Source organism: Marmota flaviventris, chromosome Y, assembly GCF_047511675.1.
Source record: "Marmota flaviventris isolate mMarFla1 chromosome Y, mMarFla1.hap1, whole genome shotgun sequence".
Taxonomy (NCBI): domain Eukaryota; kingdom Metazoa; phylum Chordata; class Mammalia; order Rodentia; family Sciuridae; genus Marmota; species Marmota flaviventris.
Window position 1 is genome coordinate 4,507,356 of NC_092519.1, and position 72,089 is coordinate 4,579,444.

The following is a 72,089-nucleotide window of genomic DNA, read 5'->3' on the forward strand; positions in this document are numbered from 1 at the left end:
TGCCCAGACCCTTTCTGTATACTTTGAGAAAATGTGTTTCAGTTCCTTTTGTGCTGCACTAACAAAGTACCTGAGACGGGGTAATTTTTAAGGAAGATTAATTTCTCATTTTTCAGAAGACTGTAAATTCCAAGCTCAAGGCAACTTTGGCTTTTGTTGTATGGTGATGTTTCCTCTTACAGAGGGGTGGACCTCTATGTGAACACATGGCAGAAAAGCTGAAGAAAAAGCTAGCCACATGCTGTATGATTCTACTGTACAAGGTCATTAATTCTTTTAGTGCGGAAGGAGCCCTCATGGACTAATCACCTCTTAAAGACTCCATCTTTTATTCTGTCACATTGGTAAACCTGAGATTTAATGAGACACATTCAAGCACAAGAACATGTATACCTAAAAAGACTTGACATAATTTCAAGGTTGATTTATTTTTTTTCATATGTTCATATATGATACTCTGATTTTATTTGCAAGCACATTTAATTTTTTTAAGAGAGAGAGAGAATTTTTTTAATATTTATTTTTTAGTTTTCGGCGGACACAACATCTTTGTTTGTATGTGGTGCTGAGGATCCAACCCGGGCCGCACGCATGCCAGGCGAGCACACTACCGCTTGAGCCATATCCCCAGACCATACAAAGCACATTTAATCTTTAAAGTCATTTGGAAACAATTCAAATGTTCTTTAATTTTTAAACTGACATCTTTCCAACTTAACAAATTCTCATCTGGTCATAAAAAAGGTTTTATATTTTTGTCTTCAACCATTTATATTTCTCTGTAAAACATCATTTTCTATCCTAAAGCTTTTTCATTTTTTCCTAACTTTATTACTTGGTTGTTTGTATATTCTATTGATATATGAGTGACTTATTTGTTTGATAATTGCTTACTATTTTACTGGATAGCCAATGATTTTTATATTCTTGTTTTAAAACATCACATTTTTGAAATCTTTTTAGTTATAACAGTTTGTCTGTTATATAGAATTATAACCAAATGTGTCATTTATCCATACTAATAATTTATTTTCTACCTTTATAGTAATTCTGTCTTCTAATTTCATTGCATTTCTCACTGCAACATCTAATGCATTCTGAATGATATTAAAGTAAATATGAGCCTTACAATTTTTCATTCTTTTTCTTTTTTAATAAGAATATCACTAGTATTTTACTGGTGAGACACTGCTTGTTGGTTTAAGATATATTTAGTTACATCTTTGTATCTATATTTTTTCTTTATTAAAAATGCAATGATTATAAGAAATATGATAGGAAAACTGAAAATCCCCGATAATAGTATCCAAAAAGATATGTAGTCTAATGAATATTATATACATTGTATGAAAACTGCTTTTTAAAAAATATGTTTTAGTTGCCAATGAATTTTTACTTTGTTTATGTGGTGCTGAGGATCGAATCCAGTGCCTCACACATTGCTAACACTGACCCACAGCTCCAGTTCCTGAAACTGCTTTTTGTATTAACACTATTTTGGACATTTTTATCTGTGACTAGATATATAATTAAATATTTCTAATGACTAATGATCAAAGCCCGTGCCTCACATGTACTAGGTGAGTGTTCAACCACTGAATTACAGCCCCAGCTCTTACCATGATTTTTTTTTTTGAGAAGAAAAAGGCTTTGTAAAATTGAAAACTTTCCTGTACATATGAAGAACACATCTTCCATTTGAGCACAGATATTTACCATAATCTGCAATGTAGAGAGGACAGTGATTGTGACTTAAGGAAAGTTCCTGTTATAGAGAAATGGGAATAAAACTTCTCCATGCTGGGAGAAATATGACAGGAGCCAAAGAGGATAAAAACAGTGCCTACATCATCTAAATAATGATCAGTGTTCCCATCCCAGAAATCCTTGTCCTGGGATTAAGCAGAGGGGGTGGGATGAAAAGAGGGAGACAAAACAGCATTACTGATAAGTTTCTAAAAGAAAGAGAAGCTTAAAGCATAGGGCTTTTTAAATATATATACTTTCCCCTATAGCAATCTGAAAAAAGTAGCTCCCCAAACAAACTTGGAGTGGTTGTAGTAGAGTAGGAATGGTGATATTATATATTTGATAATGGAGAGGGTTTGTCACAATTTTCATCAGATATGAAATGGGTCTAGAAGCTCCCATCAGGAACTGGGGAAAGAAAATAGCCTAATAAGGATTGTTTGTTTGTTTATTGTTATTGGGGATTGGACTCAAGGATGCTTTACCATTGAGCTACAATCCAGTTTTTTTTTTCCCCTTTTGAGACAGAGTCTTGCTATATTGCTGAGGCTGGCTTTGAACTTGTGATCCTCCTGCCTCATCCTCCTGAGTGGCTGGGATTGAAGGCATGCACTATCATGCCCTGGCAGCATATTAGAATTAAGTTAGCATTGTTCCTTGGGATCAAAATTGCAAAGACTTCAAGATTAATATCCCAAAGCTAAAGAGTAGATGAAATATATGGAATAATTCACAGTATAAGCAACACCAACGAATCATGAAGAGAAGCCTCGTCAGCAAAATAATTGGCTAGATATTCTTCTAGAAACCCCTGCACATTACTCTACTAAGAGAAAACACTGTAGGTTATATATTAACTATAGGCATTTCAACAGCTGCTAACAGAGTGTCATGCCCCCAAACCAGAAGTGAGCTATATCTTATAAAGGGGCTGGTAGGTGCCCATAGAACAAGATAACTTTTGATCCAGATTCCCTTCCTCTGCATCCATAATGCTACATAATTTTTTATGTTAAGATTTTATCCATGAGGCTGGGGTTGTGGCTCAGAGGTAGAGCACTTGCCTACCATGCATGAGGCACTGGGATCGATCCTCAGCACCACGTAAAAATAAAAATAAAAGATATTAAAAAAAATTTCATCCATGGAAAGGAGAAGTGGAAGTATAATAAACATAGAAAGTTTTACCATTTAGCCATAAACAATCTTAGCTTACCTGAAATAGTTTTTTAAGCCTTGGGCAATATTTGGTTTCTTTGAGTATGCATATTTAACAAATGCCCCCTTGCCATTTTTTTTCTATCCATTGTTCCTATAGTTTAGAGTAAGTTTCACAGATGAGTGGCCATGTGTAAATTTTTGCCACATGTAAGAGGTATTCCATATTACTATCCAAAATGTTGTGTCAATTTACATTCCTGTAAGTATCTGTGGGAGTGCTTATTTCCCCATTCATATGCAGCAGGGCATGAATATGTGGCAGGAGCTGGAGGCTGTTAACTCCTCAACACATATAAAAAGAGAAAAATGCAGTTTATTATCTTATACATGGAGTGGTTTTATTCTACTTTTTCAGAGTGGTCCCACAAAGTGATTTTTTAAAAGTGATGTATTTCAAGTTCATGGCCCACTTAAAAATGTACAAGTTCACTAAAATGTTTGAAATTCATCACAATCTGTTTCTTCCCTCACATGATATACAGCTTTAGCAAATGATATCAGAGATATTTTGAAAATGTTTAACTTTGCTTTAAAAAAAGGATACCTGTGTCTTTGTTGCTCTCTGTATTAAAGTATTCTAATTAATCATATTGTCTCACACTCACTCAAAAGAAGTGTGCCTATTAAAAATTCACTCAATATGTTTAATATATTTTCTCTTTAAATGTAGGATTATGAATTAAAAGTTTCTATTCATCTCCATATTATTTTCCTCAGAAATATTTCTATAACATGCTGCATATATTTTATATTATGAAGGATGACAACTCAACATTAATTTTATAAGATATTCACATCCCTAAAATTCAAGTAATAGAAACAAATGACATTTTTTAAAAAGTCTTTGCTTCCCAGGGGCTTGGAAGGCTGAGGCAGGAGGATCACAAGTTCAAAGCCAGCCTCAGCAATTTAGTGAGGCACTAAGCAACTCAGTGAGACCCTGTCTGTCTCTCAAAGTAAAATACAAAATAAGGCTGGGGGTGTGGCTCAGTGGTCAAGCACCTCTTAGTTCAATTGCCCATACCCTCCATGAGTTATCTTTGATGGAAATAAAAAGTTTAGGATCTTTCACTTTAGAATTTCAAATACTGGGCTAAAATAGGTCTAAGATGAAGGGTTTCAATTAAAATTACATAGGAGGGATGGGGGCCTTGATAAGAAGTTACTTCTATAAATGTTTGAAAATTCAGAGTAATTTCTTATTCTTTAATCTTTTTAGCCTTGATTTTCTCCCCAAGAAAGTATTTGCCTTTCCTTAAATCTTACTGAATTGTGACAGTTTATTGTATAAAAGTTGACAATTTTAATATTTTTGGCACGATTTTGATTGCAATTTCCAGTTAAAGTTGTCAGATCTGTTGACATTGTTACATAAATTATTTCAATCAATGACAAAATAAGGAAAAAAAAATATAAACCCTGTTACCATCTTGAAAAAGTCTGGTAATTTGCAACTCAAGTAAGCCATCCTTTTAAAAGACCCCAGAGAATTGGAGAGCTTGACACAGTGGTGCTTGCCTAAAATACCAATTTCTCTGTAGGCTGAGGCAGGAGGATCACAAGTTCAAAACCAGCCTCAGCAATATAGTGAAGCCGTAAGCAACTTAGTGAGATCCTGTCTCCAAATAAAAAATAAAAAGGGCTGAGGGTGTTGCTCACTGTTTAAGCACCCGTGGGTTCAATTAGACAGTACAAAAAAAGCATGTAAAATTCATAAAAGCTGACTAAAATATTTCTGTACTTAAACTTGGAAGGTGCATATTTTAACTATCTTATAGTATTTGAACTATGTACATTTAATAATAAAAGTTTAAAAAGTCAAGATAAATGTGAACTTATTTGAGAAACTAGAATATCTCAAAGCTCAAGTCATGCAGGAAGTCACTGACGTCTAATTAAAGATCATATTCTTTACTAAGAATATGGGCAAAGTTCACTTGTTTATAAAAAAGTGAATTTTAGATAGAACAAAGAAGTAAATTCAGAAGGATCTGGTATGATAAGTGGAAAGATCAAGGGACTTGGGGTCAGAAGACTTGTAAATAAGTGTCAATCATACCCCTTACTCTATGACCCTTGGATGACTTAATTCCTCTGATCCTTCTTTTAGTCATATACAAAGCAAGAATACATCTTTCTCTTAGGTTTGACAGCATATAGCACAACTCCTTATTTATACATATGTGTTATATCGGAATATGATCCAAAAAGAAATTAAAACAACATTAAAAGTTGTTCTTATGAAAATTCCTCAGTTCAATCTCAATTTTAAATTAGTTGGCATTATTCACTCATGTCTCTTAATTTTCTTTTTTTTTTTTTTTTTAAATTACAGTGGCATAATTAGAGAACATAAAGTTTGTCTAGTCTTACTCTGGAGTTAGTGGTGCCAAGACATTGGCCATGCCTTAGATGGTTCTGAAATACTTAATATATCTCTCAGAAGAGTACAAAACACTTTTGTTTTGGTTTTTCCCAAAACTGAAAAATATTTGGATATAAATGAGTGAAAAACATTTCAGGTGTTGACTCTTAAAATTTTTGTAATGACTAGTTAAATGTGCACTATCGGAAATCTAATAAACACATCCTCATAGGTCTTATATACCTATACAATTTGAACATATTTACCAAGTAAATAAAAACATTCATGCACCAAAATGCAAATTTATAATATTAAATTTATGTAAAAGGTTATACATCCTAATGAATACATTAGTCCTTACCAATTGAACATAGTAATGACTACTGCTACACTACAATTTCTTCGTGAGTATTCAACATGGCTATCTCACCTTGTGTCTTGGGGCAACTCAATTTTTACAAGTTTTCTCCATTTAAATTAGTGTGAAATTTTCATGTGGACTGTGTGATATAATAGTATTGCTCTCATCAGTTTCAAATACATTGTTTGCATATTTAATCTATCTCACATTTTCATTAGCCTACAATTAAAACATCATGTAGTTAATAAAATTATATGACAATGCTTAGTTCATTTTATCCAGGTGGTCTGGAATATGATGACATTATTTTTACAGTTTATAAATAAAATGGAAAGACAACAAATAAAAACTTATTGTAGAAAACTGGTAGCCCATTAAGAATATATCTGTGGATTTCCAGGATTCCATAGACCCCAATTTGCAAAATCTTGACATATAGTAATACTATAATTGTGTAAATTTGAGAAACACAGGTTGCATATTTCTGAAGTCCCTTCAAAACATTAGAGCATTGTTTGACATCTCATGACTTTATGATTTGTATCATTTTAATATCATAAGGAATATCCATAGATAAGGCCCTTTTTCTTATTATTTTGAGTCATAATATCCCATAGTAGTTCAGCCTTGCACTGTAACATTATAGAGGGTTAAATTAGACAGATTTTCTGTTTTAATTGCAGACCGCCTGCCTCACTAGGAAGTAGATCATAAGAAAACATGTGAAGCTGAGTCCTGAGAATGAAAAATAGAGACTAAACTATACTCAGAAGTATCCTCTGTTGGATGACTAAAGAAAAAGGTACTAAAACCATGTAGATTTGACATCCTCTTCATTCAAAACAAACTTTCTTTTCCAAAAAGTGATTCCGTCTATCCTACATATAGACCCTGTGGGCTTGCCTCACCTGTCCTCCAGATGTGCCTAAGCATATTTGAATCCTAGGGAGAACGGAATGCTGATCAAGCTAGGCCCCCTCTTCCATATAATTAAAAGACACTTGTTTGAAATGTTGCTGCATTTTGGGAACACAACTGTTGTTTTACATGCTAAAACAGGAGACTGACTCCCTAGAATAATTCATGTCCCTAGGAACTTGTCTGAATGAAAAACTGCAATGGAGGCAGTTTGTATTGTCTACAATAATATTCCAGGAACATCCATAAGCTACTGTGTGTGTGTGTGTGTGTGTGTCTGTGTACACACAAAAATGTCTGTGACTTTGGGCCTCATATGCAGTGTGTTAGACACATCATATGTAATTAGTATTCCTTCTAATTCATCCTCATGTACTAATGGGTAAGTTCTTTAGACCAGCCCTGATTCCTCTTATGCCTGAAGCACAAACTAGATCAACTTACTTTCTGTTGTGCAATATACACTATGATATTCAGATTCCCTGGTTTCACTCACACTTTTCCATCTAGAATGTCCTTCATACCACCTTCCTTTTCATGACTTTCTTTGCTTTGTCATCATCTTCTTTAATTCCTAATAATATACATCCTTATATAATACTTATTTACTTTGGCTTACCCTTTCCCCCTACTCTTCCCCTTCATCTCTATTTAAATGTCAACTACTCAAGGAAATAAAACACAAATACTTGTGTATCAATCCTTAGTTTTTTCCAGAAGAGCCTCACCAATTCTTAGCAAGGTTCTGTTTCAAATTTTAAAAAAAGCTGGGGATGTGTCTCAGTGGTAAAGTACCTCTGGGTTCAATCCCCTGTACTCCTGTAAAATAAATAGATAGCTTTAACATTTTATTAAAATAAAATAAACTTTACTTTGAGAACTTAAGTTGAGATAAATATTATGGGGGCAATTTGTTCCATAATACAGTTGGAAATATTTAGTGGTATACCACAAAGGATGGAGGCTTGTGATCCTCCATCCAAATTCATCAAGGTTGATAAAGGGTCTCCCTGTATATGTACAATATAAAATCCATTCATTTCAGCAGAGGCCATAGCTAAAGGTGTTTTTTTAACCTTTCCTCTGTTGGTCATCACAAGAAAATAGTTTTGCTTGCTACCTAATAACACCGCAATTTTATAGATCTGTGGGCAATCGAATTCTACACAGTAGGATACAAAATTGTTAGAGTCCAGCTGGTAGATGGTAAAGATCAAAAGCCAGAAAAATCAAGTGTGATCTACAACAGCAATCTGATGTCTCAGACAATATAGCTATGAAATATAATCTGTTTCTTTTCAAAATTTCATAATGAATACATAGTTTGACATTTAATCTGTACTTTAAAGTATTGTTTTTGTTTTCCTTTTTCATTATTTTAACTCTATGTGTAAGAATGTGGAGGAGAAATGGTGTTGAGGGAGTGAACTTTGCTCAACATTGTAGTTTAGTCCAAATGTTTCTGTTATGTAGCCAAGTATTCAGATAAAATATTGCCAGTACCTTTCTTAATAATTTATGTAAGCAAAGAAATCATGGATGGCACTATTTTTTAGCCTTGCTATAATGCCATTATAACTGGAATTGAAAGCAAAGAAAATGCATTCAGAACATGGAGTTTCAGAAATGTGGATATTCTTACTAGAATTCCTGGTAAAACAATCAACACTATCCATGTCAGTCGAGAAAAGTAGTTCACTAATTGAAATGTGTAAAAATTAGATTTCAAGTGCTCATGGCTAAAAAGTTTATTATATTTTAGTTATTTTATTATTGCATTATAATTATACATAATAGTAAAATTTGTTGTGCCACATTTTAAAGTCCACATAACATAACATGATCAATCTCATTCTGCAGTACTACCCCTTCCTCTCCCCTGATCCTTCCCCTATCCACTTGTTTTACTCTACTGATCTCATGTATACTACTATTGTTGTTTTTAGTATTATTTCAATTAGTGAATTATAATTTTATATATATGTACAAGCATAATTCCCCCAGTATTTCCCTATGCCCTCCTCTATTATTTCCCTGTGGATCCCGTTCCTCTACTCTATTGATCTTTATATTTCCATGAAATTATTTTTTTCCCTTTTTCTCTGTCTAGAATATACATATGAGAAAAAAATATTCAACGCTTGACTTTATGAGTCTGGATTATTTCACTTCATGGTTAGTTTAAAAATATATCCTATGAATGTTCAAACCATAATATTTGACTTTGATATATATTAAACACATAATGTTTATAATTCAGGGAAACATGATCACTATACTAAAAATATTACTTCTATAAATGGTTACTGGTGTTAGTTTAAGTGATATCCTGCAGCTAGATTACAAGACTGTATAAAAAGTAGAGCTTATAATGATTGTGAAGTTAGAATTGGTAGCAAGAAGTTCTCATGTGTTATGGCACAGTAGAGTGACTATGTATAGTAGTAATGCAGTATATATTTCAAAACAATAGAAGAAGGGACTTTGAACATTTTCATTCAAAATAAGTGATAAATGTTTAAAGAGATAGATATGTTTAACCTGACTTAAATATTACCAAATGTATACATGTATCACCAAATATTATATGTTTTCCCTATTAATATGTATAATTCTATGCTATTATGGATCAGTTAAAACTAAAATTGAAAAAGTAGACATTTAATTAAGGTCCCTGATAAGAAGTATAAACAAATCGATACTATCAAGTATTTATGTAGTAAATAAGAGAAGCTTTTTTGCATTGATTTGAGCTAAATAGGGATATGAAATATAAGGTTATGGAATGAATTTGTGGATCTCAAGGTTCTTGAATACAGTTAAGTTTCAAGGACTGGAAACAAATTGAAATGCCCTCTAGGTTTTCAAAATTGCCTTTCTAGTCTTATCTCTATGTACAATCAGTGTGTGTGTGTGTGTGTGTGTGTGTGTGTGTGTGTGTGTTATATAAACTCTAGTGGCAAGCAGGTTATTTCTGTTTTGAAACAGTAAAGACACTGGACATAAAATATAGTGATAAGCTACTCACAAGTAATCAGGTGATTTTTTCATCTTCCTCAAGAGAAACTAAATTTTACACTATATTTCAAATTCACAAGAATATATTTAGCTAGCTACTTATACTTGATCTAATCATTTATGGCCAGAGGTCTGGTTCATGTTGGGTGGATTTACCTTTAACTCACCCTTGAAAAGATGACAAGGCTTCATATAAGGGAAAACTCTTTAATAGTTATAACAAAATATGATAGGTGCTGAGTATGACATGTAATTATTATACAAAGTTGGCCCACTGAGAAAGGTGGAGTAGTGTGTTAGGTCATAAAATCACTTTTCAATCACAGAAGAAGTAGCCAAGCAGGCTATAGTATAATATCAGTATTATGATTAATTGCATAAGAAAATAAGTTCTTTAATGCTGGTAGTAAGTAAAAGGAAAAAAAAATGTTAATAAATCTGTCTGATTTTGATGTCTGTTGTTAATGACAGATGATAATCAATAATATGCTGCTATACAATGTCCTAGAAAGTCCTAGAGGCAGAAGACTAGGAGTGATGCTTGAGGAAGCCAATATAACTGAATTTTTGCTGTTTCAAAATCTATATATTCTCATAGACCATTTATCTAATAGTCATGACTAGATAAAATAGAATCCAATTAAATGACTGAGTAGAATGTTAATCAAAATCATTATACTAATTAAAGGCAGTACCTTCCATTTGATGAACACTGTTTTTGTTTCTTTGTTTTGTTTTGTCCCCCCCCCCCTCCCTGGGATTGAACCCAGGGATACTTAACAACTGAGCCACATCCCCAGTCCTTTTTATTTTTTTATTTAGAGTCAAAGAGTTGCTTAGGGCCTTGCTAAATTGCTGAGGCTGACCTGGAACTTGCAATCCTCCTGCCTCAGCCTCATGAAAGACTGGGATTATAGGCATTGCCTCCACACCTGGCAGTATTGTTGAACATTACATATATCACCTGTTATAAGTCAGGGTCTTTTCCTAGAAGAAGGCTATAGAATAAGGTAGGATAATTAAGTGTCAGTTGAATATACAAGGGTATCCATAATCTAGCCTACAAAACCATATTTTAGTAGCATCTTTCCATACTTATTTATAAAAACATGCTTACATTTCAACCACACAACATATTTCACCATTTTCTAAACACACTGTGTTTTTAAATGGGTGAAACAAGCATATACTTCCCCCCCCCTTCATGTCTACTGTGTAAGTTTTTTTTTCTTTGTTTGTTTGTTTGTTTGTTTTTTAAGATCCACACCACTTCATTTTTCAAGATTTATCTGAAATCACTTTCCCACCAGTTAGAGGTGAGACATTCAATATTTGTAACAATGTGTGCAAGTTTTTAGCCCCATTAAACAATAATCACCTGAAGGACAGGAAGAAATATTCTTCTTGTTTGTTTGTTTGTTTCTTAATCCACTGGAAGACTCCAAATATTTCTGGATTACCTGGCCAAACAACACCTATAATTGACCCCTTACTTCACAAAGACATGTTTAGGAATTATGCTATTTCCATTTGGGCCTGCAACAATTAGTTACAATTTTAACTTTTTGATTCACACTCAAACACAGGTACTTTGCCTTTCTTTGAAAAACATATATCTAAAAATATGATTGAGTCCTGGCATTCATGGTACTAAACTCCTTTTCTGTAGTATTACTGATGGTTATTGTTACCAAGCTTCACAGAATGTGCTTCCTCCTACTTTCATTGTATTAACTCTTTTGCTGACGGCTAGGTAATCAATGATCCCTGACTTAAGGTACTTTTTTCTTTCTCCTATAACCCATTATTTTCCAATTTATCCAAGAGAGACTAGGCCCACTTAATAATGGATGCAAGAAACTCTGGACTCACGATTTAGATAGGTATTAACAAGTTGTCCTTTTTCTTCTGACAAAACAGTGGCAGCTTCTTCAGAAAGTGACAATGCCAATGCTTTGGTAAATCCTGCAGTGTACATGTTTTTGATCTTACTTTATAAATCATTTTCAATTGTGGGATCTTGAGCTTTGTGGATCAAATAGCACTTGTTCATACAGCACAAAGGTAGTCTATAACAAAATATTAGAATATTATCCAGAAATCTTATTTAAGGAAAACTACAAAAAGCCTTGCTTTTAATTAATCCATTCATTGGTAATAGTCTACAATGACATACAAATAACTTCCTTCTGTTTGTGAATGTCAAGATAACCTAAGGGAAAAGTGGGTGGTTCCATAAACTTTATTCTCAGTCATCACATGCTACCCATTGTGTTTACTTATGTTCTGTTGACTATACTTTAAGATTATTTTATCTAATAAGAATTAACATGTCACAAAGTAGAAAAAGGACATAAAGATATTAATGGAAATAGACCACAGATCATAGATAATAATGATATTGAAGCACAAATTTAAAACATCAAAATATCAAAACTGATAATTCTTTCCTGTGAGAACCTTATACCCATCTGAATTTCCAAATAGTGACTTGTAAACATTTTAATGAGTAAATTATAAAGTCCTTTTAAAGGAAACTTATGTTATTGAAAGAACATTCCAAAAATGGATGTTTGAAATACTCATGTGATTTATCTTTCATTTTGTCCAAACAATATAAATATGCTGCTTATATAACTTATCTCTATACATTAAAAAATTAAATAGTTGTATATTCTAAGCAAATAGCTGCAATGATTTTCAAATAAAGTCTTAAAATATAATAATGTAGCTTTTCTAATTAATATTATTTTCAGCAATAGTATTTCAAGCATCAATTTGGTAATTGTCAGCAAAAACAATTTGCACAATTTATACAACTGGTATTTTGTAATAAAAAATGTATTCCATGACATGCTTTTTTTAATAGAGCTCCATATATCTCTGAATTCTTTCTTCAGGCGTATCAGCACTTAAAACAAACATATAGAAATGAACTTTTACTAGTCTTTTGAATTGCCGTATTATAGATCATTCTACAATGATTCAGAAATGATATAACAATGAAGTCTATTAATTATAGTTTCTCAATAATTTCAAGAAAAATATTTTGACAGATTAATAGCTTTCAAATGGTTTATTATTTCTTCAGTTCACAGTCCATTTCTCTACATATTTAATAAGACAATTTAAGTACTGTATCATTATAAACAAAGGACTTGATTATCCACATGTTTTGGCATACACAGGGATCCTGGAACCAATCTCCATGAATAATGATGGCTAACTGTAGTGTATCAATATGTATGCATATATTGGAACTGGGATTATAGTTCAATTATTTTAACTGTTAGGTGTATGTGAACAAATCAAAAAAAATTAATATAATAAAAGAGTTCACATTCACTAATAAGGTGCTTAATCCCCCCACTACTGAACCACTACAAACCTATTTATTAATCTCTACTTCATCCCTGCAAGTACTCCTTGTCCCTTGGATTGGTCCATGCTCCTGTGCCCACACATTTTTTCCCCTTAACATTTTTGCCTAATATAATTTCATTTGCTGCTCATGAATGATCATTTTCTGTATTATATAAAAATACTATTCAGGCTTCAAAACCTAACTCATTACATCTCTTCATGTCTTGCTTCTTTAGGTATTCATAGAAGTATTTTTATATCTCTGTTATAGCTCTGATCATAGTTATCCTTGTAAAAGCTTCCACAGTGGCTGTCTCTGTTTATGAGTTCCTCAAGGGCAAGGATCAATTCTTATTCATCTTTTCTTCCATTGCCTAACATAATGACTAACATGGCATAAGCATCAATAAGTGGGTTGGAGTATATTTCCTCACAGGAAAAGGGAAATTAAATAAATGGCTACACTGTGATTAGAACAGCAGACTAGTTTAAGTTGCCACAAATGCTTGCCATCAGCCACCACTGTAATAATGTTTTGCTTACATACTGCGTTTCATTTTAATCTTTCAATCCTACACTTATAAGTAAACTTTTACAAGGATTCTGGGAATTGATGTGACTGCAATTGGAAAGATTCCAAGTATTTTATTGAAATAAGAGGCAGCACAAGAAACTGACCAGATGTTAAACACTGTGAACATGTACCTTGGGCATCTCATTTTAGTCTTGCAGAAATATGAACAAGGGAGTAATTTTTCAAAATTGCATGTGGGATTCACATGCACAAAGCCCATTATTTTCCCACACGTACCTGAAATAATGGGGGTAGAGATAGCTCTGATTCTATAGTCCCTACACACATCTAAATAGGAATGAGACCAGAGGGACACATGAGAAATACTCAATAGCTTTGCAGTTGTTAGTAATTCTTTCCTCTACAAATAATGTCATTCCCAGAATGAAAACGCCTGCAACATATGCAGTGAGAATGGAAAGTCATCAATAAACTTGAATGTGAATCTGAATGATGACTGTCATTATTTTGCATATTTGAACTACCATAGGATCAAAGAAAATATGATGTAGAGAATCTAACATATTTTCAAAAAAGAATAAACTAAGTAAAATTGGCTTAAAAACCATTTATTCTTTTGTTTTTTGGTTGGTTGCTTGTTTAGATACTGGGGAATGAGCCCAGGAGTTATGAGCCACATACTCAGCCCTTTTAATTTTTTTTATCTTGAGACAGGTCTTGCTAAGTTGTTTGGGGCCTTACTACATTACTGAGACTGGCCTTGAACTTGCCATCCTCCTGCCTCAGCCTCCCAAGCTGCTAGGATTGCAAACATGCACCACCACATCTAGCCAGTTTATCCTTTTTTGTAAAACATCAGGTTTGAATGTAGCCAGACATAGCTTAGAATAAAATTTTAAAAACATAATTGTTAATTATATATCCTTTTCATTTTTTTCTTAAATAAGAGTAGTAAAACCTTCTGCAGAATGTTACTGTGTTAATTGAGGTAATGAATGCATTATTTAACATACAGCACATGTTTAAAGCATAGATGCAATATTAATAATGGTATTTTAACCTAAAAGGTGTATGTATTAAAATGAATTTTAATAATTTAAAACAATTGTCTATTTTTCATAAGACAAGTACTGGCAATGCTCATATAATATTCCTGTCACCAATATTTCATTCCTCACTCGATTTTCTTATCAGTTTGTGGAATTTTTTAAAAATAATCTTTTAGTTGTAGATGGACACAGTATCTTTATTTTATTTATTTATTTTTATGTGGTGCTGAGGACTGAACCCAGTGCCTCAAAAATGCTATGCAAGTTCTCTACTACTGAGCCACAACCCCAGTCCCAGCACTGTATGGAAATTTACAGTGTTCTTTCATTCTAAGCAGAACCACTTTTACATTCTCTAATGCTGGCCTTGGCCATGTAACTTTCCTAAGCTAAATAAATGAAGTAGAGTTGATGATATACCAGGTATGAACCTAGAGCTGATGCAAATTTCTGCAAAGTCTCTTATTCCTCTATTTTAAGTAGTCTATTTGGGTCATCTTTGCTTTATCACATTTGTAGATGAATAACAAAAGCTGAGAGAAGTGAAATGTAATTGAGCACATTGAAGAAAACAAGTAGTCTCACCTGAGGATCACAAGTGGGCTACCTGTACTCACCTGAGGATCACACAAAGCCCTGCTGGACCAACCTGAGCTCTCTCATGCCATTGCAGTCAGGGAACGTGGGCTGGACTCAGAAGCCCATCTCATTAGAATATCAGATCCCAGAAGGAAAGGCAGGAAGAGCCAGGCTGGCGGGTCTCTCCCTGCACTTGAACTTTCACTCTGGAATTCTTCATAGCACAGAGAGCTCCACGTGCTGACAGAACAAGGGCAGAAACTAAGAAAAGCCATCTTCCCTGGCAGGCCCTAGGAAGGTGACCAATGACATGCCTCAAACACACTATTCCAAAAGGAGTCACATAGAGCCACTCAGGGTCAGTACGTGGGGAAATGAATTCCAGGCCTGACTGGAGGAGGAGAAAAAGGCCCATTGCCAAAGGTGTGCTCACAGGTATACAGGTGCAGTCGGAACCACAGTTACTGCAGCCCACCAACTGCCCTTCAGTGTTGTGACTTTAGTTTCCATGCCCTTCTCAGGACATTGAAAGGGAAGCCTCACAGTTCACAGTGCTGAAAGGCTAGGTGTAGCAAAGATCTAAGATAATTCAGAATCATTTTTACCCAGGAACAGATGACCTTCACAATTATAGCTGTGAGCCACAGGTTGCTCTTTCTGCATTTATTTGAATGCTCGGGATTGGACTAAACTTCCACTCACCTTCTTAGGATTGAAAGGAGCCTTGGGTGTTGGCTGACCAAATATTGCTAAGTTCCCAGTGTGCTTTCCAGCTGACTGCTTGAAACACTGATGTTTCTCTATGTGTTGCCACTGTGGGTCAAGGGAGAGGGCTACTTGTCCTAAAGATCATCTAGTCCTAGCACCCTAACTTCAGCCACCCTTACTGGGAAAGAGAAGAAAAAAAACAACCAGGTCTCACAGAATTCACAAATGGCAGGCTTCCATCTGCTGACTAGATGGGCAGGCGGGAGGTCGCAGGACAGGAATGTGAGCTGGCAGATTTGAGCCCTGCAGCACCTACCTGGCAGGTCTCACATCTTCTCCCTGTCCCTGCATCAGAGGGTATTTTGGGGAGCAGAGACGGAGTGAAGAAGGAGGAATCCACACAAGCTGTTGCCATACTACAGTCATTGGAACCCGGAGGTTGCAGGACCCTAGGGGCATCACACCCCAGCCCGCACAATGGCCACCCTCACTGCTTGCCTGACACCTCATGGGGACACAAGGGGGCAGAGGGTGGCCTGTGCCTCCATCTCTTCCCACTCCCTGGCCCCACCCTCACCAAGTGCCTCAGAAAATCAAGTGGATGTGTGGAGGATCCAGAACCTCTTTCCCCACCAGGGAATACCTGTGATTCTTCATGGGGGTTGGGAAGTGAAACTCTAGGAACCTGAAGGGGAAGAAGTGAGCATCAGGAAAATGGGTGGCCAGAACCATCACCCACCAGCTCCTCTCCTCCAGAGAAGTCGTCTCCCCCAAACGTCCTACCATCTTGTTCCCATCGGTCTCTCTGACTTTCCTTGTTTATTCCTGAGATGCACTTCACATGTCGGTGCAGGAAAGGCCACGGTCCCTCTCAGAGCTGACAGGGACACCCATTTCTCATGGCAAACATCCTGATCTAACACCCTAATTACCACATTAGACTGATGAGATAAGCCCTATTTCTACTCTGTTCTGCCAGTGTGAAGACCAGAAAGACCTCCCTACATTGCCCAAGTGGAACTGGGTGACCTGTCAGGGAGGTAATGGCCTCCCTATAACTGGTTAGGAAGCCAGGTCAGAAGTTCTCACATACCCTTGGGGGTGGGAAGAGAGGGACACTTACCTCTGTCTCTGCCACCTGCTCCTTTCATTTCACCTCTTTATTCCAGCCTTTCTCTCCCCTACCTGACTCCAGGTGACTTGAGGGAAGATCTGTTTTCATCAGATTTACATCTGGGTCATGGGGACAAATCCTGCAACATATAGGCCTGCATCAAATTCCTGTGAGTGATCCATGGTACCCAAAAGGAACACAACACGTTCCCCATCCCTTTCAGAGCTGCACGTGGACACACGTTCTCAGTGTTCCTTACAAACATGAAAGATCTCACATGGACCTTCTGCAACCTGTAGACAGACTCACCTGTGTTCCTTGCCTCCTGCTGGTAGGACCATCCGTTGTCACAGCAAACATGCAAGTAAAGCCTGTGGGGATAATCAAGACCTAGAAATTTTAAAAATAAGTGCACCAGCACAGAGTAGCTGTGGCAGAGTGAGGCCTGGCACCTACATGGCCCTGGGTTTGATCCCCCCACCACAGAGCAACAACTACAAAAAAATCAATCTCTCCCTCTCTCTCTCTCTCTCTCTCTCTCTCTCTCTCTCTCTCTCTCTGTGTGTATGTGTGTGTGTGTGTGTGTGTGTGTGTGTGTATGTGTGTGTGCAGCAGTAGTAGTCAGAGTATCAACTCAGAGGGAAACTCTTCCTCAAGGCACAAAATGAAGGACACCAGAAATGTCCAGAGTGTAGTCCCCAGACTAAGTAATAAGAATTCCTAAATATTAGCCATGGTGGACAAATAAGGCATTTATTAGTAGCACAAAATGACATGTGTTCTTATTACTTTATGAAGACTGACCGTCTGCGTCTGTAGAAAGGGAAGCTGTTCATCCAAGTTTTCATGCTCTCACCTGCATCCCAACTCCCTGAGGATCAACAGTCCTTTATGGCTTTCAGAGCCAACTTCCAGATGGGCTTGGTGACACACGCCTGTAATCTCAGCTTCTCAGGAGGCTGAAGAAGGCAGATTGCAAGTTCCAGACCAGCCTTAGCAACTTAGCAAGACCCTGTCTCCATAAAAAGTGAAAAGGACGAGGAATGTAGATCAGAGGTAAAGCATCGCTGGGTTCCATCCCCAGTCCTGTGCCTGCACCCAAAAATAATATCAGGGAAAACTTCTTGCTGCTGGGTTCTCCATGCCTGTTTGTAAACCGTACCTGGAGACAGGGAGGAATTAAATACCTTCAACCCAGAATCAGCAAAGGGGCTGAGAGGAGCCATGTTTCCAGTGAACCTGGTGGACACACAACAGTCACACTGAGCTTTTGAGGCCTTTTGGTCCTGATGACAAATATTTTGTGGCACCCAATGACCTTCACACTTCTTTGGAGTAACCAGAACATCCCCCAGGACTGATGAGGGTTTTCAAGTCCCTGTGGTCACCAAAGGGACCCAAGCAGAACACTTTTGGAAATCTAGAGTTGAAAACTCCCTACCCCTTCTGATTGAAGTCTCCAGAAGGTAGCTCCCTGGCCTGATAGGTCCAGCCTCTGCATCTCCCTCTCCTGTGCCAAGTCTCCTACAGAGAGGAAGCAGAGTTGTTTCTGAGAAAGCAGACCCTAGGGACAGGGGCTTGGTCAGAGTCCCTGGGCTGCCAGATAGCAGCTGCACAACCCAAGCAGTTCAGCTAAACCTGGAGAAGGCAGGGAGCTCACCAAATCTGGCCACAGGTGGATGGGCAGTAAGCACGTGTGGGGCATGACTAGGTGTGTGAAGAGATGGAGAAAAGCCAGCCCCTGTCCGCAGGTAACAGCCAAATTTCCATGAGGCTGGGTTGAAGAGGTGGAGAGCTGCTGAAATTGCAGGAAAAATGCATAAAGAGCTCCAACCTGCTATGCAGTAGGAAGACTCCTCCAGGTGAGGACAGCAGGCTCTTGTCCATTCCAAACCCAGGGAGGGACGGTGCACTTCCTGTGGCAAAGAGAGCAAGGCCTGCCATCCCCCAGATGCTCCAAGGTCCTCCCCTCTTGCATCTTCTGTCTCAGGCTCTTCCTAGCTCCCATAAAGAATCACACACAGAATCAATGGAAAAATTAACAGTTGAAATAGCCCTTACCATGCCCTCCAGGTCTGAGCGGCCTCACCTCCCTACATTCCTTCCCATAGCAGGTAGAGGGAAATAAACAAACACAACGGCCATAGTGGTCACTTCTTACCAACTGTGCATCCTGGGCATGTGTTCTCACTTGCTCACATATTGACATCTAAGACCTGTGTGCGAGGAGGTGCTTTCAGCCTGAGAGTGGCCATCACTTTCTCCAAACACCTGGACAGACCAACACCACTGCCCTCCTTCTTCTCCCAGAGGGAGTGTCTCCTCAACTGACCTGAGTACATCTGGGAAGACAGGACTAAGCTCCTTACCTCCTGGTTTTCCGGGAGGGTAAGATGTCCAGTTCCTTGTAAGCAGCCTGTGTTGTGATTCTTCTGGGAGAGAAAGACCTCCAAGCAACATCCTCCTTATCACTCCTGGGACTTCCTCTTTCAGAGCCACTTACCTGGCCTCTGAGCCACAGAATGAACCAGGAAGCAGGGGATGAAGTGCACTCAGCCTGCTGCGGAGAGAGGTCAGGAGGCCAGGGTCCTCCTACTCAGCCTCTGGAGACAAGAGCCCTGCCTAGCCCTCCCCAAACACCTTCCATCCCTCTACCTGGGTGTGACCATAAGCAGGTCTCCCCTTTACCTGCTGTAGGCTGATACATTGCCTTGGACCCTAAGAGGAAAATACAAAGCATCAGACCCTCCGACAACAGGCTTCTGTGCCCCTTACCTTGTAGCTTCTGTCCTGGACATCACCGCTCCAGCTCCAGACCCAGAAAGAAGTCTGTGACTCTCTGCAGGAACCTGGACACAGGAGAGGAGAGGATCCAGGGGGTGCTCCATCCTCTCCCAGACACCAGAGCAAACAGCCCAACTAACTGGCGGTCAGTGTCTTGGGAGGGATGATCCACTCAAGACAGTGTTCTTGGGGGCATTCACACCAGACCCTCAACCCCCAGGAGAAACTGACGCCTGCTGCCCAAGGGAGCACAGCTACCCCTGAGGGTGTCTTGAAGTAATGGGACCCCTTCCTACCTGATGCGGATTTACTAGATATTCTTCAGAGGTCTTTTCATTCCAGGCTCCCTGCCTCCTCTCTCTACTACAGACAAAATAAAACCAGACAATATGTAGGAGAAGGGCATGGGGGGCTGTGGAGACAAAGAAGGCTGGCCTTAGGAGCCTCTTGAGGGCAGCTTACAATGTCCCCATGGAGGGAGCTCTTCTAAGAGGGCCAGCTGTTGCCAGCACCACACCAACCCAAGACAGGTTCCCCTGCCTCCTCCTCCAAGTCCCCCCTCCTGCCCCTGAATGTGGAGATGGCCTGCTGACCAGTGAGTGACCTCTCCTAGGTGCTGTCTCCTTGGCTCTCAGGCTGCTTCCCACTCCCTTGGTGTTTGCATCACAATAGCTGAAGTCACAGGGCACTGTGGCGGTGGGGGTGGGGGTGGGGGATGGAAAGCACCAAGGCTCAGGAGGCAAAGCTGGAATGCTGAGCGCATGTAATAACTATTGAGACCCCTTTCTCTAGAATAAGTGCTCTCCTGGGTGCCCAGCATACACAAACTCATTCCCTTGGGTCATTGTGGGAATATAGTACTTGTTAATATGGATCGAGTCACTGGCTTGGGGATGATAGAGCATAGAGTCCTTCCTTCCTGTTATTTTTCTTTTCATTGGATTTCACACACCTTAGGAATGAACGTACATGTAATTGTGCGTGTATATGTGATGTGCCTGCTAGAAAGTATGAATATTTCCAGAACTTTGGAAAGGTCCTTGTGCCTTTTTAAATAGTCACTTCCCAAATTACCCACAATTCTGAACTCTGTCATGATGCACTAGTTTGCTTGATTTCCCCTTCATATCAATGGGGGGGGGGGGGGGAGATTCCAGGTTGTCTTCAGAGTCTGGATCTTTCTCTGGACAGATCCTCAGTCCAGGAGATCCATCTGTGTTTTCATGTGACACAGCACTCTGTTCTTGTTCATTGGCCAGTAGTATTTTATCACATGAATCCAGCACAAAGTGTTCACTCATTCTAACTTTCTTATATTTTTCATCCTTTCTAGTTGTTAAGTATTATAAATAAATTTGAAGTGGATCTTCTGCTACAGCTGTTGTTTTGAAGGTAAGCACTCATTTCTCTTGTAGCATAACCAGGAATTGGTTAGCATAGTGAAATTGTTGGTTTATACTATTTCTTTGTCAGTTCAGGCTACTTGAACAAAATACCATAGACTGGCTTATTTAAATGACATGCATTTATTTTTTGACAGTTTTGGAGTCTAAAAGTTCAAGATCAAGGTGCTGATATGATCTGCTTTTCTTGAAAGCCTATCTTGGCTTGAAAACAGCTTTTAAAAATATTATTTTAATTGTCAATGGATTTTTATCTATGTGCAGTGCTGAGAATCAAACTAAGTGCCTCACACAGGCTAGGCAAGCACTATACCACTGAGCTACAATCCCAGCTCTATAGTTGGCTTTTTTTTTATGTTAGGAAGGCCTTAGGCCTGAGTCTAAGCAACTCCATTTTAGAAAACTCCAGTTTGAAACCTGCAGTTTCACCAGGCACACCCATAGAGCCCTCCAGTATGGCCTCCACACCTGATAGGAGGGGAAAGGAAGAAGATCAGGGTGGAGACCACCAGACCAGTTGTTTCTGACTCCAGGGTAAATGATGTCACTGAGAAATCCGGTGGTAGCTGATTAGGATTCAAAGGGGGGTCAAAACCCCCCAAAATCTAGTATAAATGATAGAGCAAATGAACAGGGATTCAGCCAGCCAAAACAAGGAAGCACTCAAGCTGGAGAGCCTGGTGAGGACCTGACATCCCATCACATGTCATCCTTCCTGAGCCTCTGCATGATCCTCACCACTCTCAAACTCTGCCATCTCCTCTGGACCTTGGTGAGAGAGGAAATTTCTGCCTATGGCCAATCTTCTCCCTACAACTCAAGGGATCATCCACTCCATGCCGGGAAAATCCTGCCTTGGTTCCAGACCTGATCACCTGGTCACCATGGTCTGAGTGAGTGTGTATCTGCTGCACTCAAAGCCTAAGACTTAAGACCTTTGAACTTAGCACAAAGAGGGAATGTCTGTCACTAACCTGTCATGATTAAGTGTGTTTTGCAGTGCTTAGAATTAATCTAGAATTGTTTGTTGTGAATTAATTAATCTAGAATTCTTTCTGTGTATTGATTATGTCTATTGGAGTGCCTAGCATTAAGGATTTTCATTTTCTTGTCAATATAATTGTGAGATTATATTGAGTAATTTGAGTGAAGAAAGCATTGAAAGGGGCAGAAGCACGTGGACTTTCTTTATTTCTCCCCTTGACTGCATGCTAAGAGTCAGCCAAGTATATGATGCATGGCATTTTTGGTTGAAAGGTGACTCCAGCTAGCCATTGAGATGATATGATTATGTTAAGATTTGCATTCATATGGATATTGGACTCCTGCTATTCACCTCTGCCTGCTACCTGCTACGGGACTCCTGGAGGGTTCCCATTGGTTGGGGAAGTACAGTAGGAGGGAGTTCTGGGGGAGGAACATTCTCTGGGGGTTCCGGGAGAATGCTGCGTGGGTGGACCTGCGATCTTCCCAGGGGCGTACAGAACATTGGCGGCAGTTTCAAAAAATAAAGTTTGTTTCTGCTTGAGTGGCTCGTGATTTTGTGCCTAGCCAGACTGCGGCATTTGGTGGCCCGTACGGGGAACGCCTGAAGCTTGGAGGTGAGTAAAATTGCTTGCCCCTGAGGGAAGGCGACAAAATGGGTAACCATTTCAAAAAACAATGTGTTCTTGTTTTGATTTATTTTGTTTTTGTTTCAAGCTGCCTATCCCTAGAATTTTCTCAGGCAAAATGGGAAAAATGGTTGGCTCAAGGTTTGAAGTTGTTCGGCCCTGAGAAAGAGAAAATTGATACAACTATTCTTTGTTCCGTTTTTGTTTCATTCTGTTTCGGTTTTGTTTTATGCTATCTTATTGGGTTGCGTTACCTTTATAGTAGATTAGAAACTAGTAAAAAACAAACCAAAAGAGTGTTAAGTAAATTGTTAGAGGTCCAGACTATGGTAGAAAACATGTTAGGTCAAGCAAAAGAGAAGGTCTCTCGAGCTAGTCAGACAGAGGAAAATTTGAAGAAAGAAAGCTTAGAGGAGAAACAACCATCAGGCAGGGAATTACAACAGGAGGCTGCTACTAACTCCTTTCTATCACCAGAGGGCATAATTCAACCAACAGCTCCATCTACAGTTGAGTGGCCCTCAAATCCCGTAGTTGATGGACGGAATCCTGAGGCAGGACCCCAAAGATTAGCATGTCCTGTACTTGAGCAGGCAGGAGGGCAACAAATTCACCATGCTTTAGACTTCAAAACAGTAAAGCAATTAAAGGAGGCTGTAGCAACCTATGGGCTGCAAGCACCCTTCACTGTGAGCATGGTCGAATCCACCAACTTAGACATGACGCCAGCAGATTGGGCTAACGTGTGGATCTGTGCTAAATGGAGGACAATAGTTGTTATGGAAGGTTGCCAATGAGGAATTTTGCATGGAGGCAGCTGGGTGAAATGCAGCAGCTGGTTTCCCTCAAAGAAATCTAGATATGTTATTAGGAAAAGGACCTTATGAGGGTCAATGGCAACAAATTGAATATGATCCTGGCGTATACGCACAAATTGCTGTAGATGCGGTTAGGGCATGGAAAACTTTACAGGGGCATGGAGATTTACAAGGACAATTATCTAAGGTAAGATAAGAACACTTATCCTTTTATTCTACTGTACATTCATGTGCAATGTAGGTAGTAGTACCAACATGGTAATCAAGTATTTACTAGCTTTGATAACACTATAAAATAGTACTTATTTCATAGTCTCAAAATATTCCCCTAAAAATAATCATTTTAAAATATGCCATAGTATATTGCAAACAGGTACTATTTTAAAAAATTTATTGAGTATAGGTATTAAGGCTAATCAGCATTTGAAAATCAACTGGTGTTTTGGGTTTTTTTAAAATATATTTTTAGTTGTAGATGGACACAATACCTTTATTTTGTTTATTTATTTTTATGTGGTGCTGGAGATCAAACTCAGGGCCTCACATATGCTAGGCAAGCACTCTACCACTGAGCCAGAACCCCAGCCGTCATCCTGTGTTGTTATTCAGAACACAGCATATTTCCCCTACCATGTGTATATCTATTCATATTTTGAAGATTTAATTGGCTATCACTTCTCTGCTAAGTAAATAATTAAACTCAATTACTCTGTATTCTCCAGTGTCACTTGTATACTTCTTATTTGAAACCCATTTCAACTGGTATAACATGGTTTTATTTATTTGTCTTTCCAATTTGACTAAACTGGGATATTCCTGAAAATAGCTACTATGATTGCTCATTTCACCATTGCTTCTTTAATACCTGTCATTTTGTGTCTAACAGGTAACCAACACTCCACATAGAATCATTCCCTGGCTGGTTGGCTAGTAGCACAGGTCATTTTTTCTCAATTTTTGTTCTAAACTGAATAAAACATGGGGAATTAAAGGAAAAAAAAATTAAAAGGAAAAGCAAAGTATTTTTTTAGCCCCCTCCAAAAGTAAAAATTTTAACAAAAATAAATGAGTTTAAATAATGGGTTTAGCTTGATTTGAAATCACAAGAATATATCAAAAACTATTGTCACTCTAACTTATCTTTATCTCTATTGGATTTGACAGACACAGAATAGGCACATAAACATACAGAAAAATCATACCCTCTTACTGTACCATTGTTTGACAAAATAAATGCCTAAAGTGTTATGTAGTTGTAAAATATTTCAGGAATGTTATGGAGATTTCTATATGCTTGGCTCCACAAATTATAGTTCACAAAATAGATTGCCTCTTGGTTTTAAACAGACCCCAAATGAAGAGCTTAAAAAATGCCAGCATTTATTATATTATTTCTCTGTGCCAAGAAACTGGCTGCATATTTTCCATTCCATTTAATCTGCACATTAATCCAGTTTAGTAATTACTATTGTGTTGTCCTGTTTCTTTCTTTTTTTTTTTTTTTTAAGAGAGAGAGAGAGAAAGAGAATTTGTAATATTTATTTTTAGTTCTTGGCGGACACAACATCTTTGTTTGTATGTGGTGCTGAGGATCGAACCCGGGCACACGCATGCCAGGCGAGCATGCTACCGCTTGAGCAACATCCCCAGCCCCTGTCCTGTTTCTTTAAATAAATTAAAAAAACCTATGATCAGAGAATAACTTCTCTCAGATTCTCAAATTCTTCAATAACTGACTTGAGGTAAAATCCTATTGTTTTAAATATGATATTATCCTCCCAATGATACAAAAAGAACCATATAGACTTCGAAACTTTATAATTTATAAAGAAAGAATATCAAGAAAAGGCCAATATAGTTGAATTTTGCAATAACCTTGCATTTACTAGAGTATAGAAATAGAAGACATATACCTGAAGTATAGATATTAGGCTAAAAACTTACTCTAATATAAAATATTGTCATTATTCTTTACCTCTAAGAAGGCCAAACCTAAGAATAATGTAGACAGGAGGAGAGAGAAAAATAACCGTTTAACACAAGAAAAAGGGAGTGGAACCTATTTAAAAAGCCATGCAGATATATCATCTTTGTATAGATAACAGTTAAAAAAAAACTTTTATTTTCACATCTAATAGGGAATTTCATCTAGATTCATTATTTTATAGAAAGCCAGTGAGAGAAAAAGAAAGACACTAAGTAGAGTAATTATATGATACTCATTAAGTTCTACCAAGTTAATGATGAAACTTCATTTTCTTTAATATACTAAAGAAGTAGGAGCATAGAAATACAAATCACACCTTCTTAATTAGAACAGATTAATTACAAAAAATTAAGAAAATAATTTTCAATGACTTCATTTCCTTTAAAATTCATATTGGTTTCTGTATGAATTTCTAACTGGAAGTACAATTTCTGTTTATTAACATTTGTTGCCAAGTACTGTATATCATCCATAATTCTGGGTTATTAAATACCTGAAGCATGCAATACAGCAAACTTAATAGATTTTATGCAAATTGTTATATAGCAAAATAAGACCAGGTGGTACTCATCCTAGCAGAATCCTTCCATAACATTTTCATATTTTTGTTAAAATTAAACAAAATATAAAGTTACCCTTGTGACATTTAATTTATTTTAATTCATTCTCTATTACATTTTTTTATCCATTCTTCTGGCCCTTTGCACCATGTTATGATACAGTTTTCATTTTAACATTCTTTGATGTTCAGTAGTTTACTACTTTTAAATTGTGACTAGAAACTATGGGACAATTATGCTTAGCAATATTCCCACTGAAAAACCACATGCAGAGGATAAAATCGAGCTTGAGATAGAGTTCAACCATTAAAATACAAACAATATCAAAATTTTAAATTGCTAATGTGATCATTTTTTTAAACTAAGAACAATTAGAGATAAATAACCGAGTATGGATACTCAGTCATTTTGTGGTACTGTCCAGAATTTCAAATTTTACTAATATTAGCAGTGATTTCTCAGAAGGAAAAAAAAATTAACATTGACACTCAATTGTATAATAACTCTAATATAATAAGAAATAAACAAATCTTATCGAATAAGAAAATCTATACTATAAACCAATTTTTAAAAAAATAAATGGAGAGACTAAGGTAAAATTTCTAAACAGTAAAATGAGAGGGGAAAAAGATCTTATTTCCTTAATTTCACTTGTCATGCCTTAATTTTATTTCAAATGTTTTAAGATTATAAATTATTGAATTATCTAAATTATTTTTAAATTTTAGAAAATATAAATAAGACCCTAACTGTGAGAGTATCCTTTGGATTGGACATCTTGAACATGCTAATTATTTGAAATTTTAAATATTAGGTCCATAAAAATAGACACTATCTTAAATGCTCAATACTTTTGTAATGTAATACCTAACCATGTAGATGCAAACAGTTTATAATCAATGATTTATACTTTAAGTAACCCCTAAAAAATTATGTTTTAAAAAAAAAAAAAAAAGAAGTCCTTGGACCTGAATCTTGACTCCCTATAAACAGAGTAGTCAAATATGGAGCAGATGACATCCTGGAACCGTAAAGCCAGTGAAAACAAGGATTAGAAGTTCTATTAGAGGTATTTTTAGAATGTAGTTCAATCAAGAGAGTCTAAATTTGAAGACATTAGATCATAAATAATTTGATTTTTTTACTGCATTAGGAATTAGCACATATTATATGTGATGCATTTAGGAACTAATTAAAGGCAAATTTTGCACACACACATAATTAACCTTAGTTTATTCTCCATGATATGTACAAACATTAACATAAAATGAATCATGGCCTGAATTATATTGAATGAAATTATAAAACTTCTAAAAGTATATCAGAAAATTTTTGTAACCATTACTAAGGCAAAGTTCTTGATTAACAGAAAGTTGATTTATAAAAAAAGAAATACCGGTGGTGCATGCCTGTAAGCCCAGCAGCTTAAGAGGCTGAGGCAGGAGGATCCAGAGTTCAAAGTCAGACTCAGCAATGGCAAGGCCCTAAGAAACTCAGTGAGATCTTGTCTCTAAAAAAAAAAAAAAAAAAAAAAAAAAAAAAAAAATGTGCAAAATAGGGCTGAGGATGTGGCTCAGTGGTTGAGTGCCCCTGAGTTTAATCCCTGGTCCAAAAAAAGAGAAAAGAAAGAAAGAAATACATGAATTGAATATCATAAAATTAATCTGTGTTGCTCAATATTTTAAAAATGAAAAATGACTCATATTTGATATAATATTTGATTGGATATTAATTGTATCTAAATTATAGAAATTTTCTCAGATTTCAGATACAAGATCTGAAAAAATTTTCAAACATCATTAGACATTAGGAAAATACAATACTACTTTATACACCTTTAAGAATGTATAAAACTGAAACAACTGAAAATATCTAGCATTTTCAAGGAGAAAGTATTTGAAAATTGTATACTTCATCAAAAGGAATGTGAAACTGTATATCAACTCTGGAAATTAGTCTGGTACTTTTGCTGAACTTAAATTTGTGTTTTCCATATGAACTGCAGATCCCATTCCACATTTACTCACAGAAATATAAATTTGAGTTTACACAAAGTCTTTAAGCAAATGTTCATCAGTATAAAAACTCAAATGTCCCTCATCTAGGAAATAAACAAATTAAACTAACAATAAAACTAACAAAAAGGGATGGAATAAAAATAAATACATGGGCTGGGAATGTGGCTCAAGCAGTAGCATGCTCGCCTGGCATGTGTGCAGTGCTGGGTTCTATCCTCAGCTCCACATACAAATAAAGGTGTTGTGTCCATCGAAAACTAAAAAAAATAAATATTAAAAAACTCTCTCTCCCTCTCTTTAAAAAAATAAATTTAATAAGAACAACAACTCTGAATTCATTAGATTAAGTTAAAGTAAGCCAATTCAAAAGGTTATGCTAGTATTCTGAGTGAAAAATTAGCAAATCACATCCAGAAGTAGTTAAAAGATTTATATTCATAATTCCAACTGGAATTTATTGTCAGTATGGTAAACCAGTACTTCAATTAAAAACCAGTCAATGTAATCTATCATATCAATAGACCTAAAAATAAAAGTTGTAATTATTGAAATGGATACAGAAAAAAAAAAAACATTTGTGTGTGTTTGTGTGTGTGTGTGTGTGTGTGTGTGTGTGTGTGTGTATACATGTGAGTTTGCACACTGGGGATAGAACCTAGGACCTCATACATGCTAGGCAAGAACTCTATCACTGAACTACTCCCTAGCCCTCTTTAAACTCTTATCTTAAGAGAGGGTCTTGCTAAGTTGCCCTGACTATCTTTAAATTAGAAATCCTCCTGCCTCAGCCTCCAGAATGATCAGGATAACAGACATGTGCCAATGTGTCTGGTTCAGAAAAGGAATCTTAAAAATCAATACTCATCAGGGTCAGTGGAGCTCACTTGTAATCCCAGTGGCTGAGGAGGCTGAGGCAGGAGTATCAAAAGTTCAAAGCCAGACTTATCAAAAGTAAGATGCTAAGCAACTCAGTGGGACCTTGTCTCTAAAAAAGTGCAAAATAGGTCTGGGGATGTGGCTCAGTGGTCTAGTGGGTCTAGTGCCCCTGAGGTTAATCCCCAGTACACATCCCCCCCCAAAAAAAATCAATACTCATGCTAAATGTGGTAGTACAGGCCTGTGAGCCCAGCTAACTTGGTGAATGAGGCAGGAGGATTTCAAGTTTAAGACTCTCCTTAGCAACTTAAAGCGACTGTCTCAAAATGGTAAATATAAAAAGGTGTGGGATGTAGTTCAGTGTTAAAGTGTCCCTGGTTTGAATCCCCAATACATATATGAAACAAATATATATATTTTTAAATCAATACCCATTCAAGAGGAAAAAAAAATCCTCCCAGCAATTAAGAATAGATGTGTACTTTCTCTACTTAATAGAAAATTCTTAAAAAAATTTTTCAGCCAGTCTCATTTTTAAAACAAGACTGTGAACATTACAAAGATTATGTATTTTTATCCAAGACAGAAATTCAAACTATCACAGGCAAGGAGGGAGGGAGGGGGGAAGAAAAGAAGAAAGGAAGGAAGAAAGAATGAATTAATAATTTGAAGGAAGGAAATAAAATGTTTACCATTTGAAGATAAATTTAACATAGGTTTTGTATGTTTGAATAAAACAGCAACAAAATCTTTTGGGACTGATAAGTTCAGCAAGTTTAGAGGTAAAAAGTCAATGTCCAAGTTTTTTATACAACCTTCATATGGAAGGACAAAAACCTTGGAATAATTGTAACAACATTGAAAAGAATAAAGCAGGAAGCATCATTGTGCCTGATGTTAAAGACAGCTACTTTGCTGCAATTAATAGGAGAATGGAGTACTGGCAAAAGACAGAACACAGACCAGAAGAACAAAATAAGATAAAGAAATAGCTGCTAACAAATATGTCCAACTATGTTTTGACAGAGGGAGGAAATCATTTCATTTCAGGAAGATTATCTTTCCCTATCATTTGGATCAATCCACATGCCTAAAACAAAACAAACAAACAAAAAAACTCCCAGAAACCTCAACATAAACCTCACATGGCTTACATAAAGCTCATTCAAAATGCATGCAAAAAGGACTTTCATATAGAACTATAAATTTTACAAGAGAAAAATCAAAGAAAAACATTGGGGGATGTATAGCTAAGGGAACATAAAACTAAACATGCCTGTGAAACAGAATGAGCAAATCTTTATGCCTAACCAAATAACTAAAAAAAAAAAAAAAAAAAAAAAAAAAAAAAGATGGCAAAGATGCAGGGAAAGAAAAAGAGGAGCAAACTAAACCTAAAGCAAATAGGGAAAAAAAAGTCCAAAAATACCTCAGAAATATATCAAATGGAGAATAGAAAAACAATACTGAAAAACAGTGTTATGTATTTTTCTCTAAGATGAATAAAATTGAAAAAAAAAGTTTGGCTAATTTGATTAAGAGAAAAAATCAAATATTGAAATTTCTAAAGAATTAAAAGTTGAGCCAGTATAATACAATTCAGAAAATATGTATATATAATATATTTTATTTAAACACACACACACACACACACATATATATATATATATATATATATATATATATATATATATATATATATATATATAAATATATATTTAAAAGGACCACCAATAAATTAGAAAACCAGATAAAATTACAAAATTCCTAGAAACACAGAAAAGATAAAAACTGACTCAAAAACCATAACAATGTGAACACATTTTTATCAAGTGAGGACATTGAATCACTAATTAAAAACCTCTCAACACAGAAAAACTCAGAACCAGATGGCTAGCTGGGGAATTCTATCAAGCATTTAAAGGAGAATTAGCATTCACATTTCACAAAGTTGTCCCCAAAATGGAAGGAGTCATCACTTCCAACTTATCATATGAGGCCAGCATCATCATGTTACCTAAAATAAAAGCCTTCACAAGTAAGAAAACAGCAAACCAATCTCCAAAATAAATAGAGATTCAAAAAGCTTCAGTACTATTTAAGGACATTTTTTTGGGTGGGTGTAGTAAGGGTAATCTCTAGTCTTTATGAAGAGGCCTAGAGACCTCCCTTATCTCTTGTGCCATGTGAGGATGTGAGAACACCACAAGATAGCTAAATGTGACCCCAAACCTACCAAAAACTTGATCTTAAATTTGTCATTCTCCAGAACTTTTGGAAATGAGTTCCTGGTATTTATAAGCCATCCAATTATGGTATTTTATTGAAGCTGCCTAAAAAGACTAAAATAGTGTATCATATCTATAGATATGTACCATATTAGAAATTAAAGCTCAGATATTTAAAAAAAAATGTTTTTAATACACTTTAAATTAACTGTACTAAACTTAATAACAAATTATTTTCTTAAAAAAATGAATTTTTCAAATGAAAAATGCTAATAGTAAAAGTACTATTTATATTTTCACTAATGTCTTTAATATCTGACAAAACTGAGTTGAATAGTGTCCTAATATTTACTTCTGTCCTATTTTTCCCAACCTATTTCAGTATCAAATATAATGTAGATTCTAGAAATCTTCATTTCCCTGTCCCTGAATGTGAATTTTAGAATACTGCACCACACTATTGTTATTATTCATTTGAGACCTTGTTTTTGAAGTATTTCATTTAATAATGGGCTTTTTTTTTTACTTTGCATCCTCTCTCTCGTTTCCTAATAAATTATACATGAGCATGAACCAATTTCCATCATTTATCCATAATTTTTATCACTTTCACTTCTGAAAATTATACCAAAAACCTTTGTTTTATTATGCTTAATGATACTGCATATTGCCTTTTTTAAATTAGAAATTAAGAAGACAACAAAACATTGGAAAAAGCTGTTGAGAAATTGTGTAAAAGTTAGAGAAAAAAGTTGACTTTGAGGAATTGGCTTTGGTAATTGTGGTTCTGGCAAGTCCAACAAGCCAGCCAGCTGGAAACAATCAAGAGGTGAAGCTGCAGGTATGTGTATAAATCCATAAGGCATGATGGTATGCTGGAAGGACAGGTAGGGTCATTGTCATCTTCCCTAGGCAGAATTCCTTGTTCCATGGGAAACCTCTTTCCCAAGTATTTCAGGTGAATGGAGGAGGCCCATCTGCATTTTAGAGGGCAATCACTTTTGATTATGATCAACTTGTTGTAAATATCAATCACATCTATAGAATATGTTTCCTGCAACAATGGGATTAGCATTTGACCAAACAACTGGGCCCCACAGCCTAGCTGAGCTAACATATGAAGTTTCACCCACTGTATCATATTAAAATGTGTTTATTAAGTTGATGCATCCATGAGAAAATGTTTAACATTTATTATATTTTTCCATTAGCACAAAGTTATTTTTCTTTTCCCTACTTCTCATTCTTTACCTTTGGCCATTTTCCAGTTTTCAAATGTGACTAGTATATTCCAGTTTTACAGCCTAGAAAAGGAGACATGCTTGAGAAATAAGAAAAGATCAAAAGGATTAATTTGCATCAAATTTAATTACCTTTATTTAAAAAATAGTTTGTAAAAAGCAGTGTTCATTGAAATAAAGGAAAAGAGATGGATGGAAGAAAGCCTAGAGTGGCTCACATTATTGAAATAGGGAAAAAAAACAGGTGACAAAAAATATACTTACATGATCCTAAAAAAATTATAAGCAATGTTTTTGAGTCATAACAAAAATAATGACAATTGGGGCCAGGGTTGTGGCTCAGTGGTACAGTGCTTGCCTAGCATGCACAAGGCGCTGGGTTTGATTCCTGGTCACCACATAAAATAAATAAATAATCAAATAAAATAAAAGTATTTAAAAAATAATGACAATTATAATAAAAGCTACTTTCTACTTTTTATATTTGAATATTCTTACAAACCTTTCAGCAGTGATATATTCTTGCCTCTTCTATAGAAAGTTCTATATATAATGTTGCCCTACATATAAGTAATTTAAAACAATTGTTTCCATTAAATATATTGACTTTATATTTTCTACTTTGTATGCAAATATTATATGTACATTTTTTTTTTTTTTTTACTTTCAGAGAAATAACCATTTTTCATTAGATAATTATGCCTCTAAGGAAGAAAAATCCCAGGGCTAAAACAGGCAATAATTTAAGCTAAAATAAATTATAAGTTTTAAATGTGTTATTTAAAATCTAGATTTACATATATACATTCAAGGTTGTTTATTAGTACCCAAGAAAGCCTAGATAAAATCCTACATGATTTCATTATGAATGGGTACAAATTAAGGGCAAATTGGCAGATGATGTGGCCATTCCTACATATTAGACCAATAATACACAAAATAAATACTCAACATAGGTTTTGTAACTTAGTATGAGTAACAACAGGAAATATGTTATTTGATTAGAAAATAACCATTTGACTTTCATGACTTTCATGGTCATGAAAGTCAAATGGTTATTTGTTTTTTGTCCATTTATCTGGATTGGTTGGACAAGTTTGTAGGTCACCCACAGAGAACTACTTTCACTCAATTACTTGGGCAGTCTTTTTGATTATGTTTAAATATGACAAGGTAGTGAAGTGGCCTGGACTCTGAGAGGTTAGTGAATTTGTATGTGTCCTCTTGACTTGTAAACCTTTTATAAAGGACTCTCATAAATGTTCTTCTGTTAATTATCTTACCACATTCTAATGAATGCAAGTTCAATTACTTTGGAAACTCTCCAAAATATTTACAGTAAAATGCAATTCCTCTTTCAAGTATCTTTCTACAAATATTGTGATCATAGTAAAGCAGATCAAGATATAATAAAGAACTTTTCAATGAGAAAGTATGCATCATTGAGCAGCTCACTTAGAACTCCAGCGTCAGTATCTCTAGTGGATAGAGAAACTTTTGGGTTCAATTAACTATACTTAAAATATTATTCTACAGAGGCATTAAAATTATGTTAAAAAGCACATGGATGAAAATTTTAAAATGTCACATTCCTATTTTAAAATGAACTCCTATTTCAAAATTCAAGCAAATTCTCAACATTAGAACAACTGTTGAGCATAAAATCAATGAGTGTAAAATATTTAATTGTTGGAATGAAGGCTAAATTCTTACTTTTACTTGTAGATGCTTCGTTACAGACATCAGGAACAAATGTAGGTTTAACTAATCCTTTGTATAAAAATCAATGATCATGAATAAGTAAAAGATATTGGTCTAGGGTACAGCTCAAATGACCAAGAAATCATCTCAGTAGTGACCTTACATTTATAACATTTCTTAAGGAACACTACTTTGCAATATCCTAAATGGAACATCACTCTTTGTTTCTAAAAGAAAGGGAAATTGATCTTAATAAATAAATGCGCCAATCAGAGACTAAAACATTACATAGTCAAATCTATAAGAAAAGCACACAAAGAAATAGAAATGCACTGGAAATTTTGTAGCAATTTAAACAATCATGTTGTCTCAAATGGTAAAATAAGGTAAATAGTGTGCTTGAAAAGGTCAAAACTCTGTAAAATATATAATATACAGTCATGTCTAGCTGTATTTCATCTTCTGAAGTCAATTTAGAAATGAATTACATTTTCAAATGGAGAATTTTTTAATATCTATTTTTAAACTTCATTTAATATACAATTTTTTCTTCACTATTAGATTAAAATATAAATTAAGTGTACATCTATATCAGGTGTTTCCTACCATCAATAAATACACACATTCAAATCACAAGTTTCAGAAACTAATTTGCTCAAAACATTTCCTTTGAATACAGATGTCATCAAGCACTTTTTGTTAAATGTCAGATAGTAAATATTTTACATTTTGTGGACCATATGTTCCATATGACAATTCCTCCATAGTATTATTGTAGCAAAAAAAAAAAAAAGTCATAAACATCACATAAAGAATAGATGGCCAGGTAAAAGGATGGAGTTGGAGACTATCATGCTAAGTTAAGTAAGCCAATCCCCCCAAACCAAAGGCCAAATGTTCTCATAAGTGAATGCTGATCATAATTGTGGGGGCGGGGGACATGGTATAAATGAAGGAACTTTGATGGGACAAAGGGGAGGCAAAGGTGCCAGGGCTTGGAGTAGGAAAGATGGTGGAATGAGATGGACATCATTACCCTAGCTACATGTATGACTGCACATATGGTGTGACACTACATGGTGTACAACCATAGAAATGTAAAGTTGTGCTGCAATTGTGTACAATGAATAAAAAATGCATTCTGTTGTCATATATACCCAATTAAAATAAATTTTAAAAACTTATGCTCTATATGTACATGAATATACCACAACAAACTTCACTTTTATGCATGTCTATAAAACCCAATTAAGAATAATTATAAATAACTATAAATAAATAGAAAAAATAGAAGGAAAACCAGTAGAGTAGAAGAAGAGGAACAGGGGAAGGGAGAAAGGGCAGGAAAAAAAAAACAAGTATTGGTGACTGAAATTGAGCAATTTATATTTCATGTTTTCATGAGTATGACAAAATGAACCCTAATATTATGTATGACCCTAATGACTAATGAAAACATTAAAAAATAATAGATGTGTTGTTTTGCAATAAAACTTCATGACAACAGCCTCAAATATTCAAATGAACCCTTTTGGCTGGATTTGGACTATTGGCTATATTTGGCCCTCAGTTTGTAAGGTGCTGGCTCATTTTAATGCAATAAACAAATAACAATAAAAAGTATCTCTATAGATATTTTATTGGCTATTTCTTGCACAAACCTATTTCTAACATTGATAATCATCAATTTAGTATTTTCCTAATTTTATACAACTTTTGTGTAACCGTATCTTTAATGACTTTTCTGAAATGCTACTCATTTTATTCTAATTATGTAAGTACAATGAAAAATAGAATGCTTTCAAAATTTGCACATTTTACTTTATTATTTAAACCTGTAGGAAGAATGAGGAAAGACAATTTCTACCAAGTGAATGCTGATAATGAGTTTTAAAACTAGGTATGCACACTCAATGGCCCTAAAGTAATTAGAACCTAAGTTTATTATCTTCAAGTTTAAAGCCAGTACTTTAGAAATTGTCCCTTAGTTTAGTTTGGACTTAGTATAGAAAAGGTGAGCCATAACGAATATTGGGCTTAATTACCAGCCTCTCATATACATAATTACTTGAGAAACTTTATTAGCATTTTTCCTCCTAATTATGCACACTCTTATTGGAAAGTTCCAATAAACAAAACTCTTGAATCTGAATCTCTATTAGATTTTTTGTTTGCACCATACAGAATAGTGAATCAATTTCTGCTTATTTCAAACACAAAAATATAAAATTAGCTACATAATTGGTCTTATCACTGGTTAGTAGAATAAAAAAAAATCATATAGTAAAAAAATGTTTCACATACTTTATGATAACAAAGATTAAAGAGATTGCAACTTGTCATAGCCAGCAATGTCTCTCAGACTTGAGGGCATTCTCATAACATCATAAAATGGAAAGCTCTGTATCATTTCAAAAACTGTTTGATTTTTCTTGCAAATTTAAAATATTATATGTAACAGTTTATTTTAGGAGTTATTTTGAATTCTTCTTCATCCTGCGTTTTCATATATGGCTCTATAAACAATGGGAAAACAAAGGAAAAAAAAATTTCCCTCCAGAACACTTGAGATTGCAACTGTGAGGATGAAATTGTGAACTGTGCGGGTAAATTTGTTTGAATGCAGTTAGGGACATAGGGAAACAATCCAAGCTAAAGTTCATTTACCAGGACTGTTTCAGTGTACAACAAAAAGGAAACTGTTAAGAACTGCAAATATGACACACACTTGAAACTCGATTTATTTACCAACTAAGTACTCTGCTGGGGATAAGTCATAGATGATTCCCTTAAATAATCCAAAAGTTGAGATCGATCATTGTTAACATAGAACAATGCAGCAGAACATGATGAATAAGTCAAAAAGAAAATGGTTCTTGAGTGGATAGACAAAAGATGAACTATGTTATCTGAGTGCTTACAAAATGAGTACTTTGTCAGCTAAGCTGAGATCGGTGTCCATTATGCAGTTTTATACAGTAACACTGAGACAGCATTACTGTGCTATGTGCAGAAGATCTCAGATATATGCATAGAACTTACCTACATATATGTTTTTTTGAGGGATGGAGGGAGGAAAGTGGGAAGAGAGGAGGAGGGGCAGGGGCTGTGAGAGAGGGGAAGGGAAGGGGAAGGGAGAGGGAGAGAGAGAGAGAGAGAATCCAAGAAAAACCTGGAAAAATAAACTTCATAAGAGAGAATGGCTAAACCAAACAAACAAAAATCAAAGGACAACAACCCACAGAATGTCGGTAGTTATATAAGTTAGCTAGGTTGCAGAATGTTCCTTTATTGGGCTGCAGCTCATATTTTTACATCATTAGATTCTTGTTATCCATTCTGACCAGAATGTCATTGAAGTACTGTTCTTCAATGCTCAGTACATTATATTGGTATATTTGACATCTCATAATTGGTGATTTTAACTTTTATCACCTGAGTAAGATGGAGTTTATTGAAGTTTTCCATTATAAAGATACTGTTTTGATTTTTTTCACCAATAAAGGTCCAAAGGAAGTAATATCAGACTATGTTAATACTTCAATTTTAGTTGCATTTTTGACAGAGCATCCATTGATGATTTTTGACAGCATAGATTTTAACTTGTATTGATATTTTGTTTTACAAAATATTTTTCCTATTTTTCTCACTGCTTCTTCATTTTTAGGTTATAAGTATAATATAATAAGCAGCTTTCCCATCAATGACATTTATTTATTTGCTTACTTATTCAATATGAATATTGATATTAATAAATAAGCAAACGGACTCATAGATTCTTATATATTGGTTATAACTCGTTATTGTTACTATTTGCTTGATGTTCATATAGTACCACCAGCTTGGCTGTAGGGAGTACTTTAGTTATCAGTACTTTTTTCATCTCACATAACTTACCCTTCTTTGATCATTTCCATATTGGCAAGAACTTTTAGAAAATATCAAGAACATGGATAAAATGAATGTATGAAGGGCCTTTCCAACTTAAATTAAGAACAAAGAAAAATTGAATGTAATATACATACATAGGTTGAATCTTAATCAAGATTTGTGATTTTTTTTTTTTTTTTTTTTTTTTTTGCTAAGGGATGAATTTTAAATATTTAACAAAATGTTAATAATTGTAGAATTTTATTAATATTAATGTACTTGTGTTTTCAATCATACTGTACTTATATAAGGGCATGTCCTGGTTCACAACATACAGATACTAGTATACTAATTGTAATGAGACAGCCTACCTGTGACTCAACATTTAGTGACCATAAAGAAGATATGGACATACTATGTACTATTTTTTTAAGCTTTTATATAAATGTGAATTTATATAACAACAGCAACAACAATAATTACAACAACAATAATTATAACAAAACATAAGTTCTGAGGTACCGGGTCTGGTTGAAAGCCAGAGATACACATGGATATGTACCTCCATAGGCAAATATGGTCCCTCAGAACAGGAACATGCACAACTTTCAAAGTGATTGGTTCTGGGCTAGATTATAACTGTAGAGCACAACCACCTTGATACACAAGAAATTTTGTTTTAGTGTTTATTTATTTACTGACTTGGCTTATTATTTACTTACTAGTTTTGTTATATACAAGGTTTTGAGAAATAAAAATAAGATAAAATATAAACTCTATTTCTGCTTAGGAAAAACCAAAACTGAATAGTAAAAATTGTTTTGTTTTGTTTTTGATACTGAGGATTGAACTCGGGGATACTCAACCACTGAACCACATCCCCAGCCCTATTTTGTATTTTAGTTAGAGATAGGCTCTTACTGGGTTGCTCAATGCCTCACCATTGCTGAGGCTGGCTTTGAACTCACCATCCGCATGCTTCAGCATCTCAAGCCATTGGGCTTACAGGGGTGTGCAACCTAACAAAATTTTAATGCTTATCTTAGAGCTACCATAGATAAATTTCTTAATAGTTCTTAATTTCAAATTCTGCATAATGTGTTAAGAGGTAATATTTTTTCTTCTTCATGAGAAATATAAATTTAAGACAGAATGGTCTAGGTTCTGTTATAATAATGAGACAAATAACACTTCGTAAATGAAAGTCATATATGATCAAATATTAAGCAAATAAAATAAAAGATTGAAATAAAATTTAATAAATTTATTTTACTTTTAATTTAAAAATCTTGAGCATAATTGTATTCCTGAATATCTTTGTTTCCCCAAACTTGTATATTTCTTAGAATAGTTACTTTTGCTAGACAATTTTTGATGTATGATATTATAAATGTCTTTAACACAGACAGTTTGCCAAAAATATAGATCACTTGGCAACTGTTCCATTTGTTGTAACTATCAAAAATGACATTTTTTGACACTTAAAAATTATTCTACCTCATTCAGAATGATGCAAAGGCATTCAATCTTGAAGTTGAAAGCCATACATGTAATTAGTATACAAAGTGGATCCCACTTATCCTCAGCTTTAGAACCAGAGTTAAATTATGTCAATTGTTAAGAGTCTAGGTCATTAAGAAGGATGTTTTTCCTCTAACACACAATCTGAGATATAAAAGTTCCCATGGTTAGTATATAAGACATTTGCAAATCCTATAAATTCAGACTTAAAATATTTTTCTGCAGATGTGATTTATATATTTAATCAAGCCTGGGGGTAGAATATCTATATCTTAGATTATATTTCAAATGGGATGTGATGAAGATATGTGTTATATGGTCAATTCGTATTGTTAGCATAATGAATTCCTCAGAGTACTTCTCAAAAGAGTATAATTTTAAAATAGATTGTATCACCTGTTAAGAATAAAGCAATTAGGGTTGCTTTTCTTACCAAGAATTTAATAGTTAGCCAAGTATGTATATAGGACAACCATCAGACTGGGATAAAATTTAAGATAGAACACACATAGTAGCCTCTAAATTTGACATTTATGAATGATTCATCAGGGTAAATAAAATTAAAATAATATGACCTTCCATTAACTGCTATAAGATCATACAATAGTAAATAGTGTTCTATAGCAATACAAAATTGACTTGAATGCAATATAAAACTTGAATGAAGGGGCTTGTGGCTCAGTGGTAGAGTGCTTGCCTAGCAAGTGTAAGGCTCTGGGTTTAATTCTCAGCACCACATATAAATAAATGAATAAAATAGAGGTACATCAACAACTAAAATATAAACCAAAAAAATCATTGCAATATATAAAATTATTTTGAAACCTATGGTACTGCTGATAACACACTGTAGGCCACACACTGCATTGGGTTGAGCTCTACGTTGTAGGCATGAACCCTGTGATAAATACTAAAACATATTCTATGTTATGAATGGTACAAAAAAGATGACTCTTTGTGTCCTAAAAATTAAGAAAATAAGGCAATGGTCATGAGTAAAAGGAAATGAATACTTGGGATTCAACATAAGCACAGGGTTCTGTATCACTGACAGTCTACCTAAAAGAAAGAATTACAGAATGTAACTGGTGTTCAATGAGGTTTCCATAAGATACTTAAAGAAGGATTTGGAAGGCTTTGTGAGGGCTATTAGAGACAGCTTCCATGGATCACTTCTGTTGCCTCAAAAGGAAAGTCGGGGTCATTTGGCCAAATAAAGAAATCCTTCCAAATCTTTTTTTTTTTTTTTTTTTTTTTTTTTTCAGTTGTAAAGGGACACAATACCATTATTTTTAATTAATTATTTACTTTATGTGGTACTGAGGATCAAACCCAGTGCCCCACAGGAGGTGCATGCAAGTGCTCCAACACAGAGCCACAATCCCAGCCCCTCCAAACATATTTTTCCCCCTGTGGAACACTATTAATTGGGAATATCTCTACAAATGGAAAAAATAAAGTGTAAAATTAAATCACTCTGCACATAGACTTTTCTGACCATGAATACTGCCTTTTCCACACATCAAAATATATTTTATGCAAACCACCAGCCAAAAAAAGAATTCATGTCATTAAATGAGATTTGATAGTTAAACATAATATGCAAAATACATTAAAATTATAAAAATATAAGAGTAAAAACTGAAGTGAAAAACAGTGGATAAAGAAATTTGCCAAAAAAAAAAAATATATATATTGCTGAGAGCTTGATGATATATGCAAACCTCAAGGTAGAGCTGTTAAGCATCAGAAAGAGAGGGGTGTGGGTAGGCAGATATCGAGAAGAAACCGCAAGAGAAAATTAAGTTATCACATTGTAAACAATGAAAACAGAAGTACTGAAAACGGTAAAAGCATAAAGTACCTGCTACAGAGTGCTATGAAAACAAACACAAAGTAAATTGAGTTTTAAGAAATTATTAAATATATATATATGTATATATATATATATATATATATATATATATATATATATAGAGAGAGAGAGAGAGAGAGAGAGAGACAGACATGTGCACAAAGCTTGATAGTTCTTTGAATACATATATATATATATATATATATATATATATATATATATATATATATATATATATATATATAATGTAGTTACTGGAAAGGACAAAATAGCAAATTGAACAGAGGAAAAACAACAACAACAAATCAAAACTAAAGGAAATCTGAAACTACAGGGAAAAAGGGATACTGTTTTCAGGATATATTGCCAAAAAAGTGAAGAAGGTTTGGGTCACTCTGAATTACTTCATAATAAAAAATGAACTTCCAAGATACACAAACTTTAAAGTTTACAGTCATAAACATGTAGCAATCAACAAGAAAAAATGAAGATTAGTTCAAAATTCCCCATAAGTATACAAAACTAAAAAAAAAACAAAAAACACTCACTTCCTGTGAGGAAACTAACTTTTTTTTTTTACTCAGACTGTCATTTACTTATGAATAAACCTTTATATATTTTTCATTGATAAACACAAAGAGAACTTATTCTTGGATGTCCTTAAAGACACTACTGGATGACAGGCTATCATGAGTTGCTGTACTTCAGTCACATTCTCAGGGTCCATTTCTAATTCTTTTTCTCTTTCTACTTATACCACATTCCTTACTTCAGTGAAGTCCATAAGGGTTATGATTATCTTCTTCCAAAGTCCTGTTAATGTTGATATTTTTACCTCATCCTATGAGTCACTAATAATAACATCTAGAATGTGAATTGTTTCTAGAATCTTTTCAATTTACTTGGCCCAGATCCATCAGAAAAATCACTATGGCTGCTACAGCATTACAAAATATATTTCTTAAACATCAGTTCCTGGCGATTGAAATTGCTTCTTGATCCATGCATTGCAGAATGGATATCTTGATAGCAGATATGCAAATAAATACTCTCATTGTGCAACTTTATCATAGCTCCTGGGAATTTTCCTTTTTGAACAGTAAGTACCAACAGTGAACTTAGCATCTTTTTTTTTATTTTTTTTTTATTGTTGGTTGTTCAAAACATTACATAGTTCTTGCTATATAATATTTCACACTTTGATTCAAGTGGGTTATGAACTCCCATTTTTACCCCATATACAGATTGCAGAATCACATCAGTTACACATCCATTGATTTACATATTGCCATACTTGTGTCTGTTGTATTCTGCTGCCTTTCCTATCCTCTACTATCCACCCTCCCCTCCCCTCCCCTCTTCTCTCTCTGCCCCCTCTACTGTCATTCATTTCTCCCCCTTGTATTATTTTTCCCTTTCCCCTCACTTCCTCTTGTATGTACTTTTGTATAACCCTGAGGGTCTCCTTCCATTTCCATGCAATTTCCCTTCTCTCTCCCTTTCCCTCCCACCTCTCATCCCTGTTTAATGTTAATCTTCTTCTCATGCTCTTCGTCCCTACTCTGTTCTTGGTTACTCTTCTTATATCAAAGAAGACATTTGGCATTTGTTTTTTAGGGATTGGCTAGCTTCACTTAGCATAATCTGCTCTAATGCCATCCATTTCCCTGCAAATTCTATGATTTTGTCATTTTTTAATGCAGAGTAATACTCCATTGTGTACAAATGTCACATTTCTTTTTTTTTATCCATTCGTCTATTGAAGGGCATCTAGGTTGGTTCCACAGTCTTGCTATTGTGAATTGAGCTGCTATGAACATCGATGTAGCAGTGTCCCTGTAGCATGCTCTTTTTAGGTCTTTAGGGAATAGACCGAGAAGGGGAATAGCTGGGTCAAATGGTGGTTCCATTCCCAGCTTTCCAAGAAATCTCCATACTGCTTTCCAAATTGGCTGCACCAATTTGCAGTCCAACCAGCAATGTACAAGTGTACCCTTTTCCCCACATCCTCTCCAGCACTTGTTGTTGTTTGACTTCAGAATGGCTGCCAATCTTACTGGAGTGAGATGGCATCTTAGGGTGGTTTTGATTTGCATTTCTCTGACTGCTAGAGATGGTGAGCATTTTTTCATGTACTTGTTGATTGATTGTATGTCCCCTTCTGAGAAGTGTCTGTTCAGGTCCTTGGCCCATTTGTTGATTGAGTTGTTTGTTATCTTATTGTCTAATTTTTTGAGTTCTTTGTATACTCTGGATATTAGGGCTCTATCTGAAGTGTGAGGAGTAAAGATTTGTTCCCAGCATGTAGGCTCCCTATTTACATCTCTTCTTGTTTCTTTTGCTGTGAAAAAACTTTTTAGTTTGAGTAAGTCCCATTTGTTGACTCTAGTTATTAACTTTTGTGCTATGGGTGTCCTATTGAGGAATTTGGAGCCCGACCCCACAGCATGTAGATCGTAGCCAACTTTTTCTTCTATCAGATGGCTTGTCTCTGATTTGATATCAAGCTCCTTGATCCATTTTGTATTAACTTTTGTGCATGGTGAGAGAAAGGGATTCAGTTTCATTTTGTTGCATATGGATTTCCAGTTTTCCCAGCACCATTTGTTGAAGATGCTATCCTTCCTCCATTTCATGCCTTTAGCCCCTTTATCAAATATAAGATAGTTGTAGTTTTGTGGATTGGTTTCTGTGTCCTCTATTCTGTACCATTGGTCCACCCGCCTGTTTTGGTACCAGTCTTTAAAGAATTATAAACAAACATGTTGTTATCCAAAGTTTTTCCATTTACACAAGCTAAACAAGTAATATTTAATATAATTCTTAAAGGCCCTAGGATTTTTGGATTGATAAATCAATATTATCTTCAACTTAAAGACACCAGATGTGTTAGCCCCTAACAAGATTTAAGTTCGAAGTCAGGCATTAACTTCTCTTTAGCTATGAAATCCCTAGATGGCATCTTCTTCCAATAGAAGGTTGATTTGTCTACATTTAAAATCTGTTGTTTATTGTAGCCACCTTCATCAATTGTCTTAGCTAGTTCTTCTGGACAACTTGCTGCAAAATCCGTATTAGCACTCACTGCTTCACATTGGACTTTGAAATGGCTTCTTTCCTTAACTCTCATTAGTCAACCTGTGTTAGCCTCCAACTTTTCTTCTGAAGCTTCCTCAAAATCAGCTCTCATAGAATTGAAAAGAATTAGATCCTTGCTCTGGATTAGGTTTTAGCTTAAGGGATAATGGTACTGATAAACTTGCTTGACTCAAGGTTATCACAAACCTTTAATCTATAAAGCATCTCAATATATGTGAGGCCCAATAAAGAGAAAGCAAAATAAAGTGAGCTATGCTTGTATTCATCAACAAATTTAATATGTATACATGTCAAAATACTTGCACACAATAAAAAAATTCACCTCCATAAGAATTTTTAGGTTTGTAATTTTGATAGGCATTAGCAAGTTGACATCAACATTTATCATATTTCTAAACTCACATGTGAAATTGACTGTATCCTCATATCTTAAATAGCATAACAATAATAATGTATTTTCAAGGATTTTTATCTTTGCTATTGTGACTGATAAAATATGGTACTTGACTTAATTTTCATGTTCTTTATGTTAAATAAATTTAAACAAATTTTAATATTTTATATTTTCCATTCTGTTAATTACCTGTATATATTGTTCATTAATGTTAGGGTCAGTTTTGGTAGAATTTGGGAATTAACTTGTAGGAGATCCTTATAAAAGGTACTTTAACCCAAATAAAATAATGTAATTTAAAAGTTTCATTTATTAATTAACTGTTACTTGAATAAATTTCCTATTTACAAAATGAGAGACAAATATTTTGTGATTCTTGGGTTCTGATACACATATTGATTTGTAAGGCTCAAATGTAACAACAAATTCCAATTTTAGCTTTCTGGTCTTTCCCAGTTTTTCTTCATATTTTTATTTTTTTAACACAGTTTATTAACTTGTTGGTGTCAGTATTTAAAATGCTGGAACTGTGCAATAAATTTAAATATTTACTAAATTTTATCTTCACACATTATTTTCATTCATTTCAGAACAATTCTGCCTATCCTGAATTATTTTTCAATTCATTTTAGAATAAGTTTATTGTATTCATAATATTTTCCATGTTGTATGTTTGTTTGTCCTTCTTCTTCTTCTCCTCCTCCTCCTCCTCATCCTTCATTTTCTTCTTTTTTTCTTTGTGTATTTATTTGTTTTTGTGGTACTGGGGTTGAACCAGAGGACATTCTACCACTGAGCTATATATCTCCAGAACTATTTATTTTTATTTTATTTTTCATTGCAAGACTAAGTTGCCCAGGTGGAGCTCAAACTTGCTATCCTTCTGCCTCAAACTCTTGAATGTGCACTACCAAGCCTGGCTTCTTTCTTCTTTTACTATTATTACAAAGCTATAGTAACAAAAATGTCATGGTATTGGCACCAAAATAAAAAGGTAGCCCAGGACACAGAGATTAACCCACAAATATACAAATATCTTATATTACATAAAGGTGCCAAAAGCATGCACTGGAGAAAGGATAGCATCTTCAACAAATGGTGTGGGGAAAAATGGAAATCCATATGTAACAAAATAAAATTGAATCCCTATCTCTCACCATGCACAAAAGTTAACTCAAAATGGATCAAGGATCTAGGGATTAAACCAGAGACTCTGTGTCTAATGGAAGCAAAAGTAGGCCCTAATCTCCATCACGTGGTGCTAGGCCCCAACTTCCTTAATAAAACAACTATAGCACAAGAATTAAAACCAAGAATCAATAAATGGGATGGATTCAAACTAAAAAAGTTTTTTTCTCAGCAAAAGAAATAATATGTGAGGTGAATAGGGAGCCTACATCCTGGGAACACATAAGATAGAGCTCTAATCTCTAGAATATATAAAGAGCTCAACAAGATAAGCACCCAAAAAAAACCAAAAAACAAATAATCCAATCAATAAATGAGCCAAGGACCTGAACAGATACTTATCAGAAGAAGATATACAATCAATCAACAATATATTAAAAAATGCTCACCATCTCTAGCAATCAGAGAAATACAAATTAACGCTACTCTAAGATACCATCTCACTCCAGTAAGAGTGGCAGCCATTATGAAGACAAACAACAACAAGTGCTGGCAAGGATGCGGGGAAAAATGTACATTCATACACTGTTGGTGGGACTACAAATTGGTGCAGCCAATTTGGAAAGCAGTATGGAGATTCCTTGGAAAACTGGGAATGAAACCACCATTTGGCCAAGCTATTCCTCTTCTCAGACTATAACCAAAGGACCTAAAAACAGCATATTATAGGGACACAGCCACATCAATGTTTATAGCAGCACAATTCACAATAGCTAAACTGTGGAGCCAAACTAGATGTCCTTCAGTGGATGAATGGATAAAAAAATGTGGCATTTATACACAATGGAATATTATTCAGCAATAAAAGAGAATAAGATCATGGCATTTGCAGGGAAATGGATGGCATGAGAGAAGATTATGCTAAGTGAAGTTAGCCAATCCCCCAAAAATAAATGCCAAATGTCTTCTCTGATATAAGGGGGTGTGACTCAAAATGGTGTTGGGAAGGAGAGCAAGGGAGGAAGATTACCTCTAGATAGGGAATAGGGGTGGGAGGGAAAGGGAGGGAGAAGGGGAATATCATGGATGGTGAAAGGAGACCCACATCACTATCAAAATACATGTATGAAGATGTGAATTTGGTGTCAACATACCTTATATATAATCAGAGATATGATAAATTGTGATATAATTGTGTATTAAAAATTGTAATGCAAAAATAAATAAATATTTTAAAAAAACAATAGAAAACAGAAACAAACCCACATGAATACAGTTATTTCATACTAGACTAATATACCAAAACACACAAATCCTTTTCAACAAATGTTGCTGGAAAAGTGGATATCCATGTGCAGCAAAATGAAATCAAATCTCTATCTCTCAGCATACACAAAACTCAACTCCAAGTGTATCAAGGACCTAGGAATTAGACCAGAAACCCTGCACCTAAAAGAAGAAAAAGTAAGCCCAAATCTTCAGTACGTCAAATTCGTCCCTGACTTCATTAGTAAGACTCCCGAAGGACAAGATATAAAATCAAGAATTAATAAATTGATGGATTCAAACTAAAAACCTTAGCAAGAGAAACAATCAATGAGGTGAAGAGAGAGCTTTCATTTTGCAAGCGAATTTTTGCCACATGCGCATCAGACAGAACACTCTCGAGGATATATAAAAACATCTAGAGGATATATAAAAAACTTAACAATAAAAAATAATCCAATCAGTAAATGAACTAAGGAGCTAAACAGACACTTCTCAGAAGAAGATATACAATCCATCAAAAAATATATGAAAAAAAAAATGTTCAATATCCTTAGTAATTAGAGAAATGGAAATCAAAACTACTCAAAGATTTCATCTCACTTCAATTGGAACGACAGTTATAAAAAATACAAACAACAATTCATGTTGGCAAGGATGTGGGAGAAAAGGTACACTCATACTTTGTTAGTGAGACTGCAAATTAGTACATCTAATCTGGAAAATAATATGGAGATTCCTTAGAAAACTTTGAGTGGAACCACCAGTCAATCCAGCTATCCCTCTCCTATAAACATCAATGTTTATAGAAGCACAATTTACAAGAGCCAAACTCTGGAACCAACCTAGATGTCCTTCAATAGATAAATGGATAAAGAAATTATTATGGTATATATATATACAATGGAGTTTTACTCAGCGTTTTCAGGCAAATGGATGGAGTTAGAGAATATCATGCTAAACAAAATAAGCCAATCCCCCCAAAACAAAGGCCAGGTGTTTTCTCTAAGTGGATGGTTATCAATAATGGAGACAGGGGCATTGGATGAGTGGAGAAACTTGGATGGGGCAAAGGGGAGGGTGGGAGGGTGCCTGGGGATAAAAAAATATTTGGAGTGAGATGGTCATCATTACCCTTGGTACATGTATGACTGCATGAATGGTGTGACTATACTTTGGGTGAAACCAGAGAAGTGAAGAATTCTAATCCATTTGTGTACAATGAATTAAAGAGCATTCTACTGTCATGTATAACTGATTACAATGAATAAATAAAGTTACTTTAAATTTATTAGAGTATATCATGTTATATATCAAAGATCAATTAATTCACTACAATATATCTTTTATTTGCAGACTAATTCATAAAAATCGTAAACATTACTTTTGGTAATAATTTTGTATTTATTTTCTAAACTCTTAAAAATTTCAATAGCAGATGTTGTATGCAATTTGATACAGATTTTTTTTTAATTTAAAGTAAAATAGACCAAATATATATGTTATGACAAATAGTTTATACTTTCCTATAACTGATAAATTACAAACAGTTCGATATTTATGTCAGCCTTTTTGATAGAACTTATTGAATGTCTACTATTTTAAACAAAGTTTATTACTATTTACATAAATAGGCATAAGTAAGCTAGAGAAACAGGATTGACTAAGCAGAGCAGAGATAAAGTGCAAGATGATAATTATCAGTTCAAATAGAAGTTTTCTCTATTGGCAACAATGACTCCATTTACTGTTGGTATTTATTGTAAACTGAAAAATAGTAATTAGGGCATCCAAATAACCATCAATGGACTAGAAATTTTACTATTCTATTTTTACAATCCTTAGGGTAAAGAAATTCTGAGCAGAATATGCAATGAAAAAAGAAAAGATCATGGAGCAAAGAAAACTGTGATGCCTAGCTGCTAGGGCTTTGTCTGCCTCTTGAAATTTGTTAGTCTCTTCTCTCCAGCTGCATCATTCAGCAGAGAAGCCAGCAGTTTTCTGAGTTTGTTTAATGGTATTCTAAAATAACTCTTTTCTAGGAATTCAAAATACCCCTGACAGCAAGAGGTAACCAAATACATTCAGTCAGCTAAGATTCAGTTTTAGATCTTCATGGAACACTATGATATATTATTTTTTAAAAAAATCCTTTATGCTGGGCTGATATTCAGGCTGCAAGTGGAAGCTTACCTATACCAGTTTTGAAAATATGAAATACTTGCTTCCCTTTGGGAAATAGTTACCTCCTCAGATTCCTGAGTCCACATATCCTATCTCTGACAGTAAGAGTTTTGAACCCTTTTTCTATTTCTTCAGTAGCATTCCAGAGTTCAACAATCAACTCATTAATTTTGGGCACCATAAGATCCTCTTGACCTGTACTCCAAAGTCCAGATGGATGTTTATACTATTATTAAGGACATGTGATGCTGATTATTGAATGATTTGAATTGAAGCCTTTTTAAAAAAAAAGATTATATGTTACTAATTAATAATATGTAATTTGTTATGTCTACTTTGGGGTTACATAATATGGTTTCTTTTCAAATTGATTTATTTAAAAACATCATTCAGGGACTTCATGCATCTTTAAGTATTATATGACACAAGAGGTTTTCACTTTCAACTTTTACCCACTATGAGTTCCTCTTTTGTGTGTGTGTGTGTGTGTGTGTGTGTGTGTGTGTGTACTGGGGTTGAAAATAGGAGCACTTTGTAAATTTTGAGATAGGGTCTCACTAAATTGCTTAGGATCTCATTAAGTTGCTGATGTCCCTCAAACTTGAGATCCCCCTGCCTAGGCCTCCTGAGTAGCTGGAATTACATGTGTTCACTGCCAAGCCTGGATGTGAGTTCCTCTTATAAATGCCCATAGTGAGATATGTGCAATCCCAGCATAATTCAAATGTCTGTAATCACTATCTTGTAATCTCTAGGTTGTTACAACTTGCTTGGTGCAAAAAAAAAAAAAAAGTCACCTTGGATGAATGTCAGTTGGTGACTACAGTTAGAAACACATTGTATTATAATTCACTAAGAGCTGAGATAGCTGCCTGTTTAAAAAAAAAAAAGTAGACAGAATTTTATATTTCTGGACTTTCCTGCTTTTATAGTGATGCATGTCCCTTTCACTTATCAGCTTAGAGAACACATGAACTGAGGTCCAGTGAATCACAAATTTGAGCAATCTCCATCCTGTTCTGTATATACCTATTTTACGTCTGCTTTATTAGCTGGAACAAAAAAACTACTTTCCATTTGTGTTCCATATTTCTATGTATTTTGTGTTCCATATTTCTATGCCCTTAAAAAATCTATATTTAGAAAACATTCATTGATTTGAGAGTAAACAGTATTGATGGTATTTATGAATGGTTATTTAGTTGCTCAGCTATACAACATATTTTAAGTCTCCACATAAAGAAGCAGGAGTAAGCATAACTTGGATATTATTTGTAAATTTTAGGCTTTCTTCATCTACTTGAAAAATGCAAATTATCTGAGAAGAAAACAACATACAACTACATAATTACAATATGCTTTAAATGAATAACTTAATGAAGCACAGGATATCTGTACCCATGTTGGATGCTAAAAGTCGTATAACTCTAAAATATATCATTGACAACTCTAATAGATTTAGATTATTGATTTGAATTGAAGCTTTTCAATTTTTTTTCTTCCAGTAGTATTATATATTTATTTTTAAAATTAATGTTATTTTAGGCATCTTTTTGCTGCATTGACTGAAAGACCAAAGCAGAATAATTGTAGAGGATCAAAGTTTATTTGAGGGATCACAGTTTCAGAGGTCTTAATCCATAAGGCAGTTCCATTCTGCAGGGCTCAAAGTGAGGAAGAACATAATGGTGGAAGTGTGTGGCAGTGGGAAGCAGCTCCTATGATGATGAGAAGCAGACAGAGAGACTCCACTCACCAGATACAAAGTATGTACCCCAAAGTAACATCCTTAATGCCCATCTCCTCTAGACACAGCCCACTTTCCTTCAGTCACCACTTGGTTAATCCCATCAGATTAATTTACTAATTGAATTAAGGCTCTCACAACCCAGTCATTTCCCCTCTAAAGCCTCTTGTATTGTGTCAAATGTGAGCTTTTGGGGAGCACCCCACATTCAAACCATAACAGTATCCAAATAAAATACACACACACACACACACACACACACACACACACACACACACAAGACATATCTTTTTCTAAAGCCAAAGCTTAGATAACAGGAAAAAACATCTACCTGATTAAGGATTAATGAGGAACACCCAATTGTTATAAGTCAGTGAGTCAGTCAAACTTTTCAGAATATTCACTAGTTTGAAGATGTTCTTCTATAAATCATTTTTTATGATTTATATATTTGTAACTCTTATGAAAGAAAGCAATAAAACTATAGCTATTGATGAAAAAGGGAAAAGTCCATGAAGAATGTATATATCTAAGAAAAGAGTTGATGTCAACACTGAAAATATCTGATCCAAAGAGAATGTATTCCTGTCATGGTAGTCTTTTGTTTTTACATTAAGTTTCTCATCATAACACTGTGTTACTATGCAGCTACTTATAAATATACTATACACAAAATGTTTGAAGATCTATTCAATGGTTTGGTATAGGAAAGACTGGATACCTCCAGAAATGTAATTAGATAAAGTGTGATTGAAACCTGATATCAACATGGTATACAATGAGCTTTTGACTTGCTGATATACCTGTATTAAGTTTTGGAGGTATATATACATATGGGGACCAAAACAAGATATCATTGATCCCAGAAAATGTTTATCATTCATTAAGAATTCATTTCAAAATTCTAGTGTACAAATATGGCTGATTCAACTGGGAAAAGACAATGGGAGTTAAAGCAATGTTTTGTTATAGCCAAGAACCAAAAATTTGCAAAAGAGTAACTTCTATTTTTTTTTCATCTACCTTTTTGTGTCACTTAATAACCTGAGTGTCAAGTGCACTTCCAATACAAATTTAATATGTATCTCCATATTTCAGATAGAACTTGTCTAGATACATGTTCTGACTTGTGTATTTGGGCAAAGAACTACTAGTTTCAGCAATTACTGAGACTATGGTGAATAGATAAGCAATAGATGGTACTAGAATATAGACAAAGAATATCAACCCTGTGAGATGACTTAGCAGGAGTAGGGAGTGGTGTTCTACTGCCATATGCTAGAACAGTTTCTGATCAGTTGATTGGAATAATGATTACAACTAGAGACACAGGTTGAAGCCAGGTAGTCCAGAGTCATGCAGTATAGAATGTGCAGTGAGATTTCAGCCTTCAAGTGATAAGAAATTTACTGACTGACTTTGATAAGAAGAGAAAATAATATAAGGGAAATTGACAGCTGGGTACAATGGCACACAGCTGAAATCTCAGACTCTGGAGGCTGAAGAAGTAGGATCACAAGTTCAAGGCCAGCCTTAGAAACTTAGCCAGAATCTAAACAATTTAGCCAGGCCTTTTCTCCAAATGAAAAATATAAAGGGTTGAGGATGTGACTTGGTGGTTAAGCACCCACGACTTCAATCTCCATTATCAAAAAATAAATAAATAAATAAATAAATAAAAATAAGGAAACAGGAAAAGTGATAAAACTAATTCAAAGGCTGTATTATTAGGGTGGGAATTAATTGGAAGTGAGAAGGATAATTATTTTGGCACTCCCAGTGTCTATCTCTCTTTCTCTCCTTTTTTTAAAGTTAATTGTACATGTATTTTGGTTTCCTTGCACCTTTATTTCTTCATCTAGAAATAATTTTTTTCTGGATTTTCTTTTCCTGGTATATTGAAAAAGTAGCATAAAAGCCTTAGTTATTTTTACTCCCATAATTGTATCACAAATGAATTTCCCTATTTTTATATCAAACTATATACTCACATAGTAAAGAGTCATTAAACAGTTAAGTAATTATAAATTGAAAAGTAAAGTAGCCACCAATAAGTTAATACAATTATAATAAGTTCTGATTAAACTCTAACAAATATTTAAATGGAAAAAATGAGAGAAAAATTACATAATTGAATTTTCCATCAGTAATATTTAATAAAACTGGTGACTTAGACATTTAATGTAAAATTCAGCTTATTGTTAGAGTCTGTAAACAAGTCAAAATAACACCTGGCATTTTGCCAGGGGAATGTTAGAGTTCGTAAACAAGTCTGGATGGTGCCTGGCTAAATGTCAGAGGGAGTGGTTTGAGAAGTAACAAAAACAAGCCATTGAGTGTGGAGATTCCTTATTGGTTGACTGATGTATCTAGTTTATGCTAATTAGATAAGCTGTGTGGAATGTATAAATACTGCTCCTGTCCTGCAATAAACGGCTCCTACTCCTGCTGTATCAACGTACACAAGTTATTCGTCACCCCTCCTGATTATTCTGCTGCAGCCGGACTGCGGCAGATGGTGGCCCGTACAGGGAGCCCCGGGACACTCGGGGGTAAGTGACGAAAAAAAGCTGCCCGTCCATAGATAGGACGGGAGCAATCTGCTCGTCCCTAGGCAGATAGGGCGAGAGGAAAAATGGCCATTTTAAGAAAATGGAGAAGATTGATACAGTATGTTTGTGTCTTGTTTTGTCTAAGTATATTGTATTGTCTTTGTGATGAAAATATGGAAGGGGTGAGAAGTAAATTACTAAGGGAAGAAGGCACCCCAGTGGAACCAAGAATAGTTAGGGCGTGTGTTGATAGAAGCCCAGGAACTCTAGTCAGAAAGAAACAGAAAGTTCAGAAGAAGAAAGATTATCAGAGGAGGAAGGATTATCAGGAAAAAAGTTGCAGCAAAAGGCTATTACTAAATACTTTTCGTTACCGGAGGGTGCGTGAAGCGGAGAGGCGGCTGCCGAGTGTGCAAGCCGGTCATAGCGCAGCAAGGATTTTCCAAGAGGTGGCGGCGACTGGCCCTTCCCCGCCTCCTGGCCGGGGAGCTGGCTCTTCCACTGCTGCGAGCCCAAATCTAGACCTGACCTGGAGGCAGGGTCTCGCAGGCTCTTGCTCCCTGTGCCCAGTAGCAGCTTGAGTCCGGGACACTCCCCAGGGCCATCTGGGGCTGCCCAGGCGCTACAGCCAGCAGAAGACGCTACTGGTGTCCCTGATGTTTGGTCATTTTCAATGCCAATAACTAAACTACAGTGGTTCTCCCACACCTGAAAGCTGATGAGTAATGAGCACTATTAATGCTTATTTCAAATGCAAAAAAAAACCTTGAGATAATATAATAAATTGTTCAGAAGGTTGCTTTCTTAGTTGAATGCTACAGGATTTTCTTTAGCCATCCGGAGTTCCTGCCTTCGTCCCAGTGCCAGTGAAGATGAAGGTGGAAGAATTTCCAGTGTTGCTGAGAACCAGACGAGACTTCAGCTGAGAAAGGGACGAGACTTCGGATCAAGCTAATTGCCTGCAGAACTTACCTGGACTGTGATTTAAGCTAGCTGCCTGCAGAACTTACCTGGACTGTGATTTACCTGGACTGTGAGTTAATCTATTGAGACACTGCTTTACCTGGACTGAGACAACAAACTGTAATCTATAACAAATTGTAACTCGGTATCTTTGCTAACAGTGTCATTGCTGGTATAATTTTTCCAAGGGCTTCTTGCATGGAGCCATCAATTGGCTTGGTATTGTGGCATTTTGTATCCTCACTTTCTGTTTGTAGCAGGTTATTTATGGTGTTTCTGTAAAAACCACTATGGTCGTTATTTAAATTAAACAAAAGGGGGAAATGTTAGAGTCTGTAAACAAGTCAAAATAACACCTGGCATTTTGCCAGGGGAATGTTAGAGTTCGTAAACAAGTCTGGATGGTGCCTGGCTAAATGTCAGAGGGAGTGGTTTGAGAAGTAACAAAAACAAGCCATTGAGTGTGGAGATTCCTTATTGGTTGACTGATGTATCTAGTTTATGCTAATTAGATAAGCTGTGTGGAATGTATAAATACTGCTCCTGTCCTGCAATAAACGGCTCCTACTCCTGCTGTATCAACGTACACAAGTTATTCGTCACCCCTCCTGATTATTCTGCTGCAGCCGGACTGCGGCAATATATAATCATCAATCCATAATCTATATATTTTTAGATCCTTTGAAACTCTAATTTTTCCCATGACATAGCTTATACAACAAATGCATGTCTATAATATAAAATTTTATTCTTGAAATTTTTACTTATATGAACCCCAGATTACTTACATGAGTTAATATCCAACAAATTAATCACCATAGTTAATAATATCATATAAGATATTTATACTATGTTCTTTTTTTTATAAGCTATTATAAATAAGCCTGGTCATTCTCATATAAATATTCATTCATATCCCCAATTATATGTTATTTCTAAATCCCTAGAAACACAACCAGGAGGTAAATAGATTGCCTATTTTCTATGCTTTTTGAGAATTTTTAGATGCAGAATGGTTAAACAATGATTATAGAATATATAATTGATTATATGAGTATAATGTTCATTATAACATATAATTGATGTTATGATTATTTTATCTGTGAATTCATAGGAAAAGCAATAATTTTCCTACATGCCCAAACATCTTATACCTTGAATATCATTACTTAAACAGATGTAATTTTCTTAAACAAAACTTACTTTAGTATATCTTAATAATTTATAGGTTATTTTATTTTTATTTTATTAACTTAGGTCAAATTGTGTATCAGATTGATGGGTATGTGATTTGCAAATATAATTTCCCCATTTTCCTGTTGTCTCTTTATCTTCATGTGGGTCTTATTAGTTCCATTAATGTTTTGCTATAATTTTGTCTTCTTATCTTTTCTCTTTGCTTACTCATCTTTTCACCTTTCATTTTTTCAAATTAAAAAGACACGCTGTGAACAACAAATGAATAATATTTTAACTAATATTTTTATTATAGAAAACTTAACATTTTTATGATACCTTTGACAATGTGTAACCATATATTTGTCTGCATGTGCTCTTAATTTGATGTATTGATTTCTGTTTTTCATATAAGTTAAATAGCTTGGAAAATGTGTTATCCTCCTTTTTGTTACTCACCAAATAGGAAGTATTGTAAATAGTTTATAAGTATCTTTTGGAAAACTGCATATTTGGGTTTAGACAAGGAAGCATATGCCAATAGATAACATTATTATAACTACTGTAGTAGGGTTCAGGCATAGGACATTAGATCCTCAGAGACTGGCGTATAAGTCTTTCAAATACAACTGACACTTTTAGTTGTTTTCATATATAACCTTTCTATGTAATTTTATAGCACTGACTTTTCACTTAACAATCTTTCCTACCTTGGCTTCTCAAATTCTCTACTTGTAATTTTCCTCTGGGATTTTCATCTTGGGAGGGCTTCTTTTTATTAATATAATTATAAATGATTGCTATAAAATAGAGGTGTTTATTAGAATTTTAAAAGTACATGAGTAAATTTTTTGCAAAATATATTTTTTGTAAAGTGTATATATTATTCCTCATGTACATACATCTATCTTCTGTTATTGATGTCAGATGATAAAAAAATTGGGTTTCCATAAAGTGCTTTTCATAGAGTCTAACAAGATAACATATCAGTTAGCCAGGTTATATAATACACATTAAAAAAGAGCCTTGCCTATTATATTATTTACAGAATTAAAGAATTGTCTAACTCATACTCATTTGTCATTAAACCTATATGAATTTCAATTTCATGTGGTGAGCCTATATTTGAATGTGAGTTTTAAATATTATTTTTTTTTAATTCTTGGAGTCAAATTTGAGATGAAATTGAAAAAAAAAAGATATCTATTTCTGTACTTGCTTATGTAATAAGCCAAGATTTAAATATAATTATTGAATTTAAATTCATTAATAAAAAATGAACATGTTTAATAACATATACCTTTGCAAATCTTCATAAATTGTCCATATATATATATATATATATATATATATATATATATATATATATTCATATATATATATATATATATATATATATATATATATATATATTATATATATATATATTCAATTATATCAGTATTATGGAAAAGTAACATATTAAGAATGAAACCCTAGGATTGATTTTCTACCTAATCCACTTTATAATGGGTACATTAATTATTTTAAAGAAAAAAGGGAACTACATACATCATCTAATCTAGAATATGTCTATTCAAATTATCAGAAGAAAACAAATTTATCAGGGTCATCTTTCTGATGATTGAATAGGCAAAGAGAAACTCTTGTATTTTTAAGGCAGAAACATTCCTTACTGTAAAAAGAAATGGAAATTTTCTATTTTTTAGGTTCTATGAAATAGAAAATGTCATATGTTTCTAAACACATTATTAAAAATAGGTAGTGAGATTGTTAAAATTAGTAAGAACTGGTCATTGATTGGTTCCAAAGACCCAGTATCAGGGCACTGAACTCATAGTTAAAAAAAAAAAAAAAGTAATAATTATATTCCACCTTATAATTGATAAAAACAATTCCATTAAGCTGATTGCATTGCAACCTACATGTAATTCCAACCTCTGAGGCAGGAGGATAGCAAGTTCAAAGCCAGGTTAAGCAACTTAGTTAGGCTGTAAGAAACTTAATAAGATCCTATCTGAAAATAAAAAAAATAAAAATAAAAAAGGAATATGGTTCAGTGGTTAAGCAACCCTGGATTCAATCCCTAATATCAAAACATAGAAACAGACAAAAACTTCAGGTAAGCTTTCTTTCAAGACTATAACAACATGGGTAAAGACTATATTTTTAAATGGCAGGTGTGCCGGATTTGGTGGTCATAGGGTTTATCAACATAATTAGCCTATCTGTGTGTGTAGTAACAATTTACAGATTTAGGTTCCTGTCCTTCCATAGAAACCTGGACACAGAGAGGGTCTTATATTTCTTAATGATTAATTGTCAAAGGATTTACCCCAAAAGTGTGAGAAAAATTTCTGGGTTGTAGAAGATTTACATCTCAAAAGATCAGATAAAGAACAAAAACTTTCATGTTTCTAAAGTAAGTACCCTAAGAAAAAGGAGGTTAGAGACTTTAGGCAAGGAAGAAAACCTTCTAAACTTTGGTTGAGCTGAAGGTAACTTAAGGCCATCTACATAAATTAAAGGAATTAGATATGATATCATAATTTCATTTTTGTTATGCAACTTTTAACACTCACACATAAAAATAGATAAATACTTGAATTAAATATTCTGTAGAATTAAAAATACGATCATGATGAATGAAGCCCTGCTTGGAAACTGCAGCTTCGTCATCTTGTGTTTAAGACACCAATTAATCACCAAATATGACTATCCAGGATGCTTGTGGCAATGTCTCATGGAGATAGGTATGCATATATATTATTGATCACAAGTGCTCTCAAATTTGAAAAATACTGGAGTAGATCAGAAAAAAGTAATTACTTCTAAACTTTAAAACCCCACATTTGTCCTGTTTTGTAGCTAGCCATGACCAGGAAATTTTACACTGGTATATTTTGACACTCAATTCTCTGAGAAATGAATCCTGTTACGAAACTGGTGCTCTTTTCAGGAACATTATACACACAAACTAAACACAGTACCTTTACACACTACGATATGGGCTGCTGCCACAGCCAGTTATATAATCAGACAGGAAGCTGACAACATAATTAGCATGAAGGAAAAACATTGCATTGTTGTATACTTTCATTTACCCCTTATTATTAATGGTTCTATTTAAAGAACAGAAAAGAAAGGTTATAATATTTGTTCTCATGGTAACTCTCTTTGAACATATAAAGAAAGGCAATGATTAGTCATTTTTATTCATTTAATATTCAGTGTGTTAACTTGCCAAAGCACAAAGGCCAGAAAAGAAATTAACCTTTGCTCTTGGTTTGATAGGATTGAAACTAAAATAAGAACCAGCCAGCATTAATATTGTTAAATTGAAGCTGCTGGGAAGATAGATGAAGGCTTTAAAATAACCCCAGATGGTTACTGGTATATCCCTCTCAAAACAAAAATTCCAGCCTGTTTAGTTCAAAGATCATTAGTTCCCTTGTTCCACAATTTGGGATTTTACATCTTATAATGTGAGAAATGCACTGTGTTATCTAAGAGAGTATGTGACCCTGGGCTAATTAAAAGGCACACATTAGCAGGGTAGGGTGAAGCAATGCTGCTTTATTACAAATGGTGTTTATTCCCTGGAGGCAGAAACATCAAAGGATCCTTGGAAGTGGTCCAAGGTATCAGTCAAAAGCAACTTGCTTCCAACATAGCAAGGCTACTGAGTGGGATTGCAACACTGGGAGCTGTTTGATCTGCATGTGGCTTTTTATTTGTTTGTCAGATTGAAAAAATAGAGGATCTCAGAGGGAAATGAACATGTAGACTGAAACTGAATGTGACCTTTGCTGCTGACAGGACAGACTGGAGGCTAGGACCTGGGTGGGATGAGGGGGCAGTTTAGAAATATTATGTCTAATACTCTTATATGCAGAGAGTGATTGATGAGTTGGAAAATGGAAGGGAAGAATGTGTAGGCTCCCCTAATCCTGTGGATCCCATTCCCTGACCCCTTCACTTCCTGGCTATATTTCTACCCTTATACAATATGGTAACTTGAAGCCAGTGGTGAAGGAGAACCAAGATCATGTATTGGATAAAAATGGGGCTATAAAAAATCATACAGGCATCTTAAAAATCCCGACAATAATTCCAATGCTAGGAATATCCAAAACAGAAGTAATCCAACCTGGGGAAAAGCACAAATATGACATCATTGTTCATAAAGGTGAAAAATGGCACCTATAAACTTATCAGTAAGAAAGTGTAATATTATATGTTTATATAGTAACATATAATAATATTAATATAAAATTTGTATAATAAAAAACCTAAGCATCTCAAAAGAAATTATAATTTACATGTGTGTTTTACATATAGTGGTAAGACAATGTGTAAATTGCATTCCTATAATACATGTAATATGATATAAAGAAATACATAATGCATTTTAAAAGTTTATATGTTATAAATATAACCTTCTGTGCATCTATCTATTCAAGTGTCTATACAGACATGAACATAAATACACAACATTTTACAGTGATATGCATACTCATGCTATTAAGAAAGAAGGTGAAAGGTGAGATTGGCAAACTTTGTGTATTTGTGTGTCTGTGGTTATAAACTGAACAATGGTCTATAGAGATAAACACACATGGTAATGGAGTCATGAAAACTCTTTGATTTGTTTCATACATACTTTTATGTATATATAGATTAATTTTGTTTTTCAAAAATAAAGATAATACCAAAGAAAAGAAAGCACAAACAAAGCTGTGATTTTGCATTTTCTGAGAGCAAATGTTTATGAAGTATTTGTTTTTGTTAATTTTCCAAGGTAAAATATGATTTTCTTAACCTATTAATGCATTACACTTTATGTTTCTTTTTATGAGTCAAAAATGTAAAGTTTTTCTTGAATTATAATTTTGATTGAGAAGCAGAGTTAAATTCTTAATACAAAAAGATTAAATAAATAATTTTCAATGAAAAACTATATGTTTTATTTCACTTGAAAATGTGTACAAGCATACAATTACTGTAATGATGATCAAAGCCTTAATTTTAGTATGGAGGTCCTTAGTTGATGGAATTGCATGTGGTCTTTGTTATATACTCCAAACATATTTGTAGTAATCACTTTTATTTTACCAAGATAGGAGAGAATTTTAGCAGTACTTTGGTCTTTAAGAAACTTGTAATCCCTTTAGTTCAATCACCTATTATACTTGACTCACACTGTCTTGACAATAGTTATTCTGACTCACCTTTATACTTTTCAAAGCATTCAATTTTCTTAATAGAATTACATTTTTCCTAATGATTTTATGTGTATATTTGATTTAGTAATTCACATAATTTGAAAGAATAGTAAAACTATTTTTACTGGGTTTAAGACAAAAAGCAGTTGACTTTTGATAAGTACATGAGAAGAGTGTGGCTAACTAGGGAATAGGAATAAACATCACGAGTTCACAGGACTTTGTATCTATGTTGGATTTATTATGGAAGAGAAATCTTATTTTCTTTGATCTTTTGTAGTCCATAGAAAAACAAATTTTAGATTGTATAAAGTGCTCAATAAATTCAATAATATAGATGCAGAACACAAAACCAATTTGCTAGGAGACAAAGATAAATATTGTAATGAAAATAAAAAATGGATCATATGAAAGCTGTACGAAACCTGAATAGTGGCATGAGTCAAGAATAACCCAATTGAGTCAAATGTATGAAAGATGATATATCATGATGTAATGTTTTGAACAACCAATAAAAAAAGAATATATATTAAAAATTGGCCAGGCACAATGGTGTATGCCTGTAATCCCAGCAGCTCAGGAGGTGGAGGCAAGAGGATCTCAAGTTCAAAAGCCTGCCTCAGCAAAAGTGAGGCACTAAGCCATTTAGAGAGATCCTGTCTCTAAATAAAGTACAAAATAGGGCTGGCGATGTAGTTCAGTGGTTGAGTGTTCCTTAGTTCAATCACCAGTAACCCCTACCAAAAAAGGAATATGTATTAAAAATGTCTTGCAAATATTTTTTTAAAAAAAGAAACTTCTCTATTACAAATGTTTAAAAAACAATCTAAAAGATAATTTTAATGAATTTTTCAAATAATAAGGAAGCAGACTTTGATTACATCCTTTTAGAAGTCTTTATGTATGGGGAATGCAATATATAATTACATGTGACTAAACTGAAATGCTACTAAATTTAACCTTGCTTACACATCAAAGCAAGCTATGTTAAGCAAGTTGGATTTTTTTTACTATTTAATTTTTAGAAGTAGTTGGACATGATACTTGTATTTTATTTATTTTTATGTGGTGCTGAGGATTGAACCCAGAACCTGGCACATGCTCAGTGTGCATTCTACAGCTGAGCCACATCCCCAGCCCCAGGTTGGGTTTTTTAAAAGAAGGTTGGATTATATGGAAATAATTGTAAACCTATAGAAATAAATAGAAACAGAATATTTATTACAAATATTTCATATAATACTGTGGCTCTCTATTTGGTAGGTGATTTTGCTTCTATTAGGTAAGAAATATACTTTTAATTATACTCATTTGAATTTTTGAAAATCATTGTTTGTTGGAACTCTAATATTCATAAGTTGAGAAAAAAATATTAGCTACTTAATATTTTATCCAATATGTTAAAATTTGTACCTAATTCTGAAAGTTGACATACCAGGAATATTTATATAAACAGTAATCTATCCACTGTCTGCCAAACAATTGGTACAGCAACTAAGAGGCACATCATGTTGGTAGAATTAAATAGTCATAGCACAAGTGCAATTTATATTTGCATTAGTAATATTGATAGGGAGTTAATGTCTATGATACTTGATAAAATGGTTTTGTTCTCTTCAGCTCAATTATACTGTGGCATGAAGGACAGTGATTTGAACAAGTTCTTGTAAAAGTAACAAAGCTCCTAAACCAGCAGGTGAGAGCTAGATAAATATAATAGCTATCATTAGGAAAATTTGGTAATTAAATGTTTACAGCTAATATTGACTTTTTGTCTGTGGTTCTAAACATAATGCATTTATTATGCACCAGCAGAGGCTGATTGTCATGTTGGACAGGTGAAATTTTTAAAAAGATGGAAAAAAATAAAATAAAACCCAGAAAAATTAAAGAGTTCTCTTGTTACCTCACCCTCACTCATTACTATCAAAATAATATTTTTGGCGCATTATCTATAAATGACTTTTTAGAACATCCTTTTGTTCTTACTTTTATGAAAACACTAAGTTTTTATTCCTCTGTTTCTTTGACTCCATCTCTAAGCCCATCTTCAGCCTGACTCTCTTCCCCATATACCCAGTGCCAAGTCATGAGGAGTTGTTCATCTGCACATTTCAGGATAGCTCTGTAGGCAAGTCCTTGGCCTAGTGAAGCATCATTACACTATAGTCTGATGTCTGTGTGCCTGAGGAAGAGATAAATTCTTCTGAGAAAATACTCATTGTGTTATAGCATTTACATAGCTGCCAAATGTCACATTTATTTTAAAATTTTCATTATTTAATATCTGCTGGAATGGGATAACATTTTTAAGCTGAGATTAGGAAGTGGGAAAGTGAACTGGGCACTAAAGGTTTGAGAACATAAAAAAATCTCAAAATATGTCAGAGAATGTTTTGAAGATGTACAAAAATTACTCAAAAACTACTGTGCAAACAACACAACAACAACAAAAAAACAAACTACTGCGCCATTCAAGTGAAAGTATCTACGCCCCCCCCCCAAAAAAAAAAAGATCTTCCTCCACAATTACCTACTCAGAAGTAAGCCTGTGAATTAAGAATGAATTTACAGAAAGAGATGAAGATGTGGCAAAGACCCAACACAACTTAGATCCTAATAAGTTACTACTCTTCTGGGCAACTCCCAAGGGGTATCTGCTAAAAGAACACAATGTATAAAAATACTCTAAGTCATTTTCAATCTTTGTCCTAAACATTGCTGAATTATAAGAGGCTACAGAACCCTTTTACCCATTCATGACAAAAAACCTTTTTCTTTTCTTTCCTGCTAATGCCAAACCAGCTTCTTATATCTTATAACTCCAAATAAGAACAAAGTTCTGACATGGAGGAATATCCATGTATTGTTGCATAAGAGACCAAACAAGAATATAAGTGCAAGAACCTTTAAAACTTCATACATCTCTGCAACAAAGGGGAGATGCTTGACATGTACTATCCTTTATTTGACAAAATATATGACCCTTATTTGAGATAGAACCTAGCATATTGGTATAACTAAGTATAGTTGCAAGATGAGTTAAGTGTGCCAAAAGAAAAGAGAGCTTATTCAAAGGAAGGAAGAGAGAAGAGAACAGAAGGGAGGAGAAGACAAACAAATAAACAAACAAAAACTTGGTATACCTAGAAAAGGATACAAATACTTAAGTATGGAAAGGTCAAAGTTATCAACCCGATTTAATTAAAACAAGTCTAACCCAAAATATATTAATTCAATCTATCAAAGATGAATATTAACAAGATGTTCAAAACTATAAGACAATAGAAATAAATAATATATAAGAATGTCCCAATACTCCTAACAATAGACATCTTCAAAGAAATTTTACACATATGGAGAGTGGGAAGAAATTTTCACAGTACAGGAGAAGAAAAACATATCAATCAAAAACACTGCACCTAGCAAAGCTAACCTTTAGAAATAAAGGAGAGATAAGGGGATTAGTAAAAAATAAAAGCTAATAGAATATATCTTTACCAGCCCTATTCTATAGAAAATGCTAGAGAACTCTTCAAACTGAAAGAAATAAAAATCTTAATGGAATAAACAAGGAAAGTGATAAAACTCACTGGTAAGATTAAATATATAGACAAATTCTTTGGCTGGTAATATAGCTCAGTTATAGAACCCTTCCTAGCATGCACAAGTCTCTGGTTTAACCCTGAGTACCACATTTTTTTAAGAAAGTATAATTATGGTTGGATGCACTGGAAGACCCCTGTAATTCCAGTGACTCAGGAGGCTGAGTCAGGAAGATCACAATTTCAAAAACAGTCTCAACAACTTAACGAGGCCCTAAGCAACTAGGCAAGATCCTGTCTCAAAATAAAAATAAATAAATAAAAATATCTAGGAATGTGGCTCAGTGGTTAAGTGCCCCGGGATTCAAAGTCAGGTACCAAACACAAAACAACAAAAAAGCAAGATTATGTAGATAGATTCAGAATTCTCTAATATTATAACATAGTGCATAAACCAATCATTACTTTAATATGAAAACTAAAATCAAAACAAATAATAATAACTGCATGAATATAGTAACAGTTATTCAACATAAAATATATAAAATATAATTTCAAAACTCAAAATTTGGGGAGAAATGGAATGCAAATAAAATATTATTATTGATATATTTCTCTAAGTTTTTTAAAAATGTCTGAACCTGATAATCACCGTAAATTGCTGTCTTTTCAAGACAGTTTCTTATAATTAAAAAAAAAAAAAAATATTTGTGTAAGCCTTAAGAAAATAAAAAAATCAACAGCCATAATAGATGATTAAAAAATAATCAAGGGATCAAAAAACCTCTAGTACAGCAAATCATTTCAAGAGCAAGACTTTATAAGAGAGACAGATAGAAAGAAAGAAAGAAAGAATGAATTAATGAATGAATGAATGAATGAACGAACTAGAATAAAACTAGAAAACATGTTGCCAATAGTTATAGTGCCTAAGAACTTACTTATAAATATTTCCTGGAATATAAACAGATTAAGTTTTTCTATTGGAAGACCTAAAGTTCTGAACATATTTAAAAGAAACTCAACTATATATAGCTGATAAAAAATTCACTTTATATCTAATGACATAAATATATTGAAAGTGAAGAGATGGAAGAAATAATTATATGCAAATGAGACCTGAAGAAAAAAGCAGTAATAGCCACACATATCAGGTAAAATAGGTTTTAAGCCCAAAGCAAAAAAAAGTTACAACAAAAGGGAATTACACCATATAAGTCAAATACATAAGGCAAATATTGAGAGAAACAAAGGGAGAGATAGACTGCAATATAAAACGATAGGGGAATTTAATACATCATGTTCACCAATGGACAGATCATCCAGACAGAAAGTCAAGACAAAAATGATTGATTTCAAATGCACCTTAGGACAAACAGGCCAAAATAACATGCACAGAGTTTTCTGTCCAACAATTGCAGAATACACTTTCTTCCGTTTAGAACTTAGAACATTCTGCATAATAGATCACATGACATGTGGACCACAAAAGGCTCAACAACAACAATAAAAAAAAGAAAATCATATTGAGTGTCTTTCCCCACCACAAGACAATAAAATTAGAAATCAATAACAGTAGAAAATAGTAATATCAAAACAAAGAATATCCCAGTATCAAAAACTATGCAACTATATGGAAGTTAAACAATATCAAAAACTACATAACTATGGTTGGGGCTGTATCTCAGTGGTGGAGTGCTTGTCTTGCACATATGAGGCACTGGGTTCAATCCTCAGCACCACATAAAAATAAGTAAATCAAATAAAGATATTGTGTTCATCTACAACTGAAAATATTTTTTAAAAAACTATGCAAATGTATGGAAGTTAAACCACATAACTTTGAACAACCATTTGATCAAGGAAGAAATTAAAAGTAATGAATAAATGTCTTGAAACAAATAAAATTGTAGATGCATTAAACAAAGCCAAGAGATGCAGCAAAAGGGATATATATAAGGAAGTGGGTAGAAATCATTGCCCGTATCAAGAAGCAGAAAGATCTCAAATTAAAAATTGAAAAAAAAAAAAAAAACAGTTTAAGCAAAGAGTGATATGCTTAAATAGGCATTTCTCAAATAAAGATCTAAAACTGGCTAATAGTTATAATAAATGCTCACATTAAATAAATGCTAACATTAAGAAAACATCAAAAACATCAGAAAACATCAAAAGCCACAATGAGAGATATCAACTCAATGTAACTATTATGGCAATTAAAACAAAAAACTAATGATAAAAATTGTTGGTGAGCATGTTGAGAAAAGGAATGTAAATTAGAATGTAAATGGGAATGTAAATTAGAACATCTGTATGCAAAATAGTATGGAAAATCTGCAAAAAAAAAGAAAGAAAGAAAAGAAAATAGAACTATATTATCTAGCAGTCCCACTACTAAGATACTATCTAAAATAATTGGAATCAAAATTTAAGGAGATAGTGCACTCCCATTTTCACTGTAATACTATTCACAATGAGAACCACCTAAGTGTCCATTTACTGAAGAATGGATGAAGAAAATGTGGTACATGTGCACAGTGGAATGCTATTCAGCCATTGAACAATAGAATCCTGTGAAATGACATGGATGGAAGTAGAGTAATATTTATGCTAAGAGAAATGCCAGACAGAGGAAGACAAGTACCACATGATGTTATTCATGTGGAATATAAAAAAATTATCCCCATATAAATTCAAATAGAAGTGGTGGTTACCAGTTTCTGGGGAAGAGGTCATAGGATTGGATGGAGAATAGATTATCAATGAACACTGTTATGGTTTAGATATAGTATCACTCAAAACTTCACATGAGATAACGTAAGCGGGTTTGGATGAGAAATGATTGTGTTATAACCTTAAATGAATCAGTGGATTACTCCCTGATAGGGTTAACTGGTGGTAACTGGAGGCAGGTAGAATGAGGCTGGAGGAAGTGGTTCATTTCCAGTGGGCCAGGGGCTATATATAGTGTAAATAAGGGAGATATTGCCTCTAACACCACCATCACCATTTGACCATTGTTATGGACCTGATCTGGGAGGCAACAGTTGATGTTGATATATTAATACCAGATAGTGATCAAGAACAATGAATATTTTTACCATTTTAAATTGCATCAATGTCAGATTTTTCTAACATGAAGATTTTGCTGATGATGCAGTTCATTTTAAAAACTATTAAAATATCATTACAGGAAATGCATAAGTGATACCACCATTATAATTATGTGCATGTTATTTTGTTTTGCTTCTTTCATTATATTATAAGCTATCTAATACTCAGTCTTATCTGAAATGTCACAGGAGTGATATTGATATTTGTCAGCTACAGGAAATTATACAATGAGTTATGCTATCCTAATATAAATCAGTGTGTGAGATTTCATTATATGTGCATGAAGCTGATACATAGATTTATATTGGGTTTATTTTCATTTATAAATAAATGACATTACTGCCAAAATAATTGTTTGAAGATATTTTGTCAAACATGTTCTTGTTCATAGGTTTAAATCTTTTATTATATAATTCTTTTTTTTCTTTTTTCTTTTGTAAAGGGAATTGAATCATTGAACCACATCCCCAGCCCCCCTTTTTTAAAAATTTTATTTTGATACAGAGTCTCACTAAGTAACTTAAGGCCTTGATAAATTGTTGACACTGGCCTCCTGCCTCAGCCTTTCAAGCCACTGGGATTGCAGGCATGCATGACTGTGCCTGGCTATATGAATTGATATTTTTGTGACACACAAACACACACACACACACACACACACACATACACACACACAAATATATATATTTCTATTTCACTAGTGTCATGCATGTAATGTTTTATATATATGAATCCATATATATATATATATATATATATATATATATATATATATATATATATATATATATATAAAGTATACATTTAAAGAAAGCAATGTATGTTTTGCTTTTTAATCTGTTGTGTGAATTTTAATGACTTCTTTTTTTTAATGACTTCTAATGTGACAAAATGTTTGCATCATTGCTAATATGTCTTAAACCACTTAAAAGCATAATAGGTTGAGATCATCCTAAGTGAAATATTCACTTCATTAAAACCTATTATATGAGCATTCAAGTAACATATTTATGATATAATATTTGAAGCACTTATTCCTCACAGTAACATTTGTTTTTCTTCGTTTTGCAAAGGGAAGCACACTTATTTGTCTGCTTTCCAAAGACGCATGGTAATGAAATTCACACTTAAAAATATGTGTGCTTAAAATGGATATAAGGTCATATATTATAGTTTCTTAGACTATATTTCTATGATACAATGCCATCTTCTGATTGATGGAGTGGTAGATTGCTTAATACAGGGATGACTGAAGATATTTTTCTCAAGATACATCCTTCACTTTACTGAAACTCAGAAGAATATATTTCCAGCAATGTCATTGATGTTTTTTGGTTCTCACATCAACTGTCATATATATACCACTTTCAATGTAGGCCATGGAAGAAGTGCATTTAAAATGTAGAAAATCTGAGATTTATCCAAATTAGGTTAACATATGTGGATATATTCTTGCTTAATTTTATGTCACTGAAAAAAAAACAGAAAAAGTAACAATAGCACAATATTTGTACTAGTAGTAATAGAATTGAAACAACTTAAAAATCTTAGGGATAGGATTATGATAAGGAAATACTTATGCTTAATACATTAAAATTAAGGTGTTTGGGAATTAATGTCTAACACATGGCAAGTAAGTAAATTAACTTTCATGTATAGTCACCTAACACATCCGAATATAGACCTAAACTTCTCAAGGGAAGAAAATAAAATGTGAGCAATCCAAGGTTGTTTTCACAGGTTGACACAGAATGTAATCAGACTAAGGTGATATTTCACTGTGGATTCAAAGTGTATTTCTCTGATGGTTCATAAATATTGAATTTTTTAATATATTTCTGGTGCTATAACATTATCAAGGGAAAATTTCACACAGTTTGCTGGTCACAACATTTGATCACATCTTTACTGAATATTTTCCTTTAATCCTCATGGAAGTGCATATGTCTATTAATTTCAAATTGAACCAGAATTATGGACCTGAACATTCACTAATGACTATAGTGATGTTTCATTTTATGTGTCAAATTGTTTGGGTTAAGGGATGCTCAGAAAGCTGCAAAAATTTTGTTCATGGGTATATCATGAGGGGTGTTTTTAGAAGGCATTGGCATTTAAATTGGTAGACTGAATAATAAATATCTTACTTAAACAATGGAACTAAGAAAAATCTTCTGCATCTGTTGTCTGAAAAGAACAATGTTGCAAAGGGAAAGCTAGTTCTTCTTAATTGAACTGAGTCATCCATCTTCTCTTGCCCTTAGAGCTCACAGTTTCTAATACCCAGGGCCACACTTTGTCACTTGTACCATCAACACCCCATTCTGTTCATCCCTAGTGTCAGATGTTCAGACTCAGAATGAAAATTACACCATTGGATTTAAAGGTTTTCAGAATCCATCTGAATTATATACAACTAGTTTTGATGGCTCTCCAGCTTAAAAATGACAAACTTCAATTCTCAGTCATCATAATTGCGTAATATGTATATACAAATATATATAATGCATATGTAATATATTTATGATATTTATATTTCATATAATGATTATATTCTACTGGAGGACTTTGAATGATAAAGATTTTGTTACCAAGAGAGATGATAGAAGAGAATTTTAAGAATGAGTTTTTTAACTTGTCAATAGATTTTCTGAAATTGGTTTTCTAATCTGACTCAATATAAAGATTGCAATTAACTTTTCTAGTATTCAAAAGAGCACTGATAGTTCATGTAATGCTCTGGCAATGTAAACATGCAAATGACTTCTATAAATAATCCTAATCAACCACTTATTTGAAGCAAAAAGTGAAATGATTCTCTAGATAAATTTTGAACATTTTTGGAAAGCTCAGATTCATACTTGTCACTGGCTGGCTGCTTCTAATATTATTAGAAAAATTAATGAAAGAAAAGGACATGGTCAGTTATAGGGCTGTATAAAGGACCCAGTAATGTCTAGGTGTGCTCTGAAGGATAGCCTGATCCCATGTACTAACAGAACTAAAATTGCTGAACATCAAATGCAGAAACTCATCCAGGGATGAGTTTTATTCAGCAATTGGCTGAATAAAAAGGCTCATCAGTTTTTTGACCTTCCTGGGTTTCTCCTGTTAAAGTAAGTGCACTGAGTAGGAAAGAACTGAATCCTGTTAAATGGAATAGATACATGTCAGAAGAAAGTGATAAAGCTACAGATTTTTAGCTTCAAAAAGCTGATGATTATTTTTTCCCCCATTGGATGCAATCACCTGATAACCAGTAGAAGCAGCCTTCCCATCCTCAATGGAACTGGACTCTCCACTCTCATGAAAGGTGGTCTATACAAACCTAGTAATGATCTCCTCCTCATCCACAGATGTATCCTCCTTTACCTATATTTGAAAGGATTCACCCTGCATTGTGAAAACAAGGGAATGGCCTTCCCACAGGCAACTATCTTCCAAGACAGACTTTCTTCACTGCCCATCCATCTCCCCCCCGCCACCCCACCCAAAACTGCAAGGAGACCCAAGTCTTTCCTGGTCACAAAATTGAGTTAGAAGATTGTTACAGATTTCTTACCTACCATGCATGATGTCTTGGGTTTGATCCCCAGCATTGTAAAAAAAAATGAATAAATAAATTAATCAAAAATATGACTCATGAGGAGGAGTGCTATGTTCCAAAATAATTACTTGAATTTTCAAGTATGTACAAGTAGAAAACTGGAGACCATATTTGGAAATGTCTATTAAAGATTTAATATAGTAACGGAAGGAACACAATGTTGAGCTAGGATGGTTTTATTAAGCAGATAATATGCATCTAGTGTTGCAAAACCAACAGGTATAAAGTGATCAAATAGTTGAGTTGGCACCTTAGATATAGAAGAATGAATGACTTCCCCTTTTATAACTTGAAATGGCTAATCTCAGTTTCTTGTGGAGAAGAAGGATTCAAAGGAATACGGAAATTGGACACTGAGATTGTTTTCATCATTCAAGAAATGTCCATCTACAATGGGAAGTTACTCATGACATACATTTAACCAGTATTTTGAGATATAAAAATTCATAAGCATTTCCCAACCATTTTGGTCAAGTTCAAAAATCACTGATCTTTTGGTCAGAACATACAGAGAAGCATTAGGCACTTAACTGGAAAGCTTAAAAACAAGGATAGTTAAAAGATGCTATGGTGGGAGGGGACCAGTGACCACACTCATTTTTCAAAGACATTGTAAGCATATGGTATTTGTGAA